This window comes from Grampus griseus, assembly GCF_964374135.1.
Source record: "Grampus griseus genome assembly, chromosome: 8".
NCBI classification, from domain to species: Eukaryota; Metazoa; Chordata; class Mammalia; order Artiodactyla; family Delphinidae; genus Grampus; species Grampus griseus.
The window spans coordinates 88,344,289-88,400,201 of NC_139002.1; the positions used below are offsets into that span (position 1 = coordinate 88,344,289).

At 39.8% G+C, this 55,913-nt stretch overlaps 1 protein-coding gene across 3 annotated transcripts; it reads right to left on the reverse strand.

Moving 5' to 3' along the window:
* Positions 1 to 10,575: 10,575 nt before the first annotated feature.
* Positions 10,576 to 37,969, reverse strand: TRAF6 (TNF receptor associated factor 6). 3 transcript variants are annotated; one of them, XM_082660964.1, is made up of 9 exons: positions 37,814 to 37,969; positions 36,069 to 36,125; positions 33,270 to 33,476; positions 31,502 to 31,822; positions 27,595 to 27,745; positions 26,509 to 26,667; positions 25,110 to 25,181; positions 15,609 to 15,686; positions 10,576 to 14,257 (listed from the first exon to the last, which is right to left on the reverse strand). In XM_082660964.1, exons 3-9 carry the CDS (start codon positions 33,302 to 33,304, stop codon positions 13,388 to 13,390), a joined length of 1,686 nt encoding a protein of 561 aa, XP_082517090.1. In that variant the 5' UTR covers positions 33,305 to 33,476; positions 36,069 to 36,125; positions 37,814 to 37,969; the 3' UTR covers positions 10,576 to 13,387. The 3 variants fall into 3 exon arrangements, with proteins under 3 accessions (XP_082517090.1, XP_082517091.1, XP_082517092.1); XM_082660965.1 differs by lacking the exon at positions 36,069 to 36,125; XM_082660966.1 differs by lacking the exons at positions 33,270 to 33,476; positions 36,069 to 36,125.
* Between the last annotated feature and the right edge of the window lie 17,944 nt (positions 37,970 to 55,913).

The window sequence follows — 55,913 nt, forward strand, 5'->3', positions numbered from 1 at the left end:
GTAGTTACTTCTGTGATTTCCTCGGTGTCCACTCGTTGCCGTTTTACTTGTTCAATACCTGATTAATAATTCTTCCTATTAAATGCTCTCTGTTAAAATGATGGATATGGCTTTTGCCCCTGACTAGACCCAGACTGATGAACCAGGGTTGAAAACTACATGCCTGCTAAAGAAGACAGTAACCATCCCAGTTAACCAAGGTTATGCATTACCAGAAATTTCCTTTGGACGTGAGACTCAGACCTGCAGACATTCAGAGCGATTCTTCTCACCTCCACCTAAGGAAACCGTAGTATTTCAAGTAATTCTGGTGATTGTTCCTCAGCATTCTTGAAATTATGAGCAAATTGTACTTGATTCTTGTCAGCATCCCCAAGAGACACTGGGTGCTATTTATGATTTAGTCAATGACTTCAAAACCTAAAAGAAGCATAAGACAATTGCCTACTTCTTCAGTCTACCTTCAGAAGTATGCCCTTCTCACCAAGTCACTCATTATATTGGTTCTTAATTTCCTTGGTTTTTCTGGCCTAAGTCTAATGATCTTTGAGAAGAATACTAAGCAATGTAAATATCTTGAACCTAACAGTCGCCTGAATTCTTTCATACTCTCAGGAACACATAACTTTTAACAAATACCTAACTTCAGTCTGATATCAGTTATATATCTCAGATAGCTTTGTCTGGGGTCCAAGTTATGAGGTCATTCCATCCTCTGTAAACTGAACTAGGATCAAGTCAATTGCCTGCCAACAGAAACGTTTGCTGCCCACTCCAAGGCAGTTTTGAGAAGGGCTCAATAGGTGGAAATAACATACGGCTTCTGGTTCTGGCCATAGGGGAATGGCTTGTATCAGATGAATCTTTTTGCCAAAATAATTATAAAACCTGGATAAAATATATAAAGCAAATGGTCAAAGGAATTGGAGAGCACCCAGTGCAGGCAGGATCTGAACTGCTATGATCCCTAAGAGAAGGGAAACAAATGAGGCAAAACTTCACATTCATCCTGGTTTTTCCAAAGGGTTTTACCCAAAATCACTGAAAGTGAGAGCTTGCTGGGTGGCCCCTCGAAGCCCCTGATTTTCCATAGAGAAGTTGTTCCACTGGAGGGAAATTCCCTCTTGAGGCTCCTCACCAGTGTGTGAGAGCTGCCCTGAGGCTCGGCCCCCCAAATTGCCCCCGGAGAGGCGGTGAGCAGAGGAAGAGAATTAACTCCACAGGGAAACCAGGGCCACTATCTGTAGTTTCAATCTCTTTCTCCTCTGTCCTGCTCCACTGCAGTCAGACAGACCTTTTTCTATGCCCAGCAAAACTAGCTGGTGACCTTTGACAAGTTACTTAACCTCTCTTTTCTTCCACAAAACGCAACTAATTATGCCTACCCTGCAAGATTAGAGGAAAAAAATATATATATATGTGCATGCACACACATATACACACATATACACATACTTACATACACACACATGCATGCATACAGATGGCATAGAAAAGGTCCAGGCTGTCTCCGGGTTAGGTAAAATCATTAGTGTTCATAGCAGCCTTCTGTGTAATGGCCAAAAACTGGAAACCACAACATCTGTCGATTGATGAACGGTGAGACAAAACAAGATACATCCACACAGTGAAGTTCTACTTGGCAACAAAAAAGGAATAAACTACTGACACATGCTACGTCATGGACAGACTTCAAAAATGTCATGCTAAGTGAAAGAGACAGACATAGGAGACCATACACTGTATGATTCCATTTATATGAAATGTCCAGAAAAGGCACATTTATAGAGACAGAAGGCAGATTAATGGTTGCCTGGGGTGGGGAACGGGAGTGGGGATTAACGATACACGGGCATCAGGGGTCCTACTGCAGGGAGGAAAATGTCCTAAAACTGAGTTATGATGATGGTTGCACCACTTGGTTAAGTTACTAAAAGTCATTTGAACTGCACACCTGAAATCGCATTTTTCTTTTTTTTTTTATTGTGGTAAAATATACATAAAATTTGCTATTTTCATCTTTTTTAGCTGTATAGATCAGTGGCATTAAGTACCTTCACATTGTTGTACAACCATCACCAGCATCCATCTCCGGACCATTTTCATCTTCCCCAGCTGAAACTCTGTCCCCATTAAACAATTATTCCCTATTTCCCTGCCCCAGCCCCTGGCAGCCACCACTCTACTTTCTATCTCTATGAATTTGTTCTAGGCTCCTGATGTAAGAGGAATCATACAATATCTGTCCTTCTGTGACTGGCTTATTTTGCTCAGGATAATGTTTTCAAAGTTCATCTATGTTGTAGCATATGTCAAAATGTCCTTCCTTTTTTTTTTTTTTTGGCGGTACGCAGGCCTCTCACTGTTGTGGCCTCTCCCGTTGCGGAGCACAGGCTCCGGACGTGCAGGCTCAGCGGCCATGGCGCTCCGCGGCATGTGGGATCCTCCCGGACCGGGGCACGAACCTGTGTCCCCTGCATTGGCAGGCGGACTCTCAACCACTGCACCACCACGGAAGCCCTGTCCTGCCTTTTTAAGGCTGAGAAATATTCCCGTGTATGTATGTACCACATTTTGTTTATTCATTAAGCCCTTAATGGACATTTGTGTTATTTCCATCTTTTGACTATTGTGAATAATACTGCTATGAATATTGCTGTGTAAATATCTCGAAACTGGTAGGGTTTGTGATAAGTAAAACATATCTCAGTAAAGTTATTTTAAAATAAAACTTTTTTTCCCCAAAATTTAAAGAGCCAATAAATGGTAGATGCTGTTATATCAATAACTTAGAGTGGCAAATTTGATCAATGAAGTGAGTTTTTAAAAATAAAATTAATTTAATAAAAAAGACATGGTTTAGGGCTTCCCTGGTGGCGTAGTGGTTGAGAGTCCGCCTGCTGATGCAGGGGACGTGAGTTCGTGCCCCGGTCCGGGAAGATACCACATGCCGCGGAGTGGCTGGGCCCGTGAGCCATGGCTGCTGGGCCTGCGCGTCCGGAGCCTGTGCTCCGCAATGGGAGAGGCCGCAGCAGTGAGAGACCCGCAGACCGCAAAAAAAGAAAAAAAAAAAAAGACATGGTTTAGAAAAAGGAAAAATACAGAAAAGTATGAAAAAGAAAAAAAATCTGTAATCTCACTTGGAGATAAACCGTTGAAAGACTACAAGAACTACCAAATTTTAATTTTACTTGAAATTAGTAGAAGGAATTGAACTGAACTGAAGAAGTTGCTGAACTTCAGATGTTTATCTAGAACAGAGAGATTCATTCCTAAACTCTCTCTCTAAAGGCAAAAAAAAAAGTTATGAGAAAATATTGAGGTTGGGTTGGGACCCATGGTTTTTCTATTTCAGTTCATGTTTCTTAATGGTCAAAGTTTAATCTCCCAGATGGACAACTGTTTCATAAAAATAGAGAATATTTCTGATGTTTAAAAAAATTAAGTACCTGAATTTTTAGATGAAAAACAAAGAACGTTGAAAACCTCAGCCAGGGGCTTCCCTGGTGGCGCAGTGGTTGAGAGTCTGCCTGCCGATACAGGGGACACGGGTTCGAGCCCTGGTCTGGGAGGATCCCACATGCCGCGGAGCAACTGGGCCCGTGAGCCACAACTACTGAGCCTGCGCATCTGGAGCCTGTGCTCCGCAACGAGAGGCCGCGATAGCAAGAGGCCCGTGCACCGCGATGAAGAATGGCCCCCGCTTGCCCCAACTGGAGAAAGCCCTCGCACAGAAACGAAGACCCAACACAGCCATAAATAAATAAATAAATAAATTTTAAAAAAACGAAAAACAAAAAACCTCAGCCAACTTATAAGATAAACTTCTAAGAGAAATTATTAGGGAATGACTAGTTTGTAAGCCAAGTAACTACAAAAATGACAGATCACTTTCAAAGCAGGAGGAAGTGATGGTAGCTAGCGTCTAAAATAAATCCAAGGAGGTTACACATGAATTCTGAGTATCTGTCAGTTTTTTCCTCCCTTGAATTAACTGGTTCTTGTTTTTGAATATATCTGCTCCAGCCTGAATTTTTTCACCCAGAGGTGTGGGGTCCACACGTTCTATGTTCTGCTGTCTTTATTCACTGCAAAGAAGAATTAACCGAAACTTGAAAATAAGGCAAAAAGTTGGGCTGTACGTCCTTTTAGAGTCACACTGGGGAATTATTTAACAAGTTGCCCGAGGATTATTTAATTTTCTGGGAGAATATTTCTCTCTTTGACTTTGCTATTTATTATTTGATCATAGCCCAGATACTGCAAAGTTATGTTAATTTGTATTTTTCTATTTCGTAGGAAAGATAACCCCAAAGGTTATGGCTTTATTAGCTTGTAAGACATTAACCAGTTTCTTCTGTAACCTAGCCATTTAATTCTAACATTCTTTTTTTGTTGTTTTGCAAATGCTTTTCCTGATAGATTATATAAACTCTTTTTACCCAGATGCTCTTGGAATCAGCTTTACCATCTAATGGTTCCGTCATAAATTAATGAGCTGAACAAAACCTTTGACATATTCTATATTTGAATGAGAGCCATGATTTTACCATCTTAACAATTACACTTTGATTTAGCTGGTAGACCTCAGATCATACTCTCTCCTTCCATCTCCTGTGAAGAGTCACCTGGAGAGCCTGTTTAGAATGCAGATTCCCCAGCCCACCGCTCAAAAAGTCTAATTCTGGGGGTTTGGCCAAGGCCCAATAATATGCATTTTAATAAGCACCCCAGAAGATTCGGAGGCTGATGGTCCTCAGACCCAGACACCTTGCGAAAGCCCCCAGTGAACTGCATGGTGGCGATGGTACTAATGCTGACTTGATTCCCACTGTTCAGCGAGGACAAAGATAACCGGGGTTAAAGGTTGAGGCCTTGGGATGTGCTAGAGTCCAATAGTCCCTTTTCCTAAACTTCAACTTGGAGATAGCAGTTGATCTCCAATGTTCATCTACCCATTGGCTATATCAGAACAGGGGCAGAGGAGTGGGGGTGACCAGGAATCTGAACACATAAGTTGAACCTCGAGAAATTGCTGATACTCAACTCTTTATTGACCTTACAAAAAAGGTGATTTTGTATGGGTCGACCTAATAATTCCTCAGGTGTTTCTAATTTGAAGCTAATTTGGCAACCAACCTGTGAATATGATAGTTGGGGGTGTAATTTCTAATATGGGGGAAAGTGCTTTGTAGCATTCATCAGACTCAAAGCAAAAAAAATTAAGGACTCTCTTCCCCTAAAAAGCCACAAAGTACAACTTTTTGCATATAATCTGGGGGAATTTATGGACTCCTTAAAAGTGCAAGGACTCCAGGCTAATCCTAGTTTACAGATTTCCTTCTGAAGGTTGCTTGCTTTAGGGATGAAGCTCTGCTGCCCCCTACTGCCAAATGAGGCTCCAGCTGGCTTTGCTCTACTCAGGCCGGTCTTTCAGTTTGGAGTTTTGTAGAAGCTAGAACCCGCTGTCATCCCACGCCAGTTGGAGCAGTCCAATTCTAGGCGGGAATGGGCCCCACAGATGTGTTTAACCATCATTCACACACTGCAGTGAATTCTCATCAGTGCAGGGTGCAGGGGCATTTTGTGCTTTGATGGAACACTATGCATTGTCTAGTCCAAAGCACACCCTTCAGGGTTCTGAGTCTCATTCTAAGGAAGCTACTTTACAGCTCTGTCCTGTAGATAACCGAGAGCAATGCAAAATGATTCTTATTTCTAGAAACGGAAATTATGTCCTGTGAGATTTGCTTGACACCCCCCCCCCCCCCCCGCCCCACACCAAGGAAGAAGCTGGGTTTGCTTCCATTTGGACATTCATGTAAATGTTCCTCGTCTCTAGGTGTGTCTGTTCTTTGGGTTCTCATTTGGACGGTTATATAACGCATCTGCCTGCTTCCCTCATTAAGAGTTAGAGAAAATCTTTAACACATGCTCATTTGATATCTGTATGAGAACCGTAATTTGACTCTTTTTTGAAAATTATCCTTTAACAAAGGCCAGGATCATATTAGAGATCTCTGATCCCCATCTGATTCCTTTCCTTGAAAGCTCATAGTCTGATTGAGAAGACACTCAGTGCTGCCAGTAACTCTTTGAGATATTAAGAAATCCTCCCCTCCTCTCCCTGTACCCCACCTGCCTCTTTCAGGTAGCATGCCACCTCTTTGCCTCAGGGGAGGGAGGTATATGGCAAAAGCAAAACAAAAGGCAACAACTGAGGATTTTGTAAATCTTTCTGGGTTTTGTTCTAGTAAAGCTTCAGCCCACAGAAGAGTTCAGAGGAGCAGTGGAGCAGGAGAGGATCTGAATCTTGGAGAAACAGGAAGTGGACTTTTCCTTCTACGGAACCATGGGGTTCCCTCAGGCTGAGAGAAGGAGAGGGAGGCAGGAGCATCAGGACCAGGCCCTGAGAGGCAAGGCTGCAGGGTCGGGGTGGATGGAACAAGAGCAAGGCACAGGCTGGAAGGCCCCGCTAAGCCCAGTGGACACGTGTGCGCGTGTGTGTGCATGCGTGTGTGTGGGAATGAATTTGGCCTCTAGCCTTCTGGGCTATTTAAAACCCTCAGATCTTGACTCATGAGGCAAGCTGCATTCTGTTAAAGTCGTTTGTGTTCTGGGGGCTACATTTTAAAAGTGAAGAAAGAACAGAAAATGTCAGAACGGATCAGGTGTAGTAAAAGCAAGTGTTTCAGAAACCTTCTGTGTCAGGTGAGTTGGTGTACATATTATTTATTCATTTATCTCTATCTAATTTACTGTGGGTAGTGAGAAAAAAAGATTGCAAAACTGATCCTAAAAGCATTAATAAACAGTCAATTTTTGTTCTATTGGTCTAGTTGTATTCAATAAACCTGCCTTCTTTCCTCTTCTTTCACAATGGCTCCAAAGGAATTTCAGATTAGACTGGAAAAAATTTTACTTTCAGGCTCCGAACTAGTCTAAAGGGAATGACTAGTTACCATCTTTAAGCACTTTTGGTGGGGCTTCGTCTACTTTAGCTAGACACCTCAAGAGAAATGAGCAGCCGGGGGAAAGGAACCTGGGATTGAGACAAGGAGGCCAGACTCCTCAGACAGAAGCTCACTATTTTTAAATCACCCCCTGCCTGCCAGTCAGGATAGAGCAGCCAGTGGGAAGGTGGGGTAAGGAGGGGAGGGATGATTTTTCAGGAGTTTGAGATCTACTTTTGAGCGCAGTTTTATTATTTATCTTTCAGCAGTATAAATTCTGTGAAGACCAGACTTGCTGACCCACTTTTGTATTAAAATGTACAAACCCCTACCCAGACCAAGCAAACATTCTGTGATTTTGCCTCATTTTCTGCCAAGGCTACAACTGTCACTTTATAAAGTAATCCTGTTCCTGCTGGTCCCTTAATTACAAAAGTTAATTTTGAAAATGTGACAACAGCATAACAGACATCCGTAAGAATGGACTAGAAGAAAGACGTGTTGTTAAACACAAATGAAGACCACACTTGAAAACTCTCTGAGCAGACACAACCAGTTTGGTCATACAAGAAAAGCTTAATTTAGCTTATTTTGCAAGACAAGCAAGGCTAACTTGACCTGAGTCACTTCTTGCTTATGCCTCTGAAAATCATAAGCAAAACTTAAATTGTTCCCCAAAATTGATATGAAGTAACCACTAACCAATTTCCTTTCATTTAAGAAAATTCTAATATTGTAACCAATGACTGTGAAGAATAAGCATTGTCTCCACACTAGATAAGCTGCATTATAACAATAGACAGGAGAGGTTAGGTGTGTCAGTCTGGCATTTGTTTTCATCTAAATTAATATTCAACAAGATCCCAATCAAGGAGCACTGTTTTGGTCATATCTTTGCAACCACTACTAAGATGCTATCTACGGTAAAAACTCCAAGTGCCTTTGGAGATAAACGTGAATCTACATCCATCACCTGGGCTTAGAAAGAACAGAGCACACTCATCTGCTAAATGGAGAACAGAGACCCTGCTTAGCCCTTGGCCGACCCTGTAATTTCATCTCATCGACCTGATGGAGACCACCTGAGGCCGGGCTGGCAGGAGCAGGGCTGGTGCTGTGTGTGGTGTGGGTTGATGCTCGGGGAGCAGAGGAGGGTGTGGCAGTGCATCGGGATGACTGCCTTAAGCCCGGCCCTTCCACACAACCTGTTCTTAAACTGAACACTGATTTTCTATCTTTCTGTGTTGAATGTCTGCCTCCTCCCATCTTTGTATTCACCACCCCCGCACACACAAAATACATTATTTTCAGAGTTCAGATGGATTAGGAAAACACTCACAAATTCTGTGGCAATAGTAAGTTCTAAGCAACAGCGGGTTTTTGATAAGACACTTTGACCGTTTCCCATGCTTCAATTTTTCAAAAGTCAGAGTTCATTCCGTAGCTTGTCATACAGTTAGAGAATTATGAGAGCCTCCCCGGATTCACAGTGTATTTTTTCTTTCTTTTTAAAGTGTCTTTCTTAATAGATCCAAGCATTAATAAATGTTACCCATTACTTAATAATATCTAAATTTCAAATTCTAGTCCCCACTTTACAAGTAGATAAATGGACACAAAGAGAAGTGATTTGCCTGTGGTCAGTCAGGAATAAAATCTAATAAAAATCTAAATCTCTTAGCTCCTAATTTACTGGTTTATACACTAAATTACCCTGCCTCTTCAAGCCCTCTGGGAACATAATCCTGGAATGCTGCATAAGCAAAATGGGGCCAAAATTGCACTCTCACCAGAGAAATTAATTGGATAATTAATCAAGTGTGGAAATAACATTAGAATATTCTGTACAACTGATCAAGGACTTTCAAATAATTCTGTTATAAAAAACATCCCTTCAGGCAAAATAAATAAGATTGAAATTCAGCATGACAGATTTACAAGTTTAAACTAGCTTAAATTAAGGACTACAATTTTAGCTATAAAGCAAATATCGTGTTTCCCTGAGGAGCTTAAGACAACTGAATTAAAGGTGTTCAATTATCTTAGCAGTGCGATTTTTAAAGAGAAACCAACCTTAATAAGTCTCATTAAAAGGAGCATCTCTGAAGTGGTAAGGCAAATGTAACAAAATGCTATTTGTGGATTCCAGGTGGTAGATGGCCATGTTACAATTCTTGCAACAATTCTGCATGTTTAGAAAATTTCATAATAAAGTGCTGGGGGAAAAAAGCAAAATAAAAGTAACATTTCTTTCTTATCACCGAAAACTCACATGACAAATAACCTGCCAAAAAGTGGTGCACCTCAACCAGTATTTTCACTAAATGTTCATTGTTGATATTTGAGTGTGTGCTGTGTGCCAGGCACTGTGCTAAGTCTGGGGTTTCAGCTATGGACGGAACCTTGCCCCTGCCGCTCAGTTGATGTTCCCCTCAGGGCCACTGATAGCGTCTCTTCCTTGGAATACAGAAATCCATCTGCCCTTCTTCCCACTGGCGTTCTATTTAGCTTTTATCCTGAAATCTATCTGGGAGAAAGCTGGGATAAATGCAATTCATCAGCAGAGACAGGGAAGCTCTATCAAGAGGAGGTTCTCCCTTTGAGAGACCGCATCTTAGCGAAGCAACTGGGCATCTCCTTGCAGGTATTTGCCTTTGACTAAAAGTGAGGGCTGTGATTGAACATCATGATCTGCAGAGATGCATCTGATTTGATTTCATCAGATCACCTTTTTGGATACTAGGAATTTGGAAGTGCCAACTCCATTCTAGACTCTACAATAGCGACTGTGAAACTAACTACAGCTTATCATATATATGCACCCGGGAATTTTTAAAAAATGTATTTCAAAGGAAAAACACAAATGACTATTGTCCCTTTTTCATTTCCTCAAGGCACTGCACTGCTTAGGTTCTATGGAACTAGGCATCACAAAAACACCTGATGGTATTTCTCATAAAACAGTGAGTAGAATTTAACTGAGGCAAAACAAGAACAGCAGTAACTGAATTAAGGAAAGCTATTTCAAAGCCTTAAGTTAGAAAAACCTCTCTAATAATTAAAAATGTTTTCTGGTCACCAGAGACTTGAGGATTCCCTGGATAAAGGAATGACAGGCAACTGCTCCTTTTTGGTGAGAATGTACTCTAACTGCATGCATAATTCATAAACATGCTCTTAGTTTACCTAAGACTTATGGTATAAAAACAGCAATGGGGGACAATTTTATAATTTTATACCTGCCACAAAAACTAAATGCTAGAGATCATTCAACATCTCTGTTAGTCCGTCTTTAGGGGGAAAACCCCTCAATTTTCATCCTATTTCACTTTTTTCTATTCTATTTTTATTCCCCCCAATAAAAGTTTAATCATTTTGTAGTACAGCCAGAAACTGTCATTGCTGCAACCGCTAACAGACAGTAAAAAACTACCAAACTACCACAACATCCTGACTTTGTTTTCCAATAACAAAGGGTATGACCTGCAGCAAGTTTCATCCAACACTGGGTTGGACACCTCTGGGAAAAGAAAAAAACAATTTATTTTTAATTTAACAATGTCCAAAAGCAATGTCCAAAGATAAATGTTAAAAGGTTAATAAAACATAAATACACAGCTCAAATACTTGTTAGCCAACTGGGTGAAACCAGCATGTTGCAGAGTGAGGCAGGAGGTTTGAAAAATGAACGGAAGAGAGCCACTTTCCAGCTAAGAGTGGATTCTGAGTTGAAGTCACCAAAAGTTTATATATGGAGAGTTTGACCATTACTTTTACTCTATATTCACAATGAACGACCAGTATAAAATAAGTGGCAGGTTTATTACAAAATGCCAAATGTTGGGGGTTAAAAAAAATTGTTCAAATTAAAAGGAGACCCTAAATTGATACTAAATTGAAGTATTATGTCAGCAAAAAAAATAAAGCAATTTTTCTACTGGCAAAATCCTCTTGTAGATATTGCCAACCTTCTGCTGGTTAGCACTTCATTTCTTAAAACAGAATTTTATGGTTGGCATGGACCTTAGAAATAGCTAATTCAACTCCTTCAGCGAAACCTGAAGCTAAAAGTTGAAGTGAGGCAAAAAACTGTTTTTGTTTGGATTAAGGCTCCCAAGTTAGTAGAAAAAAATAACATAACCAAAGCAGGAAATGGCTCGCCTCAGTACCTAATGCACAGCCATGCTTTTAATAGAAATTTGACCAGGAAGCTTTTAAATGCTATTTCCTTCTCTGTGAGGGTTGAATGTTTTGTGGCAACATTTTTTTCTCCGAGAAAAGGACGTGTTTACTGTAAAAAAATATAAAACATGTAAGAAAGCACAAAGAAGAAAATAAGTCATCAAAAAGAGTTTAGTATATTTCCTCCAGGCTTTTTTGTTTCTATACAAGAGTAACTGCCATTTATTTTTCACATGGAACTGGACAGCAATTTATTTCTGGAAAACCATCACAGGAACAGCAGCGGTGCCGGGCTCCTCACCTAGAGGGCCGTGCCGCAGTGATCCTCGGGAGCTGGCTGCAGAGCTCAGGGGCCACGGAGCACAAACTGTCAGCAAGCCAACTGTGAGCTAGCGACGGGCAGCTGCCGCTGATGGTGGCAGTGGGAACAGGGTCCCTGTATGACCTTTTCTTTCCCCCACTTTACAGAATAAACCCACCAGAGCAGGAGCCTGGATGTGGGGTGGGTAAGGAGAGTAGACAGAAAAGTAAAGGGAAAGGTCAGAGTGGCACTTGCTGGGTCTGCCCGGAACCGAGACCATTCCTTTGCACGGTCTCTTGGCTTCCTCTTGAAATGAAGGCTGATCTTGAACACCGGCCAGGGGCTCTGATTTGGCCTCTCTGGAGTTGCAGGACTACCTCAGACAACTTTAAACAATCTTGTGTAAACAGCATGGTGTAGGGGTCCTCTCAGATTCTTCATAAGAGCCTGTACTAGTTGCGGGACTCCCTGAGAACTACATTTCACCATAATCTTTAGTATCTAAGGCTTTTAACAAGTATCTAGTGGCACAAAACCCATCCCTCCCTGTTAGGAACAACTGACCACTTCAATACATTCCACGTGATCCTCCTCAGGTATGAACTGTGGGACTAAAGCCACCCGCTCCAGCCAAGTCCTGATATAATCACTATGACTTCCAACCTTGGTTTGGTGACCTCTCAGGTACACCAATGATCTCCCAAGTATTAAGAAATTCTGCATTTAGGACAGTAATTTTCTTCCATTAATTGAACTAAACCAGAAAGTGTTCAAAAGAGCTGAAAATTTCTGGCTCAAATAGCTTTTCTCACCACCAATGAGCTGCCCTATTGGTTGACTAGTTGAGCCATTTAAAATTTTTGTTGGTGATTATGTGTGTGCATCTCCTTGTCCTACAACCATTAGGCAACAGAGAACATAGGTAGGGCTGTGGAATTCACTCTGCCTGGAATAGACAAAAGGGATTTATAGCATAACACCCAGCAGCTGGTTTCCATATGGTTCTCAGAGTTCTAAACTCTGGACAAGATGCTACTTTGTAGCCTCAAGTAAATAAGCAAGGTACAATGAAACAAGAATTATTCAACAAACAACATATCCACACTTAGTAAGCTTATATTTAGGGTTTAAACTAGTCCCTGAATATCCTTAAAAACACCCTGCAGGCGGAAAAAACAGGGTTAATGAGAACTTAAACTTTCCAAGGATTATGGTTCAAATCCTCTGAAATCTACAGGAGTTCAAATAAAATGAGAACTCAAGAATAATAATTATTCTCGCTGGCACCAGCGTGAGGCGGTAGTGATTCTCAAGCTTAATATATTGCATCTAACACTATAAGAATACGTGGAAATTTTATGGAACGTCCATTATTATTAAAAGGTTTGAGCTTTACTACTCCTAACCTGGGTTTGACAATAAACCCCCCTGGAGCAAGAGCCCATGAAAATAAAACAGAGAGATATCCTACTAGACAAACAACTGCTGCCACAGGCCACAGGCACTTTGAGTGTAACCATTTTTAAAAGGCAGGGAACACGTACATTCCCGAGAAAACTGCTTCAGATATTTTTTTTTTTTTTTTTTTTTTGCGATAACGTGGGCCTCTCACTGTTGTGGCCTCTCCCGTTGCGGAGCACAGGCTCCGGACGCGCAGGCTCAGCGGCCATGGCTCACGGGCCTAGCTGCTCTGTGGCATGTGGGATCTTTCCGGACTGGGGCACGAACCCGTGTCCCCTGCATCGGCAGGTGGACTCTCAACCACTGCGCCACCAGGGAAGCCCTGCTTCAGATATTTTTAACAGGAAAGTGGCAAGTGACCTCTCTAACCACATTCACTGGTGGGTATACCTTCCCCATTGCTTTTTTTGTTTGTATGTTATTGAAAACAGGGCAAGTTTTCTCCAAATGTTTTTTCTGTTGTTTTGTTTCTTAAACAAATGAGGGGATGCTATATCCCCAAGTCAGTACTTCGTGGTTGAAAACCCTCCCTCCGAAGACTGCCCATGTCAAAGCGGGTGGAGACCTCACAGCGTACTAATAACGTGTCGTCCTTGATGAAGGTTCTTTGTCTTAGGGCTTCCAGATGCATAAAGGTCACATAGCCAAACCCTTTGGGGTTCCGTGGGATTGTGGGTCTCTGGAAGGCAAGCAGCTCTGGTTTGGCGTCCATTATCTCTTCATGGTTTTGCCTTACAGGTGCTTCAGACTGATCAAGGATGGTAAGGCGTATCGTACCCTGGAAGGGCCAAGGGAGGTGGCTGTCATACTCTCCTTGCATCGTGTGGACAAAGAGGGATATGTAGTTGGCACAGCGCTGTGCAGTCGGTAGCTGCAGGTGCAGGCGCATGCATAGTTTGTAGCCGGGTTTGCCTGTGTAGAATCCGGGGCTGTGAATGACAACAGGTTTCTCCTCTTCTTGAGATTTCAAGTGCATCCCAAAATTGCCAATCTTCCAGATGTAAATTCCATTGCACTGCTGTGCTTCTATTTCAGCAACTTTGTCCTCAAGGGTTCGAATAGTTCGTTTTAGCTCACTTACATACGCGCTCTGAGTTTCCATTTTTGCAGTCAGCTCCCGGATTTGATGGTCTTGTCTTACAAGGCGACCCTCTAACTGTTGAATGGTTTCTTGGAAATTCTGGACCTCTGAGTGACACCCAGAGGAAATCCGGGGCAGAGAGGCAGAATCACATGGCAGCATGCCACGCTGAGGTGCGGGAGCTATCGCAAGGCTTAAAGTCTGAACAGCCTGGGCCATCATTCTCATGTGCGACTGGGTATCCTCTTGCAGGTGGCGTGCCAAGTGATTCCTCTGCATCTGAAAATCATGCACAGGCCTTAGGTTAGGAACAGAGACGTGAGCACCAGGAAAGGGACCTAGCCAAGCCAAATAAAAGGTTTTTAAGCCATGTCATCACTTCCCTCAATCCCCTACAATCTTCTTTGATTTCATCAGATTCTTGATCCAGTAAGATGATCTTGCCTCCTAATTCCCTGAAAAACCGAGAGGCTATCTGCTGAATAATCGTTCAGGGACTCAGAAAAAAACCTCCCTCCTACCTGTAAAAGTATCAGGATCTATACTCATCTTTCTTTTCTGATTCAGAGCTGACTCTCCTCTTGTCCTAGATTAATGCTTCACCTGGGCTCTAACTGGCACCTGCCCCTTTTCAACACCTCAGAGATTCTGCTTAGCTATCCCCTTTCTCCTTTATTTTCAAACATTCTCTCCTCTTAACCCTTCCCCTCAGAACAGAATTAGTAAAGTCTTTCCTGTTTAAAAAAAGGGGCAAACCTCTCTATTGATCTTGTATCTCCCTCTAGCTAGTATCATTTTCTCCCTTCTCCTTTTATAACCAAGAGGAGTCCACCTGCACTGCCTGCCCCCAATCCCTCACTTATTTTTACAAATCTGTTGCAAAGTGGAATCTTCCCTGTCTTCATACTCTTCTAAGATCATCAAGAATAGCCTGTTATATGAAAAAAAAATCATATAACAATTTTTATTGTAAGGGTAATTCATGCATATTACAGAAAAATAGGAAGTGTAGATGATCAAAAAGAAAATAAGTTACCTATTATCTCACCTAACTACCATTAACATTTTGATACATTTCCTTTAAGTCTTTGTCTCTAAGCACACAAACAATACAGAATTTTCTCACAAAGTGTAACCATACTATACACTATTTGCTCATTTTATTTTTTTAATTATTAAACACATACTTACTGTAAAAAAGTCAGATAAAAAGGCACAGTGGAAAAGCCGAAGTGTAATCGCACTCTCCAGAAAGATCAACTTATCATAAACAATGCTCCCTCTCCGACATTTGACACAACTGATCGCTAAGTCTTGAAACTAATTTTGGAGATCATAACAATAACTTCTCCTTGCCTGTTTCATCAACGTCTGAGACTGTTCATTCATGGCTCCTTTCCTGTTCTACTTCTCTTTCCTGTACACTCTATATGATCCCAATCACACCTCCCATTATCATCACCAACTATTTCTCAAAATTAATACTCTGAGTCCCAATTTCTTGGAGCTTAAGACCACATAAACAATGTGTGTTGGCCATCTCCAATCCACTGGTATCCTCCACTACACTATATAACTTAATTTTCTTGATCTACATTCAAGAATTAAAAGGGAAAAAAAAAAACCTTACCTTTTCATGGCAACCAAAAGTACTGAATGTGCATGGAACTGGGGCTGTAGGACAGTCTAGATCATAATGATTAGGCATCTGAAAACCAAAACAAAGGTTGAAAAATATTTTACCCTGCATATCATAGTCTAGTTTGACAAGATCATACTTGAAATGAAGAGTTACACTTCATCTAAACAAAATCATATACTGTCAGTGGCTGACTTTGTTACAATGGCTGAGTGAATAGTTGCAACAGAAACCAGTTAGCCCACAAAGATTAAAATGATATTTACGGACATCCTCCAGCTGGATTTTAGCTTGGACAAACCACTCTCCCTGCCCCACTGTTGGTCCACCACTGGAAAGAATAATTAGGAACAATAAGATGTCACTGAAATATCTGTAGCTGATGAGATGATCAGATTGGCATTTGAAAAAGCCTGATTCAGTGTAAAATGATTGTGAGAGGATCAGCTTGGTACCTGGGAGAACAGCTCTGTGACTGGTAGGGTCTTGGTGCTCGGGTGGGTGTCAGGCCTGTGTCTCTGAGGTGGCAGAGCCAAGTTCAGGACACTGGTCCACCAGAGACCTCCTGGCTCCATGTCACATCAAATGGCGAAAGCTCTCCCAGGGATCTCCATCTCAATGCTAAGACCCAGCTCCACTCAATGACCAGCAAGCTACAGTGCTGGACACCCCATGCCAAACAACTAGCAAGACAGGAACACAACCCCACCCATTAGCAGAGAGGCTGCCTAAAATCATAATAAGGTCACAGGCACCCCAAAACACACCCCCAGATGCGGTCCTGCCCACCAGAAAGACAAGATCTAGCCTCATCCACCAGAACACAGGCACCAGTTCCCTCCACCAGGAAGCCTACACAACCCACTGAACCAACTTTAGCCACTGGGGACAGACACCAAAAACAACAGGAACTACAAACCTGCAGCCTTCAAAAAGGAGACCCCAAACACAGTTAGTTAAGCAAAATGAGAAGACAGAGAAACACACAGCAGATGAAGGAGCAAGGTAAAAACCCACCAGACCAAACAAATGAAGAGGAAACAGGCAGTCTACCTGAAAAAGAATTCAGAGTAATGATAATAAAGATGATCCAAAATCTTAGAAATAGAATGGAGAAAATACAAGAAACAGTTAACAAAGACCTAGAAGAACTAAAGAGCAAACAAACAATGATAAACAACACAATAAATGAAATAAAAATTCTCTAGAAGGAATCAATAGCAGAATAATTGAGGCAGAAGAATGGATAAGTGACCTGGAAGACAAAATAGTGGAAATAACTACTGCAGGTCAGAATAAAGAAAAAAGAATGAAAAGAATTGAGGACGGTCTTAGAGACCTCTGGGACAATATTAAACACACCAACATTCGAATTACAGGGGTCCCAGAAGTAGAGAAAGAGACAGGGACTGAGAAGATATTTGAAGAGATTATAATTGAAAACTTTCCTAATATGGGAAAGGAAATAGTTAATCAAGTCCAGGAAGAGCAGAGAGTCCCATACAGGACAAATCCAAGGAGGAACACGCCAAGACACATATTCATCAAACTATCAAAAATTAAATACAAAGAAAAAATATTAAAAGCAGCAAGGGAAAAACAACAAATAACATACAAGGGAATCCCCATAAGGTTAACAGCTGATCTTTCAGCAGAAACACTGCAAGCCAGAAGGAAGTGGCAGGACATATTTGAAGTGCTGAAAGGGAAAAACCTACAAACAAGATTACTCTACCCAGCAAGGATCTCATTCAGATTCGACAGAAATATTAAAACCTTTACAGACTAGCAAAAGCTAAGAGAATTCAGCCCCACCAAACCAGCTTTACAACAAATGTTAAAGGAACTTCTCTAGGCAGGAAACACAAGAGAAGGAAAAGACCTACAATAACAAACCCAAAACAATTAAGAAAATGGTAATAGGACCATACATATCGATAACTACCTTAAATGTAAATGGACTGAATACTCCAACCAAAAGACGAAGACTGGCTGAATGGATACAAAAAGAAGACCCGTATATATGCTGTCTACAAGAGACCCACTTCAGACCTAGGGACACATACAGACTGAAAGTGAGGGGAGGGAAAAAGATATTCCATGCAAATGGAAATCAAAAGAAAGCTGGAGCAGCAATTCTCGTATCAGACAAAATAGACTTTAAAATAAAGACTGTTACGAGAGACAAAGAAGGACACTACATAAGGATCAAGGTATCAATCCAAGAAGAAGATATAACAACTGTAAATATTTATGCACCCAACACAGGAGCACCTCAATACATAAGGCAAATGCTAAGAGCCATTAAAGAGGAAACTGGCAGTAACACAATCATAGAAGGGGACTTTAACACCCCACTTTCACCAATGGACAGATCATCCAAAATGAAAATAAATAAGGAAACACAAGCTTTAAATGACACATTAAACAAGATGGACTTAATTGATATTTATAGGACATTCCATTCAAAGACAACAGAATACACTTTCTTCTCAAGTGCTCATGGAACATTCTCCAGGATAGATCATTATCTTGGGTCACAAATCAAGCCTTGGTAAATTTAAGAAAATTGAAATCATATCAAGTATCTTTTCGGACCACAGCACTATAAGACTAGATATCAATTACAGGAAAAAAATCTGTAAAAAATACAAACACATGAAGGCTAAACAATACACTACTTAATAACCAACCAATCACTAAAGAAATCAAAGAGGAAATCAAAAAATACCTAGAATCAAACGACAATGAAAACACGATGACTCAAAACCTATGGGATGAAGCAAAAGCAATTCTGAGAGGGAAGTTTATAACAATACAATCCTTCCTCAAGAAACATCTCAAATAAACAACCTAACCTTACATCTAAAGCAATTAGAGAAAGAAGAACAAAAAAACCCCAAAGTCAGCAGAAGGAAAGAAATCATAAAGATCAGACCAGAAATAAATGAAAAAGAAATGAAGGAAACAATAGCAAAGATCAATAAAACTAAAACCTGGTTCTTTGAGAAAATAAACGAAATTGATAAACCATTAGCCAGACTCATCAAGAAAAAAAGGGAGAAGACTCAAATCAATAGAATTAGAAATGAAAAAGAAGTAACAGCTGACACTGTAGAAATACAAAGGATCATGAGAGATTACTACAAGCAACTATATGCCAATAAAATGGACAACCTGGAAGAAATGGACAAATTCTTAGAAAAGCACAACCTTCCGAGACTGAACCACGAAGAAATAGAAATTATAAACAGACCAATCACAAGCACTGAAATTGAGACTGTGATTAAAACTCTTCCAACAAACAAAAGCCCAGGACCAGATGGCTTCACAGGTAAATTCTATCAATTCAGAGAAGAGCTAACACCTATCCTTCTCAAACTCTTCCAAAATATAGCAGAGGGAGGAACACTCCCAAACTCATTCTACGAGGCCACCATCACCCTGATACCAAAACCAGACAAAGATGTCACAAAGAAAGAAAACTACAGGCCAATATCACTGAGGAACATAGATGCAAAAATCCTCAACAAAATACTAGCAAACAGAATCCAACAGCACATTAAAAGGACGTACACCATGATCAAGTGGAGTTTATCCCAGGAATGCAAGGATTCTTCAGTATACACAAGTCAATCAATGTGATAAACCATATCAACAAACTGAAGGATAAAAACCATATAATCATTTCAATAGATGCAGAAGAAGCTTGTGACAAAATTCAACACCCATTATGACAAAAACCCTCCAGAAAGTAGGCATAGAGGGAACCTACCTCAACACTATAAAGACCATATATGACAAACCCACAGCCAACATCATTCTCGATGGGGAAAAACTGAAACCACCCCCTCTAGGATCCAGAACAAGACAAGGTTGTCCATTCTCACCACTATTATTCAACATAGTTATGGAAGTTTTAGCCACAGCAATCAGAAAAGAAAAAGAAATAAGAGGAATCCAAATCAGAAAAGAAGTAAAGCTGTCACTGTTTGCAGATGACATGATACTATACATAGAGAATCCTAAAGATCCCACCAAAAAACTACTAGAGCTAATTCAATGAATTTGGTAAAGTAGCGGGACACAAAATTAATGCACAGAAATCTCTTGCATTCCTATACACTAATGATGAAAAATCTGCAAGAGAAATTAAGGAAACACTCCCATTTACCACTGCAACAAAAAGAATAAAATACCTAGGAATAAAGCTACCTAAGGAGACAGAAGACCTGTATGCAGTAAACTGTAAGACACTGATGAAAGAAATTAAAAATGATGCAAACAGATGAAGAGATATACCATGTTCTTAGATTGGAAGAATCAACATTGTGAAAATGACTCTACTACCCAAAGCAATCTACAGATTCAATGCAATCCCTATCAAACTACCAATGGCATTTTTCACAGAACTAGAACAAAAATTTTCACAATTTGTATAGATACACTAAAGACCCCAAAGAGCCAAAGTAATCTTGAGAAAGAGAATCAGAGCTAGAGGAATCAGGTTCCCTGACTTCAAACTATACTACAAAGCTACAGTAATCAAGACAGTATGGTACTGGCACAAAAACAGAAATATACATCAGTGGAACAGGATCAAAAGCCCAGAGATAAACCCACGCACACATGGTCACCTTATTTTTGATAAAGGAGGCAAGAATACACAACGGAGAAAAAACAGCCTATTCAGTAAGTGGTATTGGGAAAACTGGACAGCTATATGTAAAAGAATGAAATTAGAACACTCCCTAACGCCATACACAAAAATAAACTCAAAATGGATTAAAGACCTAAATGTAACGCCAGACACTATAAAACTCTTAGAGGAAAACATAGGAAGAACACTCTATGACATAAATCACAGCAAGATCCTTCTTGACCACCTCCTAGCGAAATGGAAATAAAAAGAAAAATAAACAAATGGGATCTAATGAAACTTAAAAGCTTTTGCACAGCAAAGGAAACCATAAACAAGATGAAAAGACAACCCTCAGAATGGGAGAAAATATTTGCAAATGAAGCAACTGACAGAGGATTAATCTCCAAAATTTACAAGCAGCTCATGCAGCTCAATATCAAAGAAACAAACAACCCAATCCAAAAATGGGCCGAAGACCTAAATAGACATTTCTCCAAAGAAGATATACAGATTGCCAACACATGAAAGTATGCTCAACATCACTAATCATTAGAGAAATGCAAATCAAAACTACAATGAAGTATCACCTCACACCTGTCAGAATGGCCATCATCAAAAAATCTGGAAACGATAAATGCTGGAGAGGGTGTGGAGAAAAGGGAACTCTCTTGCACTGTTGGTGGGAATGTAAATTGATACAGCCACTATGGAGAACAGTATGGAGGTTCCTTAAAAAACTAAAAATAGAACTACCATACGACACAGCAATCCCACTACTGGGCATATATCCTCAGAAAACCATAATTCAGAAAGACGCATGTATCACAATGTTCACTGCAGCTCTATTTACAATAGCCAGGATGTGGAAGCTACCTGTGTCCATTGACAGATGAATGGATAAAGAAGATGTGGCACATATATACAATGGAATATTACTCAGCCATAAAAAGAAACAAAATTAAGTTATTTGTAGTGAGGTTGATGGACCTAGAGTCTGTCATACAGAGTGAAGTCAGAAAGTGAAAAACAAATACTGTATGCTAACACATATACACGGAATTAAAAAAAAAAAGGTTCTGAAGAACCTAGGGGCAGGACAGGAATAAAGATGCAGACAGAGAATGGACTTGACCACACGGGAGGGGGAAGAGAAAGCTGGGACAAAATGAGAGAGTAGCATTGATGTATACACACTACCAAATGTAAAATAGATAGCTAGTGGGAAGCAGCTGCATAGCACAGGGAGATGAGCTTGCTGCTTTGTGACCACCTAGAGGAGTGGGATAGGGAGGGTGGGAGGGAGACGCAAGAGGGAGGAGATATGGGGATATACGTATATGTGTAGCTGATTCACTTTGTTACAAAGCAGAAACTAACACACCATTGTAAAGCAATTATACTCCAATAAAGATGTTAAAAAGGAAAAAAAAAAAAGAGCAGCTTCCAAGATCACTAGAGTCTGGTGGGTCTAGGAACATGAGCCCTGTTGGTTTTCAGAGTCAGATATTTGGGGAGCTTATCTCTCCAGTGTATGTCTTAAAAGTTGAAATGCCTGAGGAGTGGGTTTGGACCCTTCAGTCTTCAGGGAGAAGCTCCAGGGTTTGAGTTCCCTCCTGCTTGTGGGTATATGGTGAGATTGTTTCCTAGCCTTTCCTACCCACTTTGATGTGATTTTCTTCTCATTTGCCTAATGTGTAGTCATTACTCAGCCAGCCTTTTAGGTTTTTATAAGAGGAAGTTGTTCCATGTGTAGCTGTAGACTCTTGGGAGGAGGTGAATTCACAGGCATCATATTGAGTTGGCCAAAAAGTTCGTTCGGGTTTTTCCGAACATTTTATGGAAAACCCGAACGAACTTTTTGGCCAATCCAATACATAGCTGTCTTGAACAGGAACTGCAATATGATGTTCTTAACCAATTTTTTCTTCATTTTCAAATTAACTCCAGGTATCTAAGGGCCTCTTCAAAGCAATACCTGGCTGGATTTAGATTGGCTAGTGCATATATATAAAAGTTGTTTTGCAGCTCTGTTAAGCTTATTTTATAATTGAGACTTAGCTGATTTAGACTGGCTTTGCATCAACATAAAATGTATTTTATCAACTTAAAAAATGATATTTACTTCCAAAAGTCACAAAGGAAGGAAATATCAACGTCTCATACCATGCCCCCAAATCACTCAAAATTCATTTCAAGAAAATGAATTTATTCCTATTGCCAGGGAACTGGCACCCTCTAGCGGCATTATAAAGAAAAAGTACCTTCTGATGTCAACCATGACCCAACTAAGACTCTCACTGTGGTCCAGGCCACTGAATCCCTATTCAATAAACTATATACGTTAGAGCCACTGACTGCACCCTGTCTTTCCCTCATGACCACCTTTCATAAATCTTCTTACTTTTTGTTAACCTGCGCATGCTTTGACTACAATGGGGAGACTCAGATGTTAGAAGATATTTTAAGCACTTTAATAAAGGTTTTAAAGAAAGTCTCAGGCTTTGATTTGGGGACTCTAAATTCTTTAAGGTAAGATCCATTATGTAGAATCATGTTCTTTGAAAGTGGTACTAAATTTCCTTTAGAAATTTAGTTTAGCTGTAATCATAGATATTTCAAGCAGAAACAACATCAGAGACCATTTAATCCAGTCCTTCATTTCGCATAATCTAGGTGGTCAATAAAATTTTTTGTGAAGGGTCATACAGTAAATATTTTCAGCCTTGTAAGCCCTATGGAGTCTGTCCCAAGTACTCAGCTCTACCATTGTGGCACAAAACCAGCCACATACAACACATGGGCATGGCTGTGTTCCAATAAAACTTATTTTAAAAAGCAGGCAGCAGCCAGATTTGGCTGGTGGGCTGGTTTGCTGATCCCTGATCTAGAATGTCCACTTTCTTGTCAGAGATCAGTGGGCAAGTAGTGGCACAGTCAGGGTTAAAATCTAGGTTTTTCTGACTCTAAACCTAGGGTTTTTTCCTACATTAAGTTTTACTTTTGCTGGATTTTAGATGTGCTGTGTGGTTTCCTTTAAGTATTAAAACAGAGCAAAAAGCAAAACCCGGGAGATGAGACTTCACAAGCAAAAAGTTACTTACACCTTCAAATTAAGGCCCTGTTGGAAAAAAACCTAAAGGACTCTTAACAAATGAATGGAAAAGTTTAGTTGAGGGACAGGTTTTGCTTGTTCCTACTTAGTAAGGTAATCAATTATGATCTCCGGGTTTGCAGATTTCATGAGTGTATAAATATTTAGTGACTAATATTCATATTTTGTGGGTAAACCCTCCAAATGTCAGAAGATAGCAATCAGATGGAATTTTCCTTTCTCTATTAATAAAAAAAATGAATAGTTTTCTAATATAACTACTACTTCTGATGATGCCCCATCAGTGGTCTACAGGCAACTGAACAGAGGGGCTACAGATCCTGGAAATCTCAAAATCTCCCAGCATGCCTCGGGGACATGGCTACAAATAACATCCTGCTACTGAATAGACTTGTTTCCTTCTATTTCATTGTTCTTACTTTTTCAACTGGTTTCTGGATACCTAAGATCCTTATTTCACAGAGTCTAAAGATGTATTGATATTTCTTATAAAGTTTCTGGTGTTTAAATGAGCATTTTAAATTATTTTTATCTAAAAATTACTTGGCTTTGGAACTTCTATGAATATATATAAACACAGGTATTATGTTAATGACTTAGGAATTTTAAGTACTCAGGGCTGAGTATTTTGTTCTTTCTGAAATTATTCATTATATTATTTGAAAAAATTCAGTTTTCTTAAAATTGAAATACAGATTTACAATACTGTGTTAGTTTCAAGTATATAACAAAGTGATTCAGCTATGTATATATTTATATTTTTCAGATTACTTTCCATTATAGGTTGTTACAAGGTATTGAATATAGTTCCCTACTGTGTTATGTATATCCTTGTTGCTTATCTATTTTATGTATAGTAGTTGGTATCTATTAATCTATACTAATTTATCCCTCCCCACTTCCCTTTCCCCTTTGGTAACCCTAAGTTTGTTTTCTAAGTCTGTGAGTCTATTTGTTTCGTATATAAGATTCATTTGTATTTTTTAGATTCCATATATAAGTGGTAACATAAAGCAATTGTCTTTGACTTACTTCACTTAGTATAATATTCTCTAGGTCCATCCATGTTGCTGCAAATGGAAGTATTTCATTCTTTTTTATGGCTGAGTAATATTCTATTATCTATATATATCACATCTTCTTAAACCAATCGGTTGTTTCCAAGTCTTGGCTATTATAAATAATGCTGCTATAAACACTGGGGTGCATGTACCTTTTCTTTTTTCTTTTTTTTTGGCCGTGCCGCACAACCTGCAGGATCTTAGTTCCCCGACCAGGGACTGAATCTGGGCCCTCGGCAGTGAAAGCGCAGAGTCCTAACCACCAGACCGCCAGGGAATTCCCCGTGTACCTTCTCAAATTAAGAGTTTTCATCTTTTGGGGATATATGCCCATGAGTGAGATTGCTGGATCATATGGTAGTTCTACTTTTAGTTTTTTAAGGAAACTCCATACTGTTTTCCATAGTGGCTGCACCAATTTACATTCCCACCAACAGTGAAGGAGGGTTCTCTTTTCCCCACACCCTCTCCAGAATATTATTTGTAGACTTTTTGATGATAGTGTGTGAGGTGATACCTCATTGTGATTCTGATTTGCATTTAAAATTCACATAGTTTTAATTCTTCTTCAACCTGTGTTCATTTTGCCTTACTGATTTAAATTTTCAGTTAAAAACCTAATTCACTTCTTTAACCTGTTTATGGAAATACTGATTTATGAAAGGGAATCATTATACCTGTTCTCTGATGAGCATGGTGTTGCAGTATTCACAGATGACATTTGCCAAAGGACAGTTCTGGTCATGAATCTAAATTTTATTAAAGAAATATAAGAAAAAAAGTGAGAAAACCTGAAAAGGCAACACCAACCTATTTTTTTTTTGATGTGTGTAAAACAAAAATGTGAGAATAATCTATAAAGGTTATTTTCTCTCCCTTTGCCAGTGTAGTAATGAGATTCATCTCACCCTCCAGCTCTTTAACAGAATATGATAGTATACAAAAGATGCATCTGTGACTGTTTGAGCATCATTTAACAACATTATAATTCTCCAAAGACACCTTTCCAAAAACTTCCAGCAGCAGCATGATTCAATTAAAACTCTTATCAGGAGGGTAAAGAACAGAAGCATGATTAGGGCAGGAGGCCCATGTTCTCAAAGGCCCCAGAAAGGTGAGCCTTGTTTTCTAGAATACAAAAAATTTAAGAAATAATTAACCCTTCTGGTTAGGTCCATTTAATTTACTGAAGTTTAAGAAGACACCAATTTGCTCTAATTATGCCTCAGACTTTTTAGCAAGTTAGCTGACATTTTTTTGAATAATTCATCAACTTAAAGAGCATAATATGCTTGATCTCGTAAGAAAGTAGGGAAAATTAACAAGATAAATTTGTAAGAAATACAGTTTAAGGAAGTATCTTAATAGTTACAAAAGAACATAAATTGTATGTACTCTATTTTAGTAAAAGGGACACAGGATACGGATCCAGGATCTAGGATCTCAGTGCTAGCTTTGCCATTGATAATATTAACATAAAATTACTTAATCTCTCTACATCCCAGTTTATAAATGGGAAAAATATTCTATGATCATGACGCTGTCAAGTGCCATGAAGTTTCTTTTTAAAAATAAATGTTTTAATTGAAGTATAACATAAGTACAGATAAGTGAATTCATCATATGTTTTGATGAATTATCACCAAAGGAACACACTTTGTAGGATTTAACTTAATCTCCTAAAAGTTTTAACCACTCATTCTCTTTTTTAAAGAGAAAAATATAAGTCTTATACAGTAATTCTTTTATTTATTTGTCTCTAATCCAAGACTGGTCATTAAAATATCACATAGGGAAACAGATCAGCATATACCTTTCCTAAAAACTTGTTACTTGTAGATCTACTACTGTAGTAAGCAGTAGAAACAATGCTTTCTCAGAAAGAGATGAAAATATAAACTCTACACTCATTTACTAGAATGGTTTATTGAACTTACTTTCTTAAAAAATCAGTCTTCTCACAACTTATAATACAGACTCAGAACTGGATTAACATCTTCATCTACTGCTAACCCCCTCCACTGTACATTAAAAAAAAAATAGTAGTGGAATTAACAAATCCAAGTTAGTACATGCCTCTTTATCTTCAAATGCCATCGATACAGCACAGTTTACACAAGAAACCTGTCTCCTTGGACACTCCTTGACAATGTGAATATTAAGTTGGCATTTTTGGAAGGGACGTTGGCATTGGGGACAATTCATAAGAGCAAACTCACAATGCGCTCGATGATCCTATGATGGAAAAAAATTATCAATTAGTATTTGCCAATCCTTAAGAAATCTAAATATAATCTCTTCAAAGAATATACTGTTCTCTTCTATAGAATTGTCCACTGAACCTACTTTGTTTAGTACACACCACAGAACCACAATATGAAGGCCTTAATGGGTTTTTTCCAAAGAATGGTTGTGAATGGAAAGTTTATACAAAGGATGTGACTTTTCAGGTTCATGTATCCAATTAGGGAAGAGAGTTGGAAAGAAGTCAGATTTTCTCATTATCAATTTAGTAGTGTCGAAAGGCCGCTCCTCCAAAAGGAGCTAAGTAAAGGGGGCAAGTTACAAATATATTTTAAATGCTTAATTTCAAATGGAACATAAGCAATATTTAACTTCTTGTAAAACTACCACACTAAGGACTGATTAATTTAAAAGCAAATTATTTTATCTCGTGGATTCAGTTAATCTCAAGCTATAGGAGAACTATATTATAGTTCATAATAAAATGAATAATTTAGAAAACCAGAGAAAAAAGTATGAGGGTGCTAAGACGATGGCGCTAAGATGATGGCTACATGTGACTTGCTGCTTATTTCAAAATGAGAGAAATGAAGCTATGGAATTAAAATGTGACACTTGTATTTAAAATGCTCTTCAGTTTTATTGCAGATAATGCTCACCCAAAAAACTTATAGAATACTGATTTATTTTTTATCATCACTGGGGCAAAGCCAGAGTAGATGGAAAAAGAAATTTCTAGTTTCTACTCATATTTATACTCAATAATGAAAGGGAAAGGGTTGGTATCAATTCAGCAAGAATTTGCTAACCAATCACTATATGCTAGGCACTGGCAATATCCAGATGGACACAGCAAAGTTCCTATTCTCTAGGAACTTCCCTGCCTATATGCTAACAGCTAGAAAATAACTTTAATACCTCAAGATGCCTCAGTTCCATCTTGTGCAGACAACCTTCATTTGGACACTTCACCATCAGAGAAAGAATCTCTCGTTTTGCAAAATTGTCAGGAAATAGTTGATTTTCCAGCAGTATTTCATTGTCAACTGGACATTTGTGACCTGCATCCCTAAAAGAAACAAATAAAATACATATTATTTGGTAGATTTTAAACATTCACATTAGAAAATACACACAACTTTAATTCACCACATATAAATTCTCTACTTATTTCCTATAGAAAATAAATGAACACATTATATTGTATAATATCACTAAAATAAACTGTCCTTTTACAGACAGTTTATGAACCATTCTTTTATGAAATGGATACAACTAGCACCATATGGATTATCTATCAAAAACTAGTATGGGATTTTAGATTGTGGGATAGATTTCAACCAAAAAATTAGAAATTGAATAAAATCATATTTTGAACAACACAAATGAAGTGAAAGTTAAGGATGGGAATTTTGGCAGTCTAGCAGGCCTCTATCAGCAGCTATTCAACATACTAGGGATATGTAACTAATTATATGCTGCTCAGAATATACTAATAACATGTCTATAGTTATTAGTCATAAGTAAAAATTAACCAATTAGCAGTAAGTAGCCCCAGGAGGCCACATTTTAAGGTTTACTTTGAACAGTCATCAACACTGGCTCACGGGCAACAAAGGTTTCCTTTATTTTTATGTCTAGGGTACATACAACGTAATCAGGAGTTAAAGGACCTCTATGTCCTGCTTCCCAATGGTTTATTCTACCTTACGATGGGAAAAACTACCCCAGGAAGCTTGGGTCTGTCATTCCCCTTTAACTTTTTGGGATGTTTCAATCTTCACTCACGAAATGTGGCAGGTCAGATAGGCTACAGAGCGTCAATCACTCAAACATTTGTTGCACACCTCCTACGTGTAAAGCAACAGTGGTGGTTCTTGTGCACGTGAAGTTGTTGAAAATGGGAGTCTGCTGTCAAATGCCTTAGAACTACAAAATGTGACCGACATAGTCAGTCTTTATAGGGCTTCTCTCACACTGCATGATATTATCCTACTGTCGAATATTTTTTGAGAACCAGGGACGTAAACAAGTTTATTGAAATATATTCCCCAAACGTAAGTGATTGATATCTAAGAGAAAATAAGAACCTTTCAAAGTAAACTGGAAACCATTATCCACCGCATTAGCAATCACTCCAAAGGAAAATGGAATTGGATTGAGATGCTGCCTTTTGATTCTCCGAATGACTATAACCGATGAGAAATTTCCGAGCCATTCCTTTAAGAACATTAAAGTTGAAGTAAGTGGTCATTTCTAGCTTAGAGGGAGATAGAAAAAAAAAAAAGCCTCACACTTCCTTTTGTAGGTTTTACTTCCTTTTCAGACCATTGTTCCACTATTTTCATGAATATCTTGCTATTAAAAAACTGCTAAAGATTAGCTACCTTCCTGGGCATGGGTGACACTTGGGTTTTTCTGTACATCTTCACCTACAGGAAAATCAACGATCCATAATATGGTCCTATTTCTACCTAAATACAATATAAATTGAAAATCATTATAAACAGAAAAAAAAGGTGAGCCTTTAACACTGCTCTCATGTATACCCTAAACCAGTGGTCTCAACTAGGGCAATTTTGACCACAGGGGACATCCGGCAACATCTGGAGACACTCTGGGTCTCACAACTGGGAAAGTGGGGCTATTTCACCATCCAGTGAGCAGAGGCCAGGAACGCTGTTAAGCACCCGACAACATCAGGACATTCTTCTACAACAAAGAAGTATCTGGCTCAAAATGCCAGTAGTGTGGAGGATGAGAACAACTCTAGAGAGATATTGCCAATTCACCATTGGGTAACATATTTTTCCCCCAAATTGAAACAAGACACATGCTCCCTTGCAACTTAAGTTAAGCCAATTCCCAAGTATGGATGTAGTTACCACAAATTCAAATTTTATAGAAAAGTTTAGCTAGACTAACAAGAAAAAAAAAAGAGAGGACTCAAATAAAATCAGAAATGAAAGAGGAGACATCACAACTGATACCACAGATACAAAGGATCAAAAGAGACTACTATGAACACTTATATGGCAACAGATCTGACAACCTAAAAGAAATGGATAAATTCCCAGAAACATGCAACCTACCAAGACTGAACCATAAAGAAACAGAAAATCTGAACAGACTACATTACTAGTAAGGAGAGTGAATCAGTAATCAAAAACCTCCCAACAGGGCTCCCCCTGGTGGCGCAGTGGTTGAGAGTCCGCCTGCCGATGCAGGGGACACGGGTTCGTGCCCCGGTCCAGGAAGATCCCACATGCCGTGGAGCGGCTGGGCCCGTGAGCCATGGCCGCTGAGCCTGCGCGTCCGGAGCCTGTGCTCCGCAACGGGAGAGACCACAGCAGTGAGAGGCCCGCGTACCGCAAAAAAAAAAAAAAAAAAAAGTCGAAAGAAAAAAACTTACAAGATGAATGAACAGCCAGCTAACCTACTTAAAAATGATTTCACCAATATGACTAGATGCTTATTAGTTTAAGAACCTAAAATTCCCCCACTTCTTCCATTTTTTTTGTCCTGTATAGAACTCCTTAGTCACCTAAAAATATTCCCATCTAACTTTTGAATTATAGTAAAATGTATCTATTTCTTAGGAGATGAATTTTAATCATTTGTGGAAACCCCATCTACTTTTGTTCAGTTGATGCAATCATGACTTACTGAGCACCTACTATGTATCAGGTGCTACTCCTGGCACTTAGGAAATATCAAGAACTAAAATAGATCTCAACCCCTGCTCTCAAGGAGCTTATACTCCAGGTGAGCAAGCAGACAATAAACACACAAATTATCTATATTTTTAAATATGAAAAGTGTTAGAGAAAAAAAGAAAGGTAGGTAAGGGAGATAGAGAGTGTGGGAAGAGGTGGGGAAAGGCATGCTGCGGTATAAACAGGGTAGCCAAGGTACCTACGAGAAGGTGAGATCTGAGCCACACTGGAGGGAGAAAAGGGCACTGACTAAGCAGTTAACTGAAGTAAGATGCAGAGAGAACAGCTGAAGCCAACTCCCCAAGAGCATGCTTCACAAGTTCAAGGAACAGCAAAGAGTGAATTGGTAGAGGGGAGGGGAGCCTAATAGAGAGATGATCAGAAAATTTACGGACCTATCATATAAGGCCTTACAAGGGCTTTGGCTTTTACTCCCAGACGACCTGCTGCAATGCTCTGAGCAGAGATGACATCATCTTACTTATTTTACCAGGTTCATTCTGGCTGCTATATTGAGAACAGCCTGGAAGAAGGCAAGGGTGGAAGTAGGGAGGCCTGTGAGAGAGTTGATGGTGATTCAGAACAGGGTGAGGCAGGGATTGAATTCTGGATATATTATGAAGGCAGAGCCATCAATCAATACTTTCTTTAAAAATACTGGTTATTTTACAGTTGTCCATAGGCAGCAGGTAGCAGACAAAATTTAATGTGGCTAAAATGAGAATAATGATTACTCATAAAGTCAGCATTATTTGTAATGAGATTATCATTGAGATTATCGTATTCTAGTAGGATCATCATTTAAGGTACATTATTTTAAATTATTTTCTTAAAGCTTAGAGACACACCCTAGTCTACAATACAACTGCTTTAAGTAGAAGTAGCTACTTATTGTTTATTTATCTGAGGGTCAAAGGAGGGGAGGACATAGTAATTACCTTTCATACTACAGTAGGAACTGGAATAAGAATGTAAATTTCTCAGTTTTCTGTTCAGTGTTCTTCTTCCTGAAGTAGCTTTTTATGTATAAGACTATTCTTGGGATGCCCCGTGTTCTATGTAATAATGTTCTATTTGGTTGTTATAGGTTCATTCTTATGCTCACGTACCTTATTGATTTGATGATGCAGGCTTTGCAGAACCTGTGGCCGCATGGTGTTTGCACTGCTTCCCGTAATGCCATCAAGCAGATGGGGCATTCATACTTGCTTTCCAGGGGTGGGTCAAATTCCACGTCATATCCCTGGATCTCTTCCATAAAAGAGCTGGAAAGATTCACTGTGCTGGCAGTTCCACTCACACTGTCATCTTTTGCTGCAGCACCACAGGAGCTGGCGGCCATGGCAGCACAGCAGTCGCTCTCAGACTGGCTGGATCCACAGCTGTTTTCCCAGTGTAGCAGACTCATAGTAAGGTGATTATCGACTGCTCTGAAGAAATAGCAAGACAAAAAATGCCTTCACATACACACATACATACACATACACACACACACACACACACACACACACACACGTATCATAGCTATCTATGCAAGCCACCTTTTAGTTGATAAACATTAGCTCTGTTAATATTATTTACAGAAAACTTTCAAAGTTTTTTCAGCTTTGCTTCATGACTACTATTTTACAAGTTAAGGAGTTCATGATCTAGTAGGATGGATGGAATATAAGGTTAAAAGAAGAAACATACCTCAACTGTAATAATTAGCATAATTATCTGTTTAAATGTCTGTTTTCTATGACTGCAGTTTCAAGAATGTTCATTTCCTCAGTACTCAGCACGAGCTTTCACCTAACAGGTGCTCATTAGGCAGCTGCTGAAGAACTTAATTATGCTGCTGAACTTCCTTCAAGTATCCAGAGCTGAAGAGAACAGCTCGACCAGCAGGCAGTGTGAGGACGAACAATGCACAAAGGATCAGATGATCATGAGAAACTATTAGTTATGTGATTTTGGGCAACTAACCATTTGGATCTCAGTTTCTTCTTCTAGATCTAAAACTCTATTGACTACAGTTGAGCCCTGAACAAGGCAGGTGTTAGGGAGGCCGACACCCGAGCAATAGAAAATCCGACTTGGCCCTCTGTTCCCAAAGTTCCACATCCTCGGAGTCAATAACCACAGATCCTTTATTGAAAAAAATTTGCATTTAAGTGGACCTGTGTAGTTCAAACCTGTGTTGTTCAAGGGGTCAACTGTACCTCCAAATGTTCAGTGTGGCAATTTCTATTACACAGAAAGAACGGAATTGAAAAAGTATATCTGTATGTCCTCGTGCCTTCAGTCATGTCAAGTGACTATGTTTCATTACTAATGACTGGAAAAACAAGTGAGGTTTTGTTTGCCTATGGAAAACTATTGCTTTCATGGTAGGTGGGATGCTTTCAAATTCTAAACCATTACCAGAATTTACAAGTGAGAAGCTAAGGTCTAAAAGCAGTTCACAGCCTAATTAACCAGGTCTCTCTTGTAGGTAATTACATGTATAGAAAATTCCCACTATGTACCAGATATACAGTTGACCCTTGAACACAGGGGTTGGGGTGCCGACACCCACGCAGTCAAAAATCCACATATAACGTTACAGCTTGCCCTCTGTGTCTGTGGTTCTATATCCACTGATTCAACCAACCTCTGATAATGTAGTGCTGTAGTATTTATTGGAAAAAATCCATGTATAAGTGGACTCATGCAGTTCAAACCTATGTTGTTCAAGCGTCAACCAGAGTTCTAGAAAACAGAATGTAAGCCTCCAGCCAATATGGTAGACAAGGTATCCCCCGCCTGTCTCATTCTTATATAAAAATCCTGGCTGCCACCATGTCAAATAGTGGGTTAAGACAGTAATCCTCTATTTTTTACCACTATAGATACCTTTTTCTTCTTCTCAAAAAGATTTTGAGTAGCATTTGATGACCACCTACAAAGGATGAAGCACTGTTCTGGCTGGAGAGGCAATATCATGAAGTGGTGAAGAGCTTAGATGCTGGAATCGGATGATCTGGGTTTAACTCTTGTCTCCATCATTTGGTGTATGACCTGGGCAAACTATATAACCTTTCTGTGCTTCAGTTTCCTCATCTGTAAATGGGGGTAACAAAAGAATCCACCTCAGAATTACCGAGAGGATTAAATGTGTTAATATGTGCAAAGCACTTAGAACTGTGCCTGGAAGTAAAAATGAGTTGTTATTATGTGTACCTCTATAGAGTTATTTTATTTAACAATTTTATTGCCCCCCCCCGGTTATCAAAGTGGAAACTCTGAAGCTTTAAAAGGCTAAGTAACTTGCCAAGGATTACCCAACTAATAAGAAACAGAGTTAGAATCAGAACCCAAGACTACTTCACCCAGAGCCTGTGCAATTTGTACTATCCTATGTTTGTCTATGTTTTGATAACTTTGTCTATAAAGCTGAATTTAAAATTTCTTTCCATTTATTTTTATTACACTAGACTAAGATGCTGACCACAGCTTCTGTTAAACATGAGCTGTCCAGTGTTATCAGGTTGGGTTGACAGAATTCCAAAAAATCAGTAAAGAAAAACTCATGTTTTGTTCTACTTTTTTAGTTTCGATAATATTTTTGAAAAGTTAAAAACAGTTTGCAAAGCCTTGTTATAACTAATGCAGAATCCCGTGGAAGACTCAGTACAAGTTGATAAGGAGGAAGGGATGGCAAGATAATGGCAAAGAGCAGAACTAGTTATTACGCCTGTGCTCCAGGATGGGGTTATAAGGCCCCTGTTATACCCTCCAAATCTGTTGCTAGATAACACTGTAATGCTATACTAGGGTTTATATCCTTTGTTATTTTTCTTCCCATATACATTTTTGTGTTCAATTACTACCTTAGTTAAATTTCTTAGAAGTAGAATTATTAGGTCAAAAAGTATATAACTTTTTATAGTTTCTGATAGATGCTGGTTATCCAATATGATATGTTTTGATATCCAATATCAAAGGCTTTATAATTCCCACTCCCAAAAGCAGAGTAAGTATGAGAACACATTTTATATACCTTTGATAATTCCAGGTATAGTTACCTTTTTTTTTTTTAACATCTTTATTGGGGTATAATTGGTTTACAATGGTGTGTTAGTTTCTGCTTTATAACAAAGTGAATCAGTCATACATAAACATATGTTCCCATATGTCTTCCCTCTTGCGTCTCCCTCCCTCCCACCCTCCCTATCCCACCCCTCCAGGCTGTCACAAAGCACCGAGCCAATATCCCTGTGCCATGCGGCTGCTTCCCACTAGCTATCTACCTTACTACGTTTGTTAGTGTGTATATGCCCATGACTCTCTTTCGCCCTGTCACAGCTCACCCTTCCCCCTCCCCATAACCTCAAGTCCGTTCTCTAGGAGGTCTGCGTCTTTATTCCTTCTTTACCCCTAGGTTCTTCATGACATTTTTTTTCTTAAATTCCATATATATGTGTTAGCATACGGTATTTGTCTTATAGTTACCTTTCGAAACCTTAACCATTTTTTTTTAAAGTAAAATCACTTTTGAGAAATTAATATTCGTTTGGTTGTACAGCATATATCAAAATGCTAGCCAGGAGACAAAAGCAAAAGTCCCTGAGCTAAGTCTACCTTTTCTGCCCAAATGTCCAGTTAAAATTCAGTTTATTGGATAGTCGATAAACTGCCCTCTTGCTATCCAGTCCAAAAGACTTGCAGGTCTTTAGATTTAGAGACCTTTTATAGCAAATGTGTTACTAAGAAAATCTGTCCAATCAGTCACAATTCCTTAAAAGGAACTCCACTGCAGGAATGCAGTGTCAAGACATGAAAGTGAGCACTCTTAAAAATATAGATGCCATTATTTTTCATGCTTTAAGTAATACAGAAGCTTTTCATCTTTCAAATAAACTTTTTTAGGTAGTCACTCTGTCTACAGTATGTAGTCCCATGTAACTATACTACAAAGGGAAAATTAAGCTAAAGCAGTATTCTGAGTGCCATTCAGTATTTTTAGGTTTACTCTTTCTTTTTGGCAAGTTAAAACGTTTTTTCCTTTTACTTTTAGGGACTGTGATGACTTAATTGAAAATCACTTTCTTAACTACAGTGAGTAACTATTTTAATTAACACCAAGAAAAAACCCAAAAAGTGCTTAGAGTCAGCTATAGAAGATGGTCTGGGGGGGTTCCCTGGTGGCGCAGTGGCTGAGAATCCACCTGCCAATGCAGGGGACACAGGTTCGAGCGCTGGTCGGGGAAGATCCCACATGCTGCGGAGCAACTAAGCCCATGGGCCACAACTACTGAGCCTGCACTCTAGAGCCCACAAGCCACAACTATTTAGCCCGCGAGCCACAATTACTGAAGCCTGCGCACCTAGAGCCTGTGCTCAACAACAAGAGAAGCCACCGCAATGAGAAGCCCGTGCACTGCAATGAACAGTAGCCCGCACTGGCTGCAACTGGAGAAAGTCCTCGTGCAGCAACGAAAGACCCAACACAGCCAAAAATAAATAAGTAAATAATTTTTTAAAAAAAGAAGATGATGATGATCTGGCAACCGTGTAGAAAATACTATGCTTTATTAGTATTTTTTTTTTTAACCTCATATGGTGCCTTAGGTATCCACTTCATGAGATGCTACAGAGGTACGCTTGGCTTTACATAAACTAAAATAGATAAGAGTAAACAGATATTCTTACCTTCAAAGATTTCTTTGGCCTCTTTTCTATTCTAACATTCAGAATTCATGTGGCTTTCTATATGAATTAATGGAAGAGACAGCACAAAGGTTAAATGGTTCCTTAGTACGTTAAGAGCTTCATGACTGTAATTCCCTCTTTGTAATTGTGAATCTAGTACAGTAAGCACTGAGTTAATTAAATATTGTGGGATGTAACCACTGCCAACTTATTTTGACTGCAAAATGAATATCAAAAATAGCCTTATAAGAAATCATGGCTTAAATTCACCTATTAGTATGGGGTTATATATTATGCTCCAAAGAGTATACTGTTAAGTATCTTGTGGGAAGGGGAGTAGAGCGATACACAAAACTTTGTTCCTTTAAGATCAACAGATGCTAATGAGAGAAACGTACCAAGCTAAAAAATCAGTAAGTTATGTCTTGAACTGGTCAATTTTAAGTTTTAAAGTAAAACCACATAATACAAAACACTGAGAAATTACCTTTAATTTGCTACTAGCTTTAGAAACAAGAACTATTTACCAAATCCTTAAGATCTATTCTTAAAATTGCAAAGACCTGCAAAAGGGCTGCAATGGCGAAGGTGCTGCAAAAGAGTCAACTACTATGCCTTATTTTTGAACATAAATTTGAGGGGACATTCCCTTTCCTAGGGATGATTTGTTCTCCTCCAGGAGGCAAAGATTTGAACTTCTTTCAAAATCTAAGTGGCCAAAAATTTATCAGCATCACGTATCCAAATTTGTCACAGAAAAGACTTCAAGTTACAATTCTTAAATACTGTGATGTATATAGTGCGTGCAGGTTGAAACTCTGATCATCACATGGGCAACAAGGGCCTGAGACACATTCCTTCCTTGAGTCACAAAAAAAGCCACAGCGTCCTCACCCCACTCCCATATCAACATCAGAAAAGCCCCTTCTCCCTTCCCGAGTAATCACAAGGGAATGGATAAAATACCAGTGGCCAGGTTCACAAGGCCAACACTCAGAATTTCAAGTTTTTCTTGTTCCTATGCCTGTGTAGCAAGACATTTAGTGATTTACACTCCCGAGAAACCAGAGAAAACACGCAAATACTATACGTTGTATGAAGCTCCTAAAATTTGTAGGTGGTTTCTGTTCACATTCAAGACAGTCCTAACTCAGCTGGAGTTCCCCTGAAGCCAAATACTAGGAACAGCTTTATCAACCCAGCGTCTGGAACAATCGCTAGAACTGCCGCGTGCAAGGGCGGGGGAGGAACATTCGTGTCAGCTGAACCTTTTCTTTCAAAAAAAAAAAATACTTGCTGCCTGGGACGTCTATTTGAGTTCAACAGGGAACCCAAAAATAGCTCTCCCATGACAGTGACAGAGGGAGTCGCTGAGAACCTAAAAGGGATTTTTTTAAGCCGGTACCATCCGAGCAATAGGAAAATACAGGAGGCGATTTCCTTTTCTGGGAAGGGGAATGCGCGGGGTGGGGGAAGTCGGGCCGAGAAAGTTGGCGCGAGATTCCAGCTGGGGGATGGAGTGAGCCGGGGAGGTGGTCCCCACCGGCCGGCGGAGCAGAGGTGAGGGGACAGGGGGCGGCGTCTCCAACCTGTGGGAACCCAGGGGAGAGGAGGCGGCGTCCCCAACCCGTGGGAAGCTAGGGGCCAGGGGCGGCGTCCCCAAGTGAGAAACAGGAGAGGAGGAGGCATCCCAGCCCGTGGGGAGAGAGGCCGCCACCGCCGGGAGCCGTCAGAAGGAGACTCACCACTCCGGTCCGCTGGGCCGCCGACTACGCCCGGCCGCAGGACTCCACTCAGCCAAGGTGCCAGGAGAGAAAGGCACCGCACTCCAAGCCGAGGGTGCCAGGACGCCAATCTCTTGACCCGAAGGCCGCCGTTACTGAATCCCCCGGAAGCCCGAGCCCCATCCGCGGATGCCCCTACTTCCGCCTTCTCCGCTCGCCCGGGCGAGCGAGGGGCGGGGAGCGGGCAGGGGAGGAGACAGAGCGGCCCAGCCGGGCGTGGGCGTCCCCTGGCGGCGGTCCTCCACAGGCGCGCGTTGCGGTGCCGGCGCGGGCAGGTCCAGCCGTCAATCTAGAGCTCTCCCGCTGCGTTTCCGCCTCGCTTGGGTGCGAATCCCACCTAGGAATTCCTTACCCTGCAATCCTGAAGTGAGATCTGTCCCGGAGTAACTGTGATCTAGTGAGCAGCAGCAACAGCAGTAATCCCAAACTGTGTTTTTATAGTTTCCCAATCCAAGCAGGAGAAAAACTCCAACTCGGCGAGATTACTTGACCTTCGAAAAGCCTTCACTCCTTCCCTAACTCCACCCTCCTTGACAAGGAAGTTTACATGATATGTAGAGCCCTCTCTTATCACCTGGTCCTTCCCCTTCAACAAGTCCAAGGGAGTCAAACCCATATATTTAAATATTTCTTTGAAACTGCTGCCAAACACATCATCTCTTTTTCGGTCAACGTCACAAGAAAGCTATTTTTAATTCCCTGTTTAACTGCATGCAAACCTCTAAGGAATGTAACAAGAAGATGCGTGAAAGATTTTGGCTCACCTCTGCAAATCTGACTCATCCTTCACCTCTTGGGGGAGGTATTACAGGGTGTTGGGTTTCATATGTACATGTCCTGAAACCAGAGTGCTTCATTCCAATCTAGTTTTTCCCCTTTATAAATTATTTGACTTTAAATAATTTACTTAATCTGACTTCAATTTTTTCATCTCATTAAAATAAGGATAATGATAGTACCTACCTCATTGGTAGCATTGTTGGAAGGGAAACATAAGTTAGTACGTGTTAATAAATTATTTAAAACTAGGACATAGTATGTGCTCAATAAATGTTAACAATACTGTATTTCCTGCTTTCTGGCTGCTGATATTCATAAAAAATACTTATGTTTTTAAGATAAGAAACTGTCACAAGTTTTCAAACTCACTCTGCCACCCCTCTTTTTAAAAAGTACTTTGAAATAGTTAAGACATAAAAAGAATTATACACACATCTGTGTGCTCACCACCCAGCTCAATAAATAAAACATTGCCGGTAGAATTGCCAGTTCTTGTGCATCCCTCCCCACTGATTCCCAGGGCCCTGTAAAAATAAATCCCCTATGTGATGGTGAAGAGATCATGATATAAAACTGAGAGATGGCGAAAAAGAAGAACAAGGGAGGTAGACTTTCCTCCACGTATTAATATGTGCTCTGGGGCAAGTTTTGTAACTTCTACGAACTTCAGTTTCCTAAACCATAAACTAGGGGATAATATTTACCTTCCAGGCTGTTGTCAGCATCAACTAATAAAAATGTACGTGAGAGAACCCAGCACTGGGCTTTCAGAAAGATTAGGTGTTGTGCGTGTATTTCACGATTTTCACACGTGTCCTTGAGGGGCTTCCTCCTACTTCTACAGATTCTATTCATTCTTCCCTGTTTATACTGGTAGAGAGTGTTGGCGCTCACCCATGCCCTGGGCACACAGGAGACTTACACTGTCCCCTTGCAGTCAGACAGTGCCATATGACTAGTTCTGACCCACAGGCTGTTCAGGGCAAGGGAGGTGTGTCATTTTAAGACCAAAGTATTTGATTTTCATTGAAAGACCCACTTCCCCACGTGACAACCATGGGGCAGCTGTAAGAGGCTGGATCGCTAAATTGCTGTATGGAGGGCAGTTGCCTTGGAAAGTCAATCCACCTTCATTGGATTCCTATGAGCAGGAAACAGATCTCTGTTGTTTTGAGCCATTGAGATGTTAGGGCTGTCTTTTCTGCCGCACAACCCAGCCTATCCTATGCAAATTCCTCCTTAAAGTCTCCTCTGATCGTTCACACCCCTACTGGACTAGGAATCAGAAAACAAAATTTTCCTCTTGGCTCTGCCTCTTATTAAAATTGGACCTGGTCAAGTATCCTCATCTGTAAAGTTGGAATAAAATCCATCCTGTCTCCTTCTCAGAGACTTTATTAGTTCAAATGAGATACATGTGAAAACTCTTTGTAAACTAGGAAGCTCTATACAAGTGGCAGGAACTGAGTATTCTGATCAGTAGGGTTATCTGATATGTACAGCAACCACAGTACCTAGGTTTCCTGAAATGTCACTAATTTAAAATATTTTCCAGTGTCCTATATAAGTATTCAAAGTGGGCAAAAATATCATCATGGTATCATTTCTGGGTTGCTGTTTTTCACACTCTATTTGAAAACTGAAATAAGATTCACCTTGTAGGCTGTCCCAGGTAGGAGTGGGAGGGTGAGAGATTTTCCCCCATTTAGAAAAAGGATGGCTCTCTAAGTTTTAAATGATAAAAGTAGAGCACAGTTCTTTAATTCAAACCATATTTACTGAACAACCATCATGTATGTGTGGCAGTCAGCCTTGAAGATGCTATTTATGCCCATATGTGATCTCCTTGCACAATGAATAGGGTACAACCAATAGGATGCTGTGAAAATGACAGAATGTGACTTCCTAGGCTAGGTTGTCTCCAGCGTTCCAAAGGAACCAAATAAAGAATTCATAGCTGGCAAGGGAGAATTTGTTCGTGAACAAGGACAGATTCAGTAAGAAATATTCTAAGTGATTCCATCTTATTTTATTTAGGTAACAAACTCAAAACAAGTCTCAGTGCTCTATCATTTCTCTCTCTCCTTTCCTTCCTTCCTTCCTTTCTTTCTTTCACATCCATCCATTTGTCTATCTACCCATCTATGTGGATATCTGATATGTCTATTTTAGAGTTAAAATTCATAAATGAGATGGTTTTCATGATGCATATTATTAGATTTATTTTGATTGAAAACTGATGGAGAGTGAATCTGATTGGTTGAAATGGATTGTCAATAAGGACTGGCTTTATTAATTAGGTTGTGTAGTAGATTTCCTCCATAAATGGAATGAGACTTGAATGAGCGAAATGTGCAGAGTTTTGTCAAAAAACATGTACAGACTTGTAAAATATACAGTATGGTAGAATTACATCTTTCGTAATTATTTAAACTTAACATAAAAAAATTTACACATGCCAACCTAAGAGCATGCAATGGAATATATCATCTTACAAAAGCACTTTAGAGTCAGAAACTTTCTCATACCAGAAGCAGGAAGAGCAAGAAAGTAAATATGTTATAACCTTGGATAAAATTACAGACCAAGGAAGACTGAGTCAGTCAGAGGAGGCATTAGATATGATGGAACCTAGAAAAGGTCAAAGAGATCCAGTCGGGCATCTCCCATGTACATTCAGTTTGGGGGAGGAAGTGTCCTGAATCAAAATCTCCCTTTAGCTATCCATGTTCAAAGGCAGGCGTTTTGGAGATGTCCTGATGTCATTAATCGTTGAGTTGTGAAAGCAATTTACCTATTGAATGATTTCATGGTCACTAACAGTAGCTAAGTGAAGCCAGAGGAGCACAGGAAGGAAGCTTACCCAACAGAGGGTTCCGGTCTTGGAATATACTCCGAGTACAATAAGTTTCAGGGTAGCCTCCTTCACCGTTTCTGCCTCTCTCCTCCCACCCCACTCCGACAAAATAAGGGAAAGTTCTCAGAGCAGAGGAGGGCATGGGTGATGAGAAATGAAGGAGATGGGCAATAAAGGAAGATGAGTGAGGTGTGTGGACATGTGGTTGTGTATGGGGAGGCTCCTAGGGAGACTGCAGACACTAATAACAGGATTTGGGACTATGCCCTTGGCTCATTTCACTGTCTAGGTTGAGAGCAGACTCTGAGCCACTAGGAGGCAGAAGCTTAGTTTTGGAACCTACCTTGGAATCTATGGAATTTCCCAATATTGTCCACGGCAGAGTTTTCTTTGGTAAAGCCTACCCACTGGCAAGGAGTGAAAGTACTCACCATTCCTCTCCACCCTCTTCCCAAATCCCAAGCAAGAACCTAGACTTTTTGTAGCCATACTCATTTTTCCTGCTCTTGGAGAAAGGAGGAGATCTTTTTCCGCCCTTCATTTGGGTAAATGAGGAGGGTGGGGACATTTCCACTGCACTGCAGCTAGATTTTCCTAGCGAGTTTCACTAGAGATCATCAAGCAACATTGAGATGGTAAGTGGACCCAATTTACTGCTTTCCTTGGGGGAAAGAATGTACCAGCCATAGAATATAAGAATCTGATCTATTCATATATTTTTAATGAAAACAAATTGCTTTTGTCTGATTTGTAGATTTGTCTCCTGCGAGCTGAGTTAGTGTATAGGCACACTGGGTGGAAAAAAAATCAGCTTTTGAACTTACAGAGCTAAGGGTCAGAGTATTTCACCAAGGTAAACAATACCTTATGATTTCTCTTGGTACAGTCTCTTCTAAACACTTTAAAAAGCATTACTATGGGGCTTCCCTGGTGGCGCAGTGGTTGAGAGTCCACCTGCCGTTGCAGGGGACACGGGTTCGTGCCCGGGTCTGGGAAGATTCCACGTGCTGCGGAGCGGCTGGGCCCTGAGCCATGGCCGCTGAGCCTGCGCGTCCGGAGCCTGTGCTCCGCAACGGGAGAGACCACAACAGTGAGAGGCCCGTGTACTGAAAAAAAAAAAAGCATTACTATGAAGAAAAATCATCCAAAACCTGAAATAAAGTAAGAGGAAGGCAACAGTGACATTGTTTAACATGTTTGCCTAATAATTAATTATCTATGTCTGAGAATTCTCCTGTTTGACTTTGCTATTTTACTATTTGATTAGAGACCAGACACTGAGGTTATACATTAACTCATAGATTTCCTTCCAGTAAAAAAAACACACACCCTGAGGTTAATGCACTATGGGATATTAACTAATTTGTATGGGCTGGTAAATTTCAGCATTCCTTTGACTGACTTTAATATCTGTTTCTCCAAACTTCCTTTGGACCAGCTTTATCATCTTACTAATTCTCTCATTAATTAATGGGCTGAATAAAATCTTAGAATGTGTTCATTCTCGATTTCTGTGGCAGTCTTGTGTTGAAGTTTTTGAAAATTGTACTTTATCATTACAACATTCCTGCTTAACTCTGCTTCTATACAACATCTGCATATTGAATGAATTTCTCAGTCAGATTTTTGCATGGTTGATGTTTGAATGGAAGAACGTTAAATCTTTCAGGACATTAGGATCCTTAAAAAACAAAACAAAACAAAAACCTTAATCATGGCACTGGAACACAAATCAAAAATGTATAGTTAAGCGTTTGGCTTATTTATATTTTGAAACAATAGAGGATTACCATTCAGGAAGGCTCTTGAGTTCAAAAGTCTCGTGTGTGAGTTCCTGCACGTTGCCAGGTGTAGACACTCCCACAGAGGCAGTGGAAAGCAGAGAACATCTGAAGCACAAAAGAGGAAGTGTTCAGAACTGTGGTGTGAGCTTGCTTGGTGGGAAGAACAGGAGATATATTTCCACTGTTCCTCATTAGATTTTATAATATAATTTCCCCAAAAGACAGTTAAATAAATAAATGTTTAGTTTCCCTGAATTGCCCACAATTGAAGTTGAAATAATGTGTCTTTTATGCAACAGTATTATTTTCCATAATTGTATCTCTTTCACTGCAAACATTTTTTCAGATACATTATGAGTCAAATCGTCTTTTGTGGGGCAGACAGTGGTGGAGAGAGGGAAAGCCAGTCCCAATTAATAATATTGTTTTTATAGAATATGTAGTTTGTTGCAAATAACTCAATAAAAATGCTTTGGGGAGAATATACAATTCTTTTATAGGTTGGAAACAGCCTAAATGAGGATTATTACAATGACAAAATTAAGTAAATTAAAAGCTGCTTTACTATGAAAGGGAATGGAAGGGGTGTGTGTGCTTGGGGGTTAATGCTGTCACTCTAAGTTTTTCATCACATAGAGTAGGACACATTCCAGGTTCCTGAAGCCTGTGTCCACGTTTGCCCTTTTCATATGGTGCTGTTGTTAATGGCTTGTGATTGTTAAGATGAAACAATTTTCAGTTTCAAATTGAACTTTCAGCATTTCATCCACCAAAAATATCATACTTTCACCTCAGTTTCTGCCAGAACAGAATATATTTCTTTCTGGATTTTCTAAATAAAACATTGCTTTGATGAATAACATGGGACTGACTACTTTCTTATAACAAAGTAATCTTCATGTTCTGAATGATAGCTAATCCTCTAGGCTTTCCTGAAGGAGTTTCTGTAAGGGGTACAACATGCAAGAATTCTGTTAAATTAATAATGACCTTTGAAGATTCTACATGTGCACATTGGAAGATTTCCAAAATGGTTTCTTGAGGATGGTGGTGGTAATTTCTTCTCAAGGCATTTATTAAGGGTCATTTGCATTTTTTGTTTTCTGCACCAGTGAACAAGGGATATAAAGGGTCAACACTAGAAATCAATAAACGAGAGATCATTTTGCCCATGACCAGAGAGGCATTGTTTTCTGAGAGGAAATTCCTCAAAACTAAATTTGGAAAAGTGCCAAATAACAGACTCCAAAGAGGAAACAAAGTATTAGAAATTGGAACACGATCGGAAACTGGAAATGATTCATCAGCTTTAGTTCTTTTGCCCATAAAATAGTTTATATTGATCTCATTTCTTACATCAAGCATTTCCTAATTAATTAAAAATGCCTCAAGATAATATTTAAAAATGTGCAGTTTCCTATCTAAATGCCTGAATCTATAATAAATTAACTATTCCTCTAAGTTTGAATATCAGATTATTTCTATTATAGTATTTGCTTTTATAATGTGTCAGTGAACTTTTGCGGATGAATCTTTGCCCACATTTCAAACTACGACTTTAAGATGGGTTTCTTCAGTGGAAATTGGTAGGTCAAAGGCTATGGATATTTATGACTTCTGTTTCAAATGACTTCCCAGAAAGACTGTCAATTTTTGTTCCATCTAGTTCTTGGTATGTATCTTACTCATTCTCCCCAGGATTCTAGGTTAGTGTATTATTTTAAAAAACAAATGAACACACACGCATATATCACATACCCCAATAACTGTAAAAAGAAATTAAAACTCACATACAAGATAAAATATTCATTACAGAAGGTAAAAAATATAAAAGAAAAAATGTCCCCTTACATTTTTGAAACTCAGTTCTACTTTCCTGAAGAAACCACTGTGAAGGAAAAAAAATGACTAACTTAATGTTTTTAAACATGGCCTTGCTATCTATATGACTACATTCTGGAAGGAGGAGAGTGCTTATTGCTCAGACCTGGGGACCACTACACCCCAATCCCTGCATTCATCAACGTCACAACACTTTAATTAGTACAATCTGAAGCCACCTTTAGGAATTGCCTAGCAGCTTACTGACATTCCACTGGGGAAGATGAGACCCCAGGACATTCAGACCGGAGGGGAATGTATACTTCGGAGACATAAGTTGGCAAACTTGAAAAAGCCTATTTAAAGGTACTGAAATAGGTACAGTAGCTGATCAGTAAAATGTTTAAGATTTATAAAAAGTTTACAGCATTTATCTAAAGGACTAGAAAAGGAGATAGTGTCTGTCTAGGCAAATAGGACATTAAAGATTCTTAGTATGGGACAGAGTTCATAACTACTGATTATGGAAGCTGTTTCCCTCATCATCACTCTTGCCTACTTGCTTATCTTTCAGGAATGTTCCATGTTGGCTGGCTGGCTTGCTCAATCTCTTTTTCCCTCGTTCTCCCCCCTCCCTTAATTATTTGAGAGTTTAAAAAAAAACTTATTTATGAATTACTTGAGAACTAGTTGCATATTATCATATTGTCCCTAAATAATTCAGTGTACTGAGAACAAGGACGATTATATAGGTTCCTATATATCACACTCAGACGCCATTATCACATACCATTATCACACTCAGAAATTTAACTTGTACAATAAATATTATCTAACATACAACCATATTTAAATCTCCTCAGTTCTACCCCAATAATCCTTTAGAGCTGTTACCTCGGTTTGATTTTCCATCCAGGGTCCAGCCCAAGTTTGCAATTGCATTTGCTTGTCATTATATAATCTTTAAAAAAATAAACTTTAATTTTGAGATGATTGTAGATTCATATGCAATTGTAAGATATAATACAGAGAAATCTCATTTACCCTTTACCCAATTTCCACCAATGGTAACATCTTGTACAACTATAGCACAATATCACAATATCTTGATATTGATCCAGTCAAGATACTGAATATTTCCATCACCACGAGGATCCCCCATGTTGCCCTTTTATAGCCATACCTCGTTCCCTCCTCCTTGTACCCCCCTTGTACACTGGGAACCACTAATCTGTTCTCCATTTCTATAATTTTACCATTTCAACAATGTCACATGAATGGAATCACATAGTATGGAAACTTTTGCATTGGAATTGGTTATAAACATTCCTATAAGGTTTTTTGTGTGAACATAAATTTTAATTTATGTCCAGGAGTACAATCACTGAGTCATATGGTATTTGTATTTTAGCTTTTTAAGAAACTGCCAACTCGTTTTCCAGAGTGGCTCTGTCATTACACATTCTCACCAACAATGTACGTGTGATTCAGGTTTCTTGCATTAGCCTTTCTGATAGATGTGTAGTGATGTATTACTGTGGTTGCAGTTTTCACTCCCTTAATGGCTGATGATGTGCAGCACCTTTCCCTGTGCTTATTGCCACCTGTACATTCTCTTTGGCAAAATGTCTCTTCATGTCTTTTGCCTATTTTCTAATTATATTCTTAGTCTTTTTACTGTGATCCATTTTGAATTAGTTTTTGTATAAGGTGTGAGACTAGGTTTCTTTCTTTCCTTCCTTCCTTCCTTCCTTCCTTCCTTCCTTCCTTCCTTCCTTCTTTCCTCCCTCCTCCCCTTCCATTTCTTGCTACTTTCTTTCCTTGCCTTTGGATGTCCAATTACTCCACCATCACTTGTTTAAAAGGCTATCTTTCCAGGGCTTCCCTGGTGGTGCAGTGGTTGAGAGTCCGCCTGCAGATGCAGGGGACACGGGTTCGTGCCCCGGTCTGGGAAGATCCCACATGCCACGGAGCGGCTGGGCCCGTGAGCCATGGCCGCTGAGCCTGTGCATTCGGAGCCTGTGCTTCGCAATGCGAGAGACCACAACAGTGAGAGGCCCACGTACCGCAAAAAAAAAAAAAAAAAAGGCTATCTTTCCTCCATTGAATTGTTTTTGCACCTTTGTAAAATAAATGAGTTGGGTATATTTGTGTGGGTCTATTTTGGGTTCCTTTATTCTATCCCATTGATCTGTATGCCTATCTCTCCAATAATACCACAGAGTCTTGATTATTGTAGTTATATATTGTCATGAAATCAAATAGATGAGGTCCTCTTACTTTTGATTTCATTTTAAAAACTGCTTTAGCTATTCTAGTTTCCTTGCTTTTCCATATAAATTTTAGAATAATATTGCCTATCTGCAAAATATTTTACTGGGATTTTGATAGGAATTGTGTTAAACCTATGTTTCAATTTGTGGGAGAACTGACAACTTTATTATGTTGAATCTTTCAACTAATGAACATAGTATGTATCTATTTACATCTTCTATGATTTCTTTCATCAGCACTTTGGACTTTTTCAACTTGATAGAGTGTTTACAAGAACCTACATCTAACATACTTAATGGTGAAAGACTAAATGCTTTCCCATAAGATTGGGAACAAGGCAAGGATAGCCAATGGCACTGCTCTTATATTACATAGTTCTGGAAGTTGTAGTCAATGCAATAAGGCAAGAAAAGGAAGTAGAAGGCATACAAATCACAAAAAAAGAAATAAAACTGTCCCTACTTGCAGATGATGTGATTATCTATGTAGAAAATCTTACAGGATACACACATACACACTTCCTAGAATTAAAAAAATGAGTCAGGAGATCTCAGGATATAAGATAACCATTAAAAAATGATGTACTTCATTATGTTAGCAGTGAGCCTGTACACACTGGAATTTAAAATATAATATCATTTACAATAGCTCAAAAAACTGAAAAACCTAGGTAAAAATCCAACAAAAGATGGATTAAGAGCCTGCACGTCCGGAGCCTGTGCTCCGCGACAGGAGAGGCCACAACAGTGAGAGGCCCAAGTACTGCAAAAAAAAAAAAAAAAAGTCCTTCTTTTTTAAGGCTGCATAATAATATTCCATTGTATATATATATCACATTTTGTTTACCCAGTCATTCTTTGATGGAAACAAGGGTTGCTTTCACCCCTTGGCTATTGCATTATCTTATTGTTTCTGTATGTTAGGAATTCAGGCAAGGCTTAGCTATACCCAGAGTTTCACTGGGCTGCAATTTCATCAGAAACTTGACTGGGGAAAAATCTGCTTCAAGCTCAGGCTGTTGGCAGAATTCAGATCCTTGAGGTTATAGGATTGAGATCTCTATTTTTTTGCTGGCTATTGCCTGATGGCCTGCTCTCAGTTAAGAGAGGCTGCCGGCCTTTCCCTGTCTGGCGACATTCTCCATAGGCCCTCTTGCAATGTGGAAGCTTACTTCTTCCAACCAGTGAGAAAGAAAATTTTCTCTCTCTGGGCTACTAAGACAGGGTCCTATATGATGTAGCATAGTCAAAGACATAATTATCACCTTTGCCATATTCCCTTGCTTACATCAAGTCACAGTTTCTATCTGAATTCAAGGGGAAGAGATTTACACATGAATGTTTTTATGCACTCTACTGTATGTGTAATATATTTTATAGCACATTAAAAAAATAAGTTAAAAAGAAAAGTAGCATAGATAGAAAAAAGGATGAAGTCAGTCTGTTTGTCTATTTATCTATCATCTATCTATCTTCATCATCATCATCTATGGTAAATTAAAAACGAAAATAAACCAATGCAGGGCAGCAAGAGTTATCCTAACCACAGTAGAAATCAAGGAAAAAGCATAACTGGCATAATGAAGGTCATTTTATATTGATCATATTTCTTAACTTTTCCTTTTCAAAGGTAATTTTTTTCCATGAATGGATATTTTCATGATCTTTATTATTCTTTAAGTGTTGACATTTTAATAGCCTACACTTTGGAAGAGATCTCTCTATTCATTATCTTTTTCAGAGTATGGTGGTGAGCTCTCCTAGAGCTAAAGCTCTGTTTAGTGCGGGAAAATTCAATGTTATCTTGAGTAATGCTTTTATTCCACGTGATTTGACTGGATTCAATTATCTTTGGGGGAACACCCACCATCCTGTGTGTTTCATTTCACTATTTCACTTATTCTATAATATCTATCCCTAACCTTTTCCTCATTATTTTCGTCTCTGCATTCACTTCCTATGTGATCTCAGAGTTTTTCTCCAGTTTGTTTTCTATATCAGTAAGTTGCAAATTTGTCTCTTATGGCATCCAATGTATTCATTGTATGTCTTCTCCTTGGGTGTTAGTTTCATTACACATGCTTCTTATCTTGGTTTCTTCTCATCAAGAACACTGCTTGTTCAACAGAGGCAATTCCTTATAGGAATATAGGATATTTTCCCTTTTGTCTTCTGTTTCAGAAAAAGCCCATCCTTTGAAGCTTTGGTGCCAAGCATTGACTTTTCCTCTCTAGCTATGAAAGTCTTAGATGGCATCTTCTTCCAATATAAGGCTATTTTGTCTACCTTGAAAATCTGTTGTTTAGTGTAGCTACCTTAATTATTTACCTTAGCTAGATCTTCTGGATAATTTGCTGCAGCTTCTACATCAGCACTTCCTGCTTCACCTTGCACTTTTACGTTATGGAGGTGGCTTCTTTTCTTAAACCTCATCAACCAACCTCTGCTAGCTTCAAACATTCTTTCTGCAGCTTCCTCATCTCTCAGCCTTCAGAGAATTGAAGAGAGTTAGGGCCTTGCTGTGGATTAGGCTTTAGTTTAAAGGAAAGTTGTGGCTGGTTTGATCTTCTATCCAGATCACTCAAACTTTCTCCATATCAGCAATAAGGCTATTTTCCTTTGTGTGTTCACTGGAGTATCACTTTTAACTTCCTTCAAGAAGTTTTCCTTTGCAGTCACAACTTGGCCAACAGTTTCATGTAAAAGGCCTAGCTTTAGACCTGTCTCAGCTTTGACATGCCTTCCTCACTAAGCTTAATCATTTCTAGTTTTTGATTTACAGTAAGAGACATGCAACCCTTCCTTTCACTTGAACACTTAGAAGCCATTGCAAGGTTATTGATTGGCCTAATTTTGAAAATTGTCTCAGGGAACAAGGAGGCCCAAGGAGAGGGAGAGAGGTGGGAGAACAGCTGGTTGATGGAGCAGTCAGCGTACACACAGCATGTATCAATTAAGTTCACTATCTCATTTGGGCGTGGTTCATGGAGCCCCAAAACAATTACAGTAGTAGCATCAAAGATCACTGATCACAGATCTCCATAACGAATATGAAAAAGTTTGAAATATTGCGAGAACTACCAAATTGTGACAGGGACACGAAGTGAGCCAATGCTGTTGGAAAAATGGCACTGATAGACTTGCTCAATGGAAGGTTGTCAAAACCTTCGATTTGTAAAAAACTGCAGCATCTGTGAAGTGCAATAAAGTGACGTGCAATACAAATGAGGTCTCCCTGTAAGAAAAAACAACGGTAGCTTTCTTTCCAAACTTAAAGCTCTTGAATGCAAATGCAAAGAGTCTCAGTAAAATTGTTCTTACTTGATTAAAGGGTTCTTGTTTGACAGGATAAGAAGACAAATAGGGATAGGTTCCTGGCTTATCGTATATTCTGCAGGCTCCTTTTAGTTTCGTAACATAGTTTTAGTATGGTAAGACAAATACACCATCATTGAACTGAGAAAACTTTTATATGCCTCTAAAGCTGTGGTTAGGCAAAAGGGGTTTTAGGGAAAAGCTTTATGAGGGACTCCTTAACCTGTCCCCTCTGCCTGATTTCATGGCTAGTGCATTGCTGCTTGCCTGAAATGGATTTTTATTCTTGCCTTTGGAGTTGGCTTCTAGATACTTGGAACAGCTGCTTCTCGAAGCTGATTCTCTATCCTGATCTTTGCCTTTCTGCTTTGGGCAACCCTGTTCATCAGGGCAGCCTCCCTTCCCATCTCCAAGTTGGAAGGTATCCCTGAGGCTGTCAAGAAGGGGGCTTCAGGTCAATCCTCAATGAGCTTTCCCTTTCCTCCCTTTTCTCCTCCTCCCCTCCCTCCCCCTTTCTTGACTATTTTCTTTCCAGACTATTTTCTCTGCAAAAATTGAAGAGTGCATTGGAACCCTGTTATGGACTGAATTATATCCGCCCCCCAAATTCACACGTTGAAGCCCTAACTGCCAATGTGGCTATATTTGGAGATAGGGCCTTTAAAGGGGTAATTAAGGTTTAATGGGATCATGTGAATGCACCCTAATTCAATTGGACTGGTGTCCTTTTAAGAAGTAGAAGAGACAGCAGGGATTTGTAAGCACAGGGGAAAGATCATGTGGGGACACAGCAAGCAAGTGGCCTGCAAGCCAAAGAGAGAGGTTCTGGGAGAAACCAATGCTGATGACACCTTGATCTTGGGCTTCCAGCCTCCAGAACTGTCCGAAATAAATTTCTACTGGTTAAGTCACCCAGTCTGTATTTTGTTATGGCAGCCCTAGAAAACTAATACAGACCCTATCGTCATTCTGCTCATCTGTAGAGACTCCTTCTGGGGATCTTGGCATATGTCTAATTTTTATCACTTATATCTGGTACTGCTGAAATATTGTATGATTTTGTGGGCACTTTCATTGGGCATTGGGAAGAAGGGCTCCCTTGGCCTTCCCTCAATCTCCTCTGAAACTTTATATTTCTCATGGTCTCTAGCATGTAATTTAGCAGTTATGCCCCATCTGTTCCATTCATGGATAGCGACAGCTTTAATATCATCTGCCCAAATAACCTAGCTCGCAAGCAGCAGGTTATTAAGTTTTTTAATCTCTGTCTAACACAATACTTATGCTTCAAAATGCTGAAGATTTGGTTGATTGGTTTAAAACCTCGAATTGGATCCAGGGCACAGAGATCTTCTTGATCCTTTCAGTTTCCTATGTTTAAATGGTGAAGGCAGATTCCATGAGGAGTGAAGGAACTGGGGGCTTCTTCCAACAAATTTGTGTATTTTGGAGCCCCCAGTCTGGTTTCCACATGAAGTGATGTGCTGGTCTGTTGTTTTCCTCGGGGACCTCGAGGCAGATGTAGACAAACAGCAGATGAAGAGGAAGGGCTGCGGGCCGGCTGAGAGCTGTAAACAAGGGGAGCTATATTAAGAAAGGTCTCCATCTACGGCGCTGTCTCAATCCTGCCACCCACTGGGCATGTTCCCAAATTGACTTTCCGCAGTCAGCTGCTCAGCGACGGGTGTGCAATGGTTTGTAACAGACACAAGTCTCAGCTTCTTAGAGTTGGGAGGATTCTCAGACACCACATCCCCTGACGTTTAACAAAGTCTCATTGCGGTGCATGAAATGAGTTTAGGTAGCACACAAGATGACTTCAGGTGGAGACATATCAACATTGGGTGCAGGTTAACGCTGAATTGCTTTTCCAGTTTTCTTTCAATCCTTTTTAATTTGGGAAGGAAAAAGTGTCTATTTGATGCCAGTAAACCTTGACACTCACTCACCTTTCTTTCTAACAGTGAGAGCATTTTCCTTCCTACATTGTATTTCTGCTACAAACCTTTGATAACGTATAAAATCCTTCTCTAAGTAAATTGATGTAAGTAAACGAGGTAACTTCATTTAAAGACAAATATTAAACAAATAATAGTGCAGGTGGTATTTGGATAAGGCAAAAATCGTGAATGTGGTACAGAGTGAAATTATAAAGATACTGACACCCCATCCCCTCCCTTTTGCTTCTACAAATGAAGAAACTGAGGCCTCTTTTGTAATGTTTCACTGGGAGGCTGAGTTGGGAGAGTCGAGGTAATTGACTAGTGGCACCTGTTATGACCAGTATGCCCAAGAGGAAAAAGAGGCTGCTCCGGAAGTAACCAGAGCTTGGCATTGGACCTTCACTATGGCAATGCCTGACACACAGGGAGGGTCTCTGGCCAGCCACCCTTCCACTGGTCTCTTTGCTAGGAGAAAGCATGTTAGTATTTGGGAGTGTGGTCTTCATGGCATTAAGAGGCATGAGAAACCTGGTACTTTCAGTCATATCAAAGGGGCATAAGAGCTGGCCGTGCTGTGTGAAGGCAGTAGAGCTTGGTGTCAATAGTTGAACTTGGGGCCTTAAATTATATTTTTGATTTTTCCCTTTTAATTGATCAATCAAATAATTATTGTTATAAATTTTATTTACCTTCAATGTAGAAAAATATGAAAAAATGGAAACTATATATACAATCATGTGCAGAGCACTTACACAGTTCAGTTGCACATAAGTGAAGGTCTATTTTCAGAAGCCAGCAGCCTTACCACTAGGAGCCCCCATTCAGTCCAAAGACAGGAAAATTAATCTAACAATGCCTGTCATTTGAGATGAAACTAGCCAGTCCGTGTGATTTTCTCTCTTGTTCTCTCTCTCCTTCTTCCCTGGTGGCTACTACATGTCTGACATCATGGCTGGAGATGGAGGGTAGGGACCTGGCTGACATCTGTTCAGGTTGTTGGGTGTGATCTCGATCACATCCCAGAATCTGCAGACGTTAACTCTTTTTCATCACCGGTCATCTGACTCTAGCTCAGCCTTCTCCTCCTTGTGGTGGTGAAGTCCTCTCTTGACCTGTCTGTGTCCCTTTCACTGTTCCAGCATCAGAGAACCCGTGGCTTGTCTCCGACCTCTGATCCTCAGCGCCCCACACGGTGTTATCAGCTCTGCTGTGTGACCTCATGCAATCATGCAGCAGTGAAACTGTGGGAGTTTGCTCATTTTCCCAGGCTCAACCCAGGAAGTTACTCTGTGCTCTCAGATCCCAAAACTTATTGGGACGTGGTTCTATTCTCACCTCCCCTCCTTCTAGCGCTTAATATTTATTAAGTACTTACCAAGTGTCAGACTCTTGGGCCAGGCATTTTCATTTAATTATTTGATCCCCAAGGGATGCTGGAAAGTAGGTGTTACCCATTTTTATAGAAACTAAACTGAGAAAATCCTCACTCGAGTGGTTACATGAATGGTTCAAAGTCACACAGTCCATAGTGACAGAACAGAAAGCACATCTCGTATCCCTTGACTCTTGACTCTCTATCTCATTATCTCTATCTACCCTACCTACTACTCCAGGTCTATCTTAATTCCACATTAGACTGCAAGTCCCTAGAAGTCAAAGGCAGCTGTGATGGTTAATTTTATGTGACAACTTGACTGGATCACAGGTGCCCAGATATTTGACTAAACGTTATTTTTAGGTGTGTCTGTGAGGATGTTGCTGGATGAGAAAATCATTTGAATCAGTAGACTGAGTAAAGCAACTTGCCCTCCTCAACGTGGGTGGGCATGACCGTCCAATCTGTTAAGGGCCTGAATAGAACAGAAATGTGGAGAAAGGGAGAATTTGAGCACTTTCTCTCCCTTCCCGCCCCCTTCTCTCTCTCTCACTGTTTGAGGTAGGACGTCCGTTTTCTCCTGCCCTCGGACTGGGTCTTACACCACTGGCTTTCCTGGGTCTCTAGCTTACAGATGGCACACCATGGGACTTCTCAGTTTCCACGATCATGTGAGCCAATTCCTCGTAATAAACTTCTCTCCTAGATAGCTAGGATAGAGATATCTCCTACAGGTTCTGTTTCTCTGGAGAGCCCTAACATGGCGGTGTCTAATCTAATAGTTCAGGCAGAGAGAATAGCAAGTAGCAGCATATATGGACTTTTTGAGGACCAGCACAGAGGCCAGTGTGTCTGTAGTGAAGTGGGTAGAAGAAGAAATGCTCCTTGTTAGTCCTTGTGAGGTCCTTGGCTTTTACTTTAACCCAGGATGGGGAACAACAGGAGGATTTTGATCAGAGAAGTAAAATGAATAAGATGAGAATTTGGTGACTGATTGGATGTGAGGATTTAGAGAAAGAAAGAAATGAAGGATGACTTTAAGAGTTTGCCTTGAAATGGGGATTTACCTTTGATGAAAAAGGTTGTGGCTCCGGAGGGTTGTTTTGAGCGGCAGGATTGGGGGTTCTTGAGGCAACGTTGTGCTTAACAATGTGCTAAGCAGCTTACATGTATTAACTCATTTAATTCTCCTGAGAACATTACCAGGTACATATTATTATTCCCATTTTTAAATGACAAAATGGAGTCAGAGAGGTTAAGAAATATACCCAAGGTCACACAGCTTGCAAGAGGTGATGCTAGAATTGAAACCCAGGTTTATGTCACCCCAAAGCCTGGGGTACTCCACACCAGAGCCCAACATTATACGGATAATAGTGGCCATGATAGCCATATTTGCTCATCAAGACTGAGGTCCAGTGAGCGTCCTCAGACTTGACCATCCAAAGAAACTCTTCTTCCTTGAGTGGATGAGTGAAAAGAGTGTACAAGATGAGAGACTGATCTCTACTTTCTTAGTCTTCTCGGGCTGCCGAAACAAAATACCACAGACTGGGTGGCTTAAACAATAGAAATTTATTTTCTCACAGGTCTGGAGGCTAGAAGTCAGATATCAAGGGGTCTTCAGGTCGGTTTCTTCCGAGGCCTCTCTCCTTGGCTTGTAGACAGCCACCTTCTCACTGTGCCCTCACATGGTCTTTCCTCTGTGCTTGCACATGCCTCAGTGTGTCCCAATTTCTTCTTGTAAGGACATCAGTCAAATTGGACTAGGGATCACTCTAATGACCTTATTTTAACTTAATCACTCCTTTCAAGGCTCTATCTTGAAATATAGTCACATTTTGAGGTACTGGGGGTTAGGATTTCAGCATATGAATTGAGGAGAACATAATTCAGCCTACCTTTAGATCAAT

Bases quoted from the DNA above. Each gene is read 5' to 3' on its own strand.
- TRAF6 (XM_082660965.1), bottom strand. From the start codon at position 33,304: ATGCTACTCAAAATCTTTTTGAGAAGAAGAAAAAG. The intron at 31,823-33,269 runs GTATCTATAGTG...CTATTTCTTCAG, and splicing joins TTTTTGAGAAGAAGAAAAAG to AGCAGTCGATAATCACCTTA. The intron at 27,746-31,501 runs GTACGTGAGCAT...TGTTTCTTTTAG, and splicing joins TGCATCATCAAATCAATAAG to GGATGCAGGTCACAAATGTC.